The 71793-nt window shown below is 45.3% G+C and overlaps 1 protein-coding gene and 1 pseudogene across 4 annotated transcripts; one reads left to right on the top strand and one right to left on the bottom strand.

Moving 5' to 3' along the window:
• Nucleotides 1-20268: 20268 nt before the first annotated feature.
• On the bottom strand, nt 20269-26833 carry Lratd2 (LRAT domain containing 2). Of its 4 annotated transcripts, none has more exons than XM_045144236.1 (3): nt 26359-26833; nt 24583-25782; nt 20269-21247 (listed from the first exon to the last, which is right to left on the bottom strand). In XM_045144236.1, the coding sequence occupies exon 2, from the start codon at nt 25678-25680 to the stop codon at nt 24742-24744; it is 939 nt and encodes a 312-aa protein (XP_045000171.1). In that variant the 5' UTR covers nt 25681-25782; nt 26359-26833; the 3' UTR covers nt 20269-21247; nt 24583-24741. The 4 variants fall into 4 exon arrangements, with proteins under 4 accessions (XP_045000171.1, XP_045000169.1, XP_045000173.1 ...); XM_045144234.1 differs by having other exon boundaries at nt 26376-26833; XM_045144238.1 differs by having other exon boundaries at nt 20269-21208; nt 26376-26833.
• A 187-nt stretch (nt 26834-27020) lies between these two features.
• Nucleotides 27021-44792, top strand: LOC123458505 (annotated as a pseudogene).
• The last annotated feature ends 27001 nt before the right edge of the window (nt 44793-71793 follow it).

Raw genomic sequence — 71793 nt, 5'->3', positions numbered from 1 at the left:
TCATAAGTCATAATTTATCCTTCTTAGAGTCTGTTTTATCAATTCTTTGCTAAATAGGATAAGAACCCAAACGTTGAGGTTCACGGGCCCTCCCTGAACTCCCAAATCCTGCCTCATTATCAACTGATATGAAGGAACCAACTGTAAAAGATAAAACATAGGAAACTTAACTGCAAAGCAAGAGAATCTTTAGCTCATAAAATTTTGGAAAGCCTGGAATCTGGGGTTTCCTTGACAATCTACTAATATGCCAATGGACAAGTAATTTTGGGCTGCCCCTGAATTCTTGCCTTATGGATTCAAAGAATAAAAGTCCACAGAACAGAGGGTACAGTTTACAGATTCAGTGAAATTCTAGATAGAACTTAAGAGAATTAAGGAAGACAGAGTACATGCCCAAGAGGAATGAGCAGGGTTCCTGGAAACAGGGAAGCACAGACCTTAAAAGAACAAAAGAAGGGAGAATAAATAGTAAAGTGCAGGAAAGCCCACCTAGAGGCCCAAATTTGGGTCATTTTTAAGTTCTGAATGGGGGCTGAGCTAACCAGACTGATGCCAAGTTTTGGGGACTGAGCTAAAAAGGACTCAGGTTGAGTTTATAGGAAAACAGGTACAGAGAATATATATGTATGTTATATATAATATATATATATATATATATATATACACACATACATACATACATGTATATATATATATATGTATGTATGTATGTATGTATTTGATAGTGACAGACAAAGAGAAAGAGGCAGAGAGAGAGAGAGAGAATGGGCATGCCAGGGCCTCTAGCCACTGCAAATGAACTCCAGACGCGTGCGCCCCCTTTTGCATCTGGCTAACGTGGGTCCCTGGGGAATCAAGCCTCCGAACCAGGGTCCTCAGGCTTCTCAGGCAAGTGCTTAACCGCTAAGCCATCTCTCCAGTCCCAGAGAATATCTTTAGGCAATAAGAGATAAAGAGAATCCAGTTCATTTTCTGACCTCTAGCAAAGGGGAGGCTACAAGGGCAAGCTTAAGGACATTCTTTGCCTTAACTTTGGGGCCTGTTACCACTAAACTGCCTCACTTCTATATTAAAACAACAACAAGCTTTAGGTAGGACTATGTGCTCATGAGGAGGATGAATGTCAAAGACTGGCATTCAGGGCAGAGAAAAAAAATCACAAATATCCATTATAATCATTCATAAAGAACTGTGATATGGGCTGGAGAGATGGCTTAGTGGTTAAGCGCTTGCCTGTGAAGCCTAAGGACCCCGGTTCGAGGCTCGGTTCCCCAGGTCCCACGTTAGCCAGATGCACAAGGGGGCGCACGCGTCTGGAGTTCGTTTGCAGAGGCTGGAAGCCCTGGTGCGCCCATTCTCTCTCCCTCCCTCTACCTGTCTTTCTCTCTGTGTCTGTTGCTCTCAAATAAATAAATAAATTAATTAAAAAAAAAAAGAACTGTGATATGATGATGTCAGCTTGCTAGAAATAAGGGGTTCAGTGGAAAGAGGAGATGGGAGGGGGAACAAAAGAGGATGATGGGAGGAGATTAATAGAAGGCTACGTAACATGAGTGCATGATGTTGTCAATAAAAAGTTTAAAACGGGAAAAAGACAATATCAATTAATAAATATCTAAATGATTATACTAAGTGAGGTAACCCAGGCCCAGAAAGCCAAGCGCCACATGTTCTCTCTCATATGTGGATCCTAGCTACAGATGGTTGGGCTTCTGCGTGAGAAGGAAAATACTTAGTAGCAGAGGCCAGTAAGGTAAAAAGGAGATATAAAGGGTAGAGAAAGGAAGGGAGGAGGGTACTTAATAGGTTGATATTGTATATATGTAATTACAATGATTGTAATGGGGAGGTAATATGATGGAGAATGGAATTTCAAAGGGGAAAGTGTGGGGTTGGGGAGGGAGGGAATTACCATGGGATATATTTTATAATCATGGAAAATGTTAATAAAAATTTAAAAAAAAGGAGACTGTGGTGGTTTGATTCAGGTGTCCCCCATAAACTTAGGTGTTCTGAATGCTAGGTTCCCAGCTGATGGATATTTGGGAATTAATGCCTCCTGGAGGGAGTGTATTGTTGGTGGCGGGCTTACGGGCTTTATAGCCAGTTTCCCCTTGCCAGTGTTTGGCACACCCTTCTGTTGCTGTGGTCCATCTTATGTTTGCCAGGGGGTGATGTCCACCCTCTGCTCATGCCATCGTTTTCCCCTGCCATCGTGAAGCTTCTCCTCAAGCCTGTGAGCCAAAATAAACCTCTTTTTCCCAGAAGCTACTCTTGGTTGGGTGATTTCTACCAGCAATGTGAACCGGACTGCAACAGAGACATAAAGGGAAGAGAAAGGAAGGGAGGAGGATACTTAATAGGTTGATATTGTATGTATGTAAGTACAATGATTGTGATGGGGAGGTAATATGATGGAGAATGGAATTTCAAAGGGGAAAGTGTCAGAGGGGAGGGAGGGAATTACCATGGGACTTTTTCTTATAATCATGGAAAATGTTAATAAAAATTTAAAAATTAAAAAAATACATATCTAAATGATATCAGAGAGGCATCTCATTATATGTTACTATATTACAATGGCTTAGAGTAGAATTCTTAATGTACAGTGTGTGCATATGAGATTCACCAAGCAAAGAAAGCTCTCTGTCAAAACTAGAAAACCTGCACCAGAAAAGAGAAGGAAATACTTTGTGTTTCTTATACATGTTAGCAAAATGTAAGTTGATATTCAAATACCTGGGATACATATGTCGGTTTCCTATGAAATTGAATATATTTGTACTTACTCATGTAAAGATTGACCATCTTTTCATGGTGTATTGGGAGAGCAATGAGGAGGTTTACAGGACTTAGCAGCTAGAAAAGACAGAATAACAGAAGAAAAGCTTCCATATCTCATATGTACATCTTTCACCCAGGCCAGGTCCTTCTCCTGTAATATAACTGTTTCCTGCAGCTTGACATGAACATCGCCATCAGGAAGCAGGGCAGCTGTACTGAGGTTCAGGAGACCTCGGTCTGTAGGCGTGGCTGGGAAATAAACAGAACTGGGTCAAATAGCTACAGTGTCCTTCCACATTCCAACATACTTTCCTCTATTCCACATGTATGACTAGGGTTACCTTAGACATAACACCACCTAGGAAGACAATGTTTCCTTAATTCTCCAACAACCCATCTCTAGATAAGTTTCACCCAACAGGGCCCAGGCTTTCCCACTCTTCAAGAGGGAAATCCACAGACATCTTTGAATGACAGTTTCTTCATGAACAAAGACTGTAAACCAGTGCCTGTGTAACAGCTTCCAGACAGCCACAGGATCTAATTCCATTTATCATAGCATCATAAAGAACAAAATTGCTATATAAAATCAACAAAAGATGCTACCTACACAAGATCTGCATAATAGAAGGGGGAAAATGATGACATCAGACTAGAAGAGAGACAAGGTGGAAAGAAGGGAGTCAGTGGTGGTGGCTTCAGGAGGGGAAGGGAGGATGGCAGGAGGGGATCTGATCATGGTATGTTCTGTACATGTACAAAGGTTGTCAATAAAACGTCATAAAATAATAATAAAATTAAATAAATTAAAAAAGAAGTATTTTGTATGCCAAAAAATATGAAACACCAATGAAATAAATTAATGGAAACACAATTAAATGGAAAGACAGCTCATGTAACTGTTTTGAAAAAAAAATGGCATTGAAATGGCTATCTTAACATTATTCCCCAATTTAGTCTGCACATTCAATGCAATCCTTTTTAAAACTCCAGAGAGCATTTGTACTGAAATTGGCAAATTCATCCAAAAATGCATATGCAAATGTAGTAAGCTCAGAAGAGCTAAAAGAATTTTCAAAATGAAAACATTCTATAGAAGGACTCACATTTTTGATAGTGTTAACAGAAAAAAGCATAGCTTTCCCTCCACAGGGAATGAGTCTATTCTGGAGCCAACAGTGAGTGACCAGGACCAAGGAACATAGATTTAGGTTACCTCAAATTCCATGTTTCAACACATTATCAATTGATGACACTGTTATAGTCACAGACCAAAGAAGGTCATAAATCAAGGCACTTTTTCAAATCTCTTGGTGGAGACATCAGGTTACAGCACAGAAGGAAATCTCTGCTATTGATCTCAGATGCTATCTGATGACCTTAGCTTTCAGGTTGATGCAAGCTGAGATGACCATGCATTTCAAAATGATTGGCTTTATAGTGACATGATCTTAGGGCAGATACAGTGGCAACTGATGAGTGACCATGAAGGGTCTATGACAGCCCAGGATAATTTTACTGTGAACCTGCCACATTCCAACCTCTCCAGTCACTGAAACATTTTTACTATTTTTTTCAATTTCTTTTGTTGCTGTTGTCGTTTTGGTTTTTCTAGGTAGGGTCTCACTCTAGCCCAGGCTGACCTGTAATTCACTATGTAGTCTCAGGGTCGCCTTGAACTCAAAGCAATTCTCCTACCTCTGCCTCCCAAGTGCTGGACTTAAAGGTGTGCACCACCACGCCCGGCTGAAATTTTCATGTTGATTAGCCTTGCAGGGTGTTTTAAAGTGCAGCTGCCTTCCTGGATCTTCAATTTACAAACCTGCAATCATTAACACAATGATAGGCAGGGGTTAGTAGAATAAAATTAAGAATCCAGAAACAAAATTTTACATTTATGGTGAATTGATACCTTTTATAAGGATGCTAAGGAAACATAACCAGTCTGGCATGAAGAAAGATATTCTAAAGACACATGCACCCTAACTTTGGCCATCAGACTATTGAATCAATGAAACTGCTAGAACTTGGACTTTCCCCAGGCATCTTGCATCCTGAAGCCTGGTGTGCACCCTAGCAAGAACTTGCCCCAGGGAGGACTTGATGGCCTTGAAGGAAGAGACTAGAGTTGCCATAAAACCCAGACCTCACATCGGAACCCTGAAGATGGACTTGGGTGGAAGGAGTCATCGATCTTCCTGTCTCTCTTCCCTTTTGCTTCATTTCACTATTAATTTGGCTCTTCTGTTTGGCTTATTGAGAATGGGTGGCTAAGCCTGGTTTGTTAAGATTGGCAGGGCACAGGCTTTGTTGGTAATAACTCCAGTAACAGAAGGACCCATGTTTTAAGGTTATCTATCCATTTTAAGCAAGGCCACCAGCCACTGAAAGAGGAAGAGATTCATTATCCAAAAGGCTGGGGGAGAGAAACATGGTACACAAACTCACAGGTGAGCCACCAGGATGGCTTTATCCCTTCCCCCAAGTTCCAACAGGTAAGATGATAACATGGGAAGTAAAGCAAGGAAAATGGTCACTAAAATTCCCTTTGGCTTCCACATGCACAAATGGCTACATGTATGTACACACACACACAGATGCACACACACACACACACACATGTGAAAAAGGAAGAAAGAATTCACTGGTCACTGAATTTTGGAGCCTGAAATTCATTTACAAATTGGCCAGTCCTAGCATCAACTTGTGACCCATAAGTTCCAGTCCACCTGGCTACTGAGCTATGCAGCACTTTTAAAATATTTTATTTATTTATTTGACAGAGAAAGAGGGAGAGAGAGAGCGAATGGGCGTGCAGGGCCTCCAGCCACTGCAAATGAACTCCAGACATGTATGCCCCCTTGTTCGTCTAGCTAATGTGGGTCCTGGGGAATTGAACCTGGGTCCTTTGTCTTTGCAGGCAAATGCCTTAACCGCTAAGTCCACTATGCAGCATTTTAAAAGGAATTTGGACGTAGCCTGCCTGTAATCCAAGTCTGAAGACGCAGGAACAGGAGGCTCTGTCACGGCACCGCTAGAAAATGCTACTCACAGTGCTGAGGAGTAAAAGTCACCCGTGCTCTTAGTCAGCGGACCTTGCATGTCGCACAATGGGCCTGGCAGGCAAGATGTGCTCACCGGTGCCATAGTGCCATGACTATTAAGGGTTACCCACTGCTTTCTTTGGGATTTGAAGCCTGTTGCACAGGAGTAAATGCATGCCTGGTCCTCTAAATCTGTTCAAAAGCCTGTGACCAGGGAGCTGAGAGGCTCAGGGGGGGAGGGAATCTATTATTATTATTTTCTAAAGATTGACAAATATGGACAAAGAAGGGCAAGAAGCAAAGTTTCATTTAGGAGTGAAAGCATAAAGGTCCCCGCAGTAGGGAAGTTCCCCACAGGGGCTGCCTGTCAGCACTCTGGACCAAGGTTTTAAGGTACTATCTTTAGTCCATATGCAAAATAGGCATTGAGTTGGGATGAGCTTTACTGATGAAGTTTGAATGTGTACAGGCTGCGACTGGTTGACGGGTCTGGGAGAGGGGCATGGCCTCGGAAGAGCCCAGTAGTGGGGAAAGAAGCCTGCCAACCAGTTCCAAGGAGAACCCGGAGGTACAGAGAGCGAGGGCTGCTGTCCAGCCGGTAAGTAAGTGCTGCTTGAAATTGTAGCTCCCAAATTCTACCAGGGCGTCTGCATACCCTGTTGTTTCTGAGCCTTTGCTGTAAGCAGCCGGCTGGAAACGACCTTGCTGCTAATCTCCGTCACTGATGCCACACATTAGCGCTGCTCTCGGCCTTGGCCAAAGAAACCTCTTTCTGCAGCGGGTGGTGGTTTAACGCAGAGATGCATAGCTGGTCAAAGTTCTGAAAATAAGTAATGATTGAGCACTCAGTCCTAAACAGGACACATCTACACCACACACCCCAGAGCACGGGGAACACTGTGGAGGAGGGGAAGAGAGGATGGAAGGGCAGGAGGCTAGGAAGAAGCGAGGTGGAGCTGTCCTCTGGACGGGGCACACGGCTGTGGCTACGGCCCTCACGACCTCACAGCAGCTGCGGTTTACCACACGCGATCGCGCTTCTCCAATGCCACCGTGGACAGGAGAGGCTAGCTCAGCTCCCCCTCAGGAGCCGCTGACAGTTGGTGATCGTAGGGGAAAGCAAAGAGTTATTTTTCAGTGGTCTAGATACTGGTGAGGTGCCCATGTTCTGCCAAGCTAACCCTCTACCCATGCTCTTGGAGGGATATGGGGGAGGGGGCAAAGGAAAATGGTGGGGAGGGATTATAATCAAAGTATATTGAGTATATGTATAGAGGCTGTTAATAAATTTACTGTTGAAAAAGGAATAGAGAATAATCAAATCAGTCTCTCGAACAAGATGAAATCTACATATATTCTCTTGATATTATGACTTTAGGGCAAATGCTAGCAAACTGTGTGCTCAAAAGCTGGCTCCAGAGCTGGAGAGATGGCTTAGCAATTAAAGCACTTGCCTGCAAAGCCTATGGACCCAGGTTTGATTCCTCAGTACCCACGTAAGCCAGATGCACAAGGTGGCACATACGTCTGGAGTTCATTTTCAGTGGCTAGAGGCCCTGACTCACCCATACTATCTCTTTCTTTCTTTCTCTCTCTCTAAAATAAATAAATAAATAAATAAATAAATGTTTATAAGTTGTTTTTTTTTTTTAAAGAAAAGCTAGCTGCAAGGGTGGAGAGATAAGTGGTTAAGTTCCTTTCCTGAAAAGCCTGCTAACCTGGGTTCAATTCTCAAGAACCCATGCAAAGCCAGATAGACAAATTGGTACATGTGTTTGAAGTATTTTTTTCTTTTATTGCCTCAGAAAGAGGCCCTATTGTACCCTTTCTTTCTTTCTCTCTCCCTTTGCAAATAAATAAATGTGTATGTGTGTGTGTGTGTGTGTGTGTGTGTGTGTGTGTGTGATTTAACTTCTCTCAGCCTCAATTGTCTCTTGTGTAAAGTGGCTATTAAAGCAGTATTGATTCCATGGAGTTTGTCATGATGCTTAAATAATACATAGTCCATACAAGACACAGAAGACATTCTTGGATTGTATAGAAGGAAGGCTAATTGGCTAATTTCCAGAAAGAGATATGAAAACCTGATACTAATTGTTCTCTCTGGGGAGCAAGGGTGGAATGTAAGAGGGAAGAGAGCTTCCACTTTTAATCTATCCTACTGTACCACAGAAAATAAACCAACTCAATCCCAAATTATCATCCATTCATTGGCCTTGTCTCTTTCCCACATAAGTAAAAGTACCCACATGGTGGCTGAGCACTTCCTTCTACTTCCAGGCAGGGCTTCATTTCAGAATCCTCACCTTCCCCTCAGAGGCCAGCCATGTAAGGGTTAGCTACTAGGGTGCTGAGTCACTGTGACCTTGCCTGGTGTGTTTTCTGTCTAATAGTCCAGGTCAGTAAGTATGTTAATTTTAGTCCTGGTACCAGGCACCAGTCTCAGGGCTGGGCCCCCACTGTGTCCCATTCTAAATAGCTACTCAAAGTAATTGCTCTCGTTTCTCAGGTGAGGAAGCAAAGGTTACTTATTATGTGACTTGCTAATAACAGCACAGCTCTGAAGAGGAGTTTGTCTGGCTTAGCATCCATGTTCCTGTCGGGGGTACACTAGCTTTCACTGGACCCCACTCTCTCTCTCTCAGAGTATTTGTAGATTCTGCTTCAAAAAGTTAGTTTCAGAAAGTTGTTCCACCAGCTTTCTAGCTGTGGCTTGTCTCAACCGGCTTAGTAGTTTCAAGAGAAGAGAAGTGTTTCCAACTTGGTGAATAATTAACCAGTTGAGTTTGATCTCTGGCCTAAAATGGACCACTGATCTTGATTATTTACCTTGAACAAAAAAAGACAAGAAAAAAAAAATAAACTCTACATAGGCACTTTTCAATGTCTAGAAATACTAGACACTGAAAGAATAAGTCTAGACTCCCTCTGTTTCTTCTCTGTTTCTGCCCAAGGTTAGCGAGTTCTTTGAATACAAGGAGATTGGAAATGGTTTTGGAAATTAAGCAGTGGGGAAATTTGAGTCATTATTAGCTGTGTGACCTTGGGAAAAGTCACCTAATTCCCTCTGTCAGCTCCTTGGGAGGTGGGTGTGGAAGGCAACAGGCATCTTTTGACCAAATACTGTCATTCCTCTGTGTCCAGGAAGGATTAGTTCCAGGACTTCCCACAGATACCAAAATCTTCTGAAATTCCAGTTCTTTCCATAAGTACTATAGCAATTGCATATGACCCACACATATCCACATGGCTGATACTACCTAAAACAATGTAATGAAACTTTGTTTGGGGAATCATGTCAAGGAAAAGGAAGGAAAGATATTTGTTATTTTCCAGATAGTTTCCAGACAGCTTGTGTTTGGTTGTGCCTGCAGACGTGTAACCCATGGGAAATGGCCAGGTGGTGGTCATCACTCACATACTTGATCAGCGCTCCAGGTATGGGACTGCTGTGATGAACCAGCACAAGCCAGTGGTTCAAAGAGCACAAATGCTTTATCCTCCCTTTCTGGCCATCAGGAGTCTGGCACAAGTAATGCTGGGCTCAAATCAACTCACAGAAGGGCTGCATTCCTCCTGTGGGCTCTGCTAGAGATTACCAAGGCCTTGCCTTGCCCAACTACTTGGGGCTGCCTGCATCCCTCAGGTCAAAGCTCCTTCCTCCATCACCAAAGCAGCAGAGCATCTTCTGATCTCATATTAGTCATTACTCATGGCAACTTTACTCCCAAAGGCCAAAAGGTTATAGCAACCATCCATCAATGGCTAAATGAAGTGATGATGATGTATATGTATACACACACACACACACACACACACACACAGGAGAGAGTCATTGTCCAGCATTGATAGAAATTAAGTTCTGATACATGCTAGGATCTGGACCTTAAAAATATTAGGCTACATGAAAACAGCCTCACTCTCCTGCCTCCTTCTTATAAGATCACTTGAGATGACATTGTACCTACCTAGAATACCAAAGATAATCTCCTCATCTCAAAATCGTACAAACTCCTTTTTGCTATGTCTTTTTTCTAAGAGGAGAACGCTTGTGCATAGCATGTTATTACTAGATGGTGGGAAAACAAGAAGCTTGCCTGGCAGTCTGAGCTGAGCTGCTCTCCTCTCTTCCTCTTCAGGAGCAGCCTTACAAGGGGCCAAGAGCGGCCTTCTAGGGCCAGGATGAGGACCATGAGGGGAATCCATAGGACCGGGCACCAAGATGTTCACAGCATTGTTCTTATGAACTTAAATCCTCTTACTCTTTTTTCCCCTTTTTCTTTTATTATTTATTTATTGAGAGAGAGAAAGAAAAAGAGAGAGAGAGAGAATGGGGCATTCCAGGGCCGATAGCCACTGCAAATGAATTCCAGATATATGTACCATTTTGTGCATCTGGCTTTATGTGGGTCCTAGGCCATTAGGCTTTGCAGGCAAGTACCTTAACTGCTGAGCCTGTTTTCCAGCCCCATCTTATTCTTTTCAATGTTGGGATTACTATAAGATTTCAAATTACATGTTTACCACATTGTCAGGGGAAATGCAAATTCTGTTCTGACATTGGTTAAGATTTTTCTTTTCTTGAAATAACTTGAACATTTCTTTATTTTTCATTTCATTCCAAAACATTCTGGGATGGACAGGTGGGTAATGTTATCCACCCAGTCTGCCCCGCAGTCTCTACTTGTAACCTCCACGTATTCTGTGTCTGGAGATCGAATATGCCTCGTCACTTTTTGATCTCTTATTTAAAGGGAGAGAACCAGGGAGCTCCAGAATGAAAAATGTATGGATAAAATCTTCTATGATCAAAAGTAGCAGGGCATGTGGACTATGCTGGCTGTGGAATAGAGGGACACAATATCTTGGAAAAAAAGAAGCCTCATTATTCATTTATCATTATTTATTGAGCATTTACTATTTTCCAAGCAGTGTCACATGTGCAGGATATACTGTGGAATTCACAGTGAACAAGATTCTTGTCTTTAGTCTATGCAGAGAGGTATACAAGCGAGGGATGGAGACATCATGTGAGCAGGTGATGAAAATTTTTGAAACTTTGTTCAAGAGAAATAAACAAGACTCAGTGACAGAATAATAAGGCAGGCTAGACGAGCCAAGAACATAGTATTTATGCTGAGGCATGAAGGGATTCCAGAGCCTCTGCCATCCAGAGGGAGAGAGCCTGGGGGTGATTTAGGACTCTGTTCTACAATCCCTGGCTCTTTCATTAGTGTGTTCCCTCCCCTAATGAAGCCGAATGGAGCAATCAGGATGGATGGCATTAGAGTATGTCACAACACAGAACTGCTTAGTAAAATTTAGCTCAGTCCCAGCATTCATGTGGCAATGTGGGCTGGAGTAGTGGTGCATGGAATAATTCGTACACAGGTCAGTAGGTCAGCAACCGGGAAGTCTGATTAAAGCTACTCTAACACACACAAAAATTTAAAAATTACAACAAAAAAAAAGTGTCTTGATATGTTTAGGAAAATAAACGGTGTCTTAGGAAGCTGGAATCTAACCTTCAAGAGGAAGTGCACAGAAGTCAGAACTCAGCTGGTGCAGGCCAACAACCCACCATAAGGAGCTGAGATTTTCTTGTGAGCTTATTGGGAACCACTGGCTGATGTAAGAGGGCACATGGCACATTCTGACACACACATATATATATATATTTGGTTTTCTTGTTTGTTTGTTTGTTTTTCAAGGTAGGGTTTTACTCTGGCCCAGGCTGACCTGGAATTCACTTATGTAGCCTCTGGGTGGCCTTGAACTCATGGCAATCCTCCTATCTCTGCCTCCCAAGTACTGGGATTAAAGGAATGCGCCACCATTTTTAAAAGAAGGATAGTTTGGAATGCCTTCCACTAATACCTTTCTACTGTTTGTCTAATGTCATAGATTGTATTCTAGAATTCACCATACTGATCCAAGGGAACCAATTGCTTTGGACAGAATGCAAATGTTTGCAATAAGAAAGCTGGTTAGCCACCGATTTCAATTCTTGCCAAACCACATGGAACCAGGTGGTAACTGTGAAGCACAGAAGGACAAACTGCAGTGTACTTACCACCTTCACATCTATTGGTAGGTAAATATTTTTCCAACACTTGAGAATATTATCAGCATACTGTAAATGTGCATTATCTTTTATAGAGGGCCATATGGGTGTTCCTATCAGAATTTAAATTGTGTATAACCTTTATCCAGAAAGCTCATTGCAAGGATTATACCTTTCAGAAATACCCACATATCTGCCAAGAACAGGTGCCACAAAATGTGTGTGCATGGCTTATACTTCGGAGTCTCTAGGGAGAGTTTACATGGGCATTAATGAGCAAATGAGTAAATCTAAAGCAAAATGTTCTAAATGTGCTAGGTGGCTGTTTAAAAAGAAAGCCCTGTGCTGGAGAGATAGCTTAGTTGTTAAAGGCACTTGCCCACAGAGCCTGTCAGCTTGGGCTGGGTTCCCACATGAAGCCACACGCACAAAATGGCTCGTGCATTTGGAGTGTTCTGCAGGGGCAGGAGGCTCTGTTGTGCTCATTCTCTCTCTTTCTCTTTCTTAAATAATAAATACAATGAAATCATTTTTTGTTCTGTTTTACAAGGTAGGGTCTTACACCTAGCCCAGGCCAACCTGGAATTAGTCCCAGGCTGGTCTTGAACTCATGGTGATCCTCCTACCTCCACCTCCTGGGTGCCAGAATTAAAGGTGTGTGCCACCCAGCCCAGCAAATAAAATAAAATAATTTTTAAAAAAGAATGTTCTTGGAGCTGAGCATACAACTCAGTAGAATGCTTGCCCTACTATGCTCAAAGCCTTTTTAATTCAATCTCAAGCACACCAAAAATGAAAAGAAAAAAAAGGCACTGCAGTGAATGCTGGAAATTCCAGTGGCTACATAGAGAATCAGATGCCAGCCTTGGCTACATCAGACAATGTCTCAGAAAAGAAATAACATTGTTCTAAATGCTATACAGAAGTCCTAATTTATTAATGAGAAAAAATATCAGAGTAATATTGGTAATATAATGTAAGTTCAGAAAGAAAGAAAGACGGCTGGAGAGATGGCTTAACAGTTAAGCACTTGCCTGTGAAGCCTAAGGACCCTGGTTCGAGGCTCGATTCCCCAGGACCCACATTAACCAGATGCACAAGGGGGCACACATATCTGGAGTTTGTTTGCAGGGGCTGGAGGCCCTGGTGCGCCCACTCTCTCTCTCTCTGTCTTTCTCTCACACTGTCTCCTTCTCTCTGTCGCTCTTAATAAATAATTTTTTTTTTAAAAAAAAGAGAGAGAGAGAAAGCAAAATCAGAGAAAACAATATAAGCATGTTGGAATGGTCACAAAGAGTTTAGAAGAGGGACCCACAAACATAATAGGGCGATCCGCTGAAAAGCACCTTTGGCCCGGCGTGGTGGCGCACGCCTTTAATCCCAGCACTCGGGAGGCAGAGATAGGAGGATCGTCCTGAGTTTGAGGCCACCATGAGGCTCCATAGTGAATTCTAGGTCAGCCTGGGATAGAGTGAGGCCCTACCTCAAAACACACACACAAACAAACAAAAAAAGATCCTTTGCTTTCACTTTATATGCTTTGGCACTTGAACTTCTTTTGTATTAAGCATACATTGTTTTTGACATGTAGAAAAAGTAACAAAATTATGTTAACAGAACGTTTGCCCAGGCCGAGGCAGTCAGTACCAGGACGGCGATGAGGCAGGAGGGAGCTGCCGAGGGGCCGCCGCTCTCACTCACACCAGTAGCTCTCAAGTCCCAAGTTCTTGACCACATTAGCAAAGAGTTGAAAACACAGACTCAGAGGAAGGTAATTTAGAAATTTATGTTAGAAAAAAAGTTTTTAAATATTTTATTTATTTATTTGAGAGAGATACAGAAATAGACCAGGAGAGAGAGAGAGAGAATGGGTGCCAGGGTCTCCAGCCACTGCACAGGAATTCCAGATATGTGCGCCCCCTTGTGCATCTGGCTTAAGTGCATCCTAGGGAATTGAATCTGGGTCCTTTGCTTTGCAGGCAAGTGCCTTAACCTCCAAGCCATCTCTCCACCCAGAAAAAGATTAAGATAAGAGGGAAACCAAACCAGGGAAGTGCCCAAGCCCAAAGAAAGAAACCAGTAGAATCTCTCTGTAGTAGGGAAAAGTTTCTGGGGAGGGGAGGGGAAGGAAGGGTAGAAGAGGGGAAGGAAGAGCTCACATACAGCTCAGGCCCTCTGAGTCAGACATCCAAGTAGAATGTCCCCCCGCCCCCCATCAGCTACAACTGGGCCAGGTGGATCCTGACTGGCTGGTGAACCCAAAAGGAACACTGGCCCATAAGGGCTAGGCCCCTGGAAATTGGGGAAGCAGCAGCTGTGGCTGTGGCTGTGGCTGTGGGAGGGTTAGGAGGTTGTCGCTAACAGCTGTTTTGGCTGAGACTGGATCAGACAGGAGGAATTCTAGTCCTCTAGTCCCATCATGTTTCTTTGGGCCAGTCCCTAGACAGGTACCTATTAAAGAATGCTGTCTTGGGCTGGAGAGATGGCTTAGCAGTTAAGTGCTTGCCTGTGAAGCCTAAGGACACTGGTTCGAGGCTCGATTTCCCAGGAGCCACGTTAGCCAGATGCACAAGGGGGCGCACGCATCTGGAGTTCGCTTCCAGTGGCTAGAGGCCCTGGCACCCCCATTCTCTCTCTCTTTCCCTCTCTCTTCCTCTTTCTCTGTCACTCTCAAATAAATAAATGAAAATAAACAAAAAAATTTAAAAAAGAAGAATGCTGTCTTACTCCTTATCCATAAAAGTTAGAAAATGGACATTTATTTATGGTACTATTAATGCCCCAATCTTCACCCCTTAGATTATGCATTCATGCACATAGTTTGTTGGTGCACACGTGTACAGTGAGTTGTATAAATTACCTACCACTTAAGTGCCCAAAGAAAGTGATTTTAAGCACACATGGAATGTCTGACCGTTTTAACTCTAGTCAAGTTTGTCTGGCTGAACTGGTCATCTCAATCAGGAATGTGCTGTCATACTGGCTCATGAACCCTGAGAAAAGTTGAGGAGAGTGACCTGAGCTCAGCCTGTGTCAGGACTGGCTCTGGCTGGACCACTGACTGATTTCCTGTTATAGTAGCAGACATATTCTTTGCGCTTGTAAACAGACTTACCCATAGGAGTGGCCCGTCAAGGAGAGAGCTGGGGTGACAGCTCAACTTACATGTCCCACAATACCTCTCCACTCCTTCAAAACACAGAGAAGGCCTGGATCCTCACCACACTGGAATTTCTGGTCTATTCATAATCCTAAATTGAGTTCCATGAAGGTACTCAGGAGACAGCTTTCAGAGTACTAAAATGAACATGGGGCCCATCATTTCTTACAATGTAACAACTTGAATGAAGTCCATATCAACACTGTGGACAAAAAACCAAAAAGTTTAAAACAAGCTGGGAGTGGTGGCACACGCGCCTTTAGTCCCAGCACTCAGGAGGTAGAGGTAGGAGGATCACCGAGAGTTCAAGGCCACCCTGAGAATCCAGAGTAAATTCCAGGTCAGCCCGGGCTAGAGTGAAACCTTGGGAAAAAAAAAAACAACAAAAAAAAACAGTTTAAAACGGAATACTGAAGGAATTAATATGTGTTTCCTCCCCTACCCGCTCCACCAGGCATGTAGAAACACATCAGGATTTTGCTGTTAGAATTCAGGGTTGAAGAGAACAGACCATATTTGGGTTGCAAACACTCTGGTAAGACGTCCTCCTACCAGTTTAATGCTCCCTAAAAAGCCTCTGCTGGGCCCTTCCCCTGCCACAAGAGGAAAACTGTCCCGGCTTACCAGCCTGGAACCAGCCGGGCCTGTCACCACACTTGATCGTAAGTTACTCTCTCAATTGTTAGCCAGTCTGTCTGTCTTCTGTGGAATGTGGGCAGGGATTCCTCTTTCAGTGCCATGCTTGCACAGAGCCCAGCGGGCCTCATAAACACCTAAAGAATGAATGAACGCCATTGTAGTCAGGAATGTCACTGGGCCTGCTGACAAAAGTAGCAAGGCTTACAGGGAAGTGTCTCTTAAGGTCAACCTTCGGCCTGGGAGGGAAAGAAAAGTTAGGTTTAAAAGCTATGATAGTGGACACATTTGTCAGAGCTCACAGAACCCAGAGCCCAGGATGCTGTGATGTGTCGATGTGAGTTCATGGCCTATAGCAAGGGTACCACTGATGCCCAGAGTAGGTGACAGAGGAGAGAGAAGGTGAGAACTCTAGGAAACTAAATGTGCTTTGGATTGGTTAGAATAGTTGTCAGTACAAAGAACTACCACTATTAGATGCTTTGTGTCTTTATGGACAAACTTAACCCCCAAATATGACAAAAAAAGACTCCTTTGGAATAGAGATGCCCATCTAGTGATAAAGAAGGACATTCTTTCCACAGCCTGTAATGCACTGGCCTGGAACAGAGCCAGGTAGCAAAGGAAAATAGACTTGTATGGGAAAAAAAAAGCATGTTACTCAAAACAAAAACACACTAAGCCTTAAGTGCTGTTTTCTAAAATAAAGGAAATTTAAATGAATTTCCTATTATCTTTTTTTTTTTCCCTGTCCACACTTGGGTTTGGTTTCTAATAGTAAAAATAAAGACAAGTCACCAGCACAAAAACAAATGAATTTATATACACTGCTCACTTTTCACAACAAAACACTTACTGAAATTCATTACATTGTTAATTGTATAATTACATTTTTTTAAGTCTGTCTTTGTTATGATGTCCTCTAAGATTAGAGGGAAGTCTCCCTTTCTAGACAGTCACTTTGAATAGAGCTTTAGACTAGATATACTATCCTAGATTTTTCTACTTAATCATAATAGCTATGATCAGGGTCTCAAAAGCTGTTTCATCTTGTCTTCATTATCATAATTTAAAGTAGAAATAGTCCAATTACATATAAGTAATTTTGCTAATTTATGTTATTAAATGCTATAATATTACATTAGAGAATTGTTTCACAAATTTAGTTTTAGTTCAGAGAGTTAAGCAAATGGATCAATATCACCATGCATTATACAAAAGAGGAAATCAGGGATGGGGAGATGGCTCAGTGGTTAAGGCACTTTCCTGCAAAGCCTAGGGACCTAGGTTCGATTCCCCAGTACCCACGTAAGGCCAGATGCACAAAGTAGAACTTGCATCTGGAATTCGTTTGCAGTTGCTAGGGGTCCTAGTGTGTTCTATTTGTCTCTTTCTCTCTCAAATAAATATATAAATAAAATGTTTAAAAATATATCAAAAGAGAAAATCAAATTTCCCAGAAAGTGCATATCTGCTCCCCAACTTCCCAGGCTAAGAACAAGTGGAGGCCACAGCTGAGAAATCCAGGGCCTTGGACTAGAAATTAGAGAAACCCAGGCATTTGGACTGGAGTCTTAGCCACTATGCCAAGCTGGGTGCCCAGGCCAGACTTTTCTTCTTGTTATGTAACATTTTAACTGACCCTCCTCCAAGTTATGAGGGTAAAAGGACGCCATGAATACTGATATGACCTGTATATGGGCCTTGCTGCACCCTGTTTCCCAGAGGAAGCAGCCGAGCGCTCATCTTTGGAGTCATTTATTACCCCACTTGAGACTTATGGCGCTAGAAACACAGCCAAGGGCCGACTGAAGGCAGCCACCTTTTCCCAGGTCATAATTCCAAGGCCGCAAAGCCTTAAGTGCTTTCCACCCAGCCCAGCGCATGATACTTGTCCACTCGCCTCATCTGGCAAAGATCTAAGTCACACTCCACTTCTGGTTCCGGAGTGGGACCGAAAGTCACTCCAGAAGCTATGCCAGGGAGCTGGCATCCTGAAACCACAGCTGTGACTATCCAATGTCACTGTGAGGTAATAGGGGAGGGCGCTTTTACTACAGCTAAGCTCCACCTAAAAGCCTGCGGCTGCTGGGTCTTATAGTGAAGGCCTTTGCCTAGTTCTGTGTTGAGCACTGGGGCGCAGGAGTCGCAGGAACCAGTTGCGTGCTGGTAGACGGCGCAAAGGCATCGGGATTCGTAGGTCTCTGCAGCCTTCCTCCTTGCCGGGCGGGTGCGCCAGCACTGACTCCAGTGCCCCGGCTCTCGTCTCGGCCTCTTCCAGGACCTGCAGCCCTTTTGACCCATCTGGAGTCTCTCACACACTTTAGAGATCTTCACCTACTACAACTATAATCAAACAGCCTTGATTCTGTAAGGTAGGCTGTGTTCTGTGCTACCTGTATGAATGGAAGTTACATGAGGACACAGCTTAGAACTCGTTCACCCTTGCATGTTAGCTATGTTGTAGGAATTGGGACTCCCTGATAAGCACTTAGTAAATACTAATTTTCTTAGTGACATCATTTTTCTCATCATTTGAATCTCCGTATTTATTTATCTTGGTCTTCCAAGAAGATTACACAGACCCTATGTCTATCCACACCTAGTTTTCAAATGTCAGGCAAATGTACACACATCTCCTTTATTTGTCTTCTTAGCAACCACCACAACCACCAGAAACTTTTTATTAGTCTGTCCTACATGTACAATTTTCCCTTACAAATCAAACTCACAGATGGAACATTTCTTAAAAAAAAAACAAAACAAAAAAAAAAACCTACACACAAATACACACACACACACCCCCAGTATGGTTTTGTTTTTTTGGTTTTCATTGTTTTGGAAGGTAAGGTCTCACTGTAGCCCAGGCTGACCTGGCACTCACTCTATAGTCTCAGGGTGGCCTTGAACTCCCGGTGATCCTCCTTCCTCTACCTCCAGAGTACGCCACCAGACTTGGCTTAAATCAGTTTTATAATCTCTTTATATTCTAATTCCTAGTAAGAAAGAAATGTGAAAATTTTCAGTCAAAATGAAGTCACTTGCATCACCTCTAACAAAAGCAAAGCCAGGCGTTCACGACAGGCTCCTGGCGGAGTGCCTGGCAGTGACTGCAGCAAGACCGCCGCGACCGCAAGTGGGCAGAGCAGCCCGGTCACCTCGCACAAGCCCTTCTGCAAGGGCATCGCCCACGACGGGCCCACTTCACTGACTGCACTACGATTGTGCCAAGGGCTCGGGACTTAAAATCCCTGCTTTGACCCTCGTCAGTTTTGTCTCCCAGGCCCTCCCTTACCTGAACTTACCTACGGTTGACTGCAATGCGCCACGGTCCTCTTTGAAGAGTCTCTGGCTGCCATTTAGTCTCTTAGATCAACACTAAGCTGGGCTCAGCATCCTCAACCCTTCAGAAATGCTCAGTACTGTGTCTTATTGTGTCTGAAAATGCATTTACTCTGCAGACAAAATTGCTGTATTTGTTTAATAAGCAGTTTCCTCAGTATTAGTCAGTAAAAGGAAATAAAAGCCTTTTTGCACCTATTCCGGACCTACTCATTTTGGAGGTCCTTTTAAGTGCTTCCGAACATGTCGTTTTCCTACATTAAGCCAGCTCAGTCTACTTATGAGAAGCGCAGCAACCACCCAAGCCCGCCAAGCATCAGCGCAAACTCGCCATCGGGTCTCCCTATCTTCCTGTGCAACCAGAACTCAAGAGGCCAGGCTTCTGCCCGAGAGATCAACGGCCACCCCGAGCTCCCTACAGCCTCCAGCTTTCAGCTTGTTATCTAAAATTCGCACAGCCTGTTGACAACGCCCAGGCATCTGGACCTCATGGGATCCCGGGAATAGCTTCAGAGGCTGGCCTAGGGAGTCTTAGTGGCCTCCCGGGTGCCACTCTGATGCCACACCTGCTCTTTACTGACTGCTGGCACCTACATCTCCTCTCATGCCAACAATACCATGTGATCAGGTTATCCCATTTTCATCAATTTGTAGTGAGCACACTTGCTTTGGGGGCTCTGGAACCACCGGAGTTGATTCTCCAAGGGGATTCCACACTCCGTATGCCAGCCTATGGCCATTGTTTACACTCCACTTCCATGTGCACATATCTGCTTCATTTGAACACCAACCAATGATCAGCACTTGACAGAACTTTCCAGAACAGGCTACACCAGCAGTGCAATCTACTTATGATTTCCCATAAATTTGGTATTGATTTTGAAAATCAATGTCTATTGAAAAATTATGTTCATTAAACTTTTTTTCATGAATAGTATAAAGCCATGGTGAATTCTGACACAGTAGATGCAAAGGTTTCAGTCACTAAATTAACTGATCAAAATATTCACCTAACGCTGCAGAGAGTATCAATTATTTTTAGCCATGATTTTTTTTTTTAGACATGATATAGTCAGGTGAAGAGCTTGGAATGGGATTAAAAATGCCAGCAAGAGGAATACATGTGGAAAAAGTAAGTTCAGTGAACTCTAACAATGGTTTATCAGGAACCCTTAATAATGTTTTTCAAAAGAACTAGACAGCTCTTATTTTAATAAGACAGAGTGAAGAGGAAATGGCTTAAAAGATGTCATTAATCTTTTATTCAACTAAGCACTGCCCTTCATTTTGAAGGAAATGAAACAACTTCAAATCAGAACTTCCTTCTCAAGAAGTGGTAACAGAACAGGACATTGATTTAACGCACAACCTTCAACAAAAACAAAGTTTATACAGGTCACTGGGAAATGAAATGCTTGTGGAATGTCCCCTGTTAGCAATTCTCCACAGATCACCAGTTAATAGCAAGTACAAAACACAATGAAAAGTTAAGGAACCAGTCAAGTTTATAGTCATCCTGATTAAAAAAAAAAAAAATTAAATCTACAAACAAATCCATTTGGTGAACATGATCACACTTAATCTTATTCTGATTTGTAAAGAAAGAAAAAAAAAACAAAAAAAGGTTAGACAAATACATAATGACAGAATGTGAAGAGTCTTCAACACAGTGGATCCAATTTTATGAAAAAAATAGAAAACAAGTAGTTCTTAATTTCTTTAAGCTCTCCATAGCATATATCATATAAAATTAAAGTTTTGCTTCCAAAAAATAGGTTTCCATGTGGCGGTGGTCTTCTGTCCAACGGTGCTGCAAGGGCCAGCGCACCAAGGCTTTGAGGAGCTCAACCACTGAACCATTTTTCATAAAAACTAAAACTTTTCTTCAAGGTCTGGAATAAAGTCTTCTGCTAGGCATTTTAGTGCTACAAAGTCATTCTTTAAATTAAATGTGGGATAAAAGCTACAAAAAGTAGTTCTTTCAGTACAAAAAGTTGTGCAGCTGACGTCGTGAGCTACTTGGACAAACATAAGCAGTCTCAATAAAATATTTGCTCAGGTAAGAAAATAGAATTTGTCTGCTTTCATTTAGTATACATTGCGACGGTGTTCTGCTTTTCCCTGCCAGAGCTTCGGAGCAACACTGGAATCAATATTCTTTCCTTCAAAGAGCATCTGTAATTCACAGTACAAAATAGTTCTAAAGTCTTATTCCTAAGGAGAAACAAAAAATTATTAAATATGCTTTTTCTAAAGTGTCAGATGTAGCTATTGCTAGAACATTAAGAAAAATCACTACCACACAACCCTGCTGCCTTAACCATGAGGTTTGATTTGACTTCCTTTCTTTCTTCTTCTTTTTTTTTTTTTTTTTCCATTTTTATTTATTTGAGAGTGACACAGAGAAAGAGGCAGATAGAGAATGGGCGCGCCAGGGCTTCCAGCCACTGCAAAGGAACTCCAGACGCGTGCGCCCCCTTGTGCATGTGGCTAACATGGCTCCTGGAAATCGGGCCTTGAAATGGGGTCCTTAGGCTTTACAGGCAAGCGCTTAGCCACTAAACCATCTCTCCAGCCCTTGACTCCCTTTCTTGAAGCCCAAATCGGTGAGTTGTTGCTTCACCTTTCGCATGGACCCTTAAGAAGTGTTTCCTGCGGCATCCCTGTTTCTAAGGGTCACACATTTAGTAGCACTGGTACTGCTGGCCTGTTCCCTGGGAACAGATCTGTTTTCTATCCTGTTTTATTTTCAAGTCTTACTACAAAAACCTCTTTGACAGAACGGTGTAGGTAGGGTGGACTTTATAGTTCTTCCTTCCCGTTGTGACGCCAAGGGCGTTCTGTAACACCACAAGAGGACTCTACACAGGGTGTGAACAGACTTTCACTGGCAGGCACAAGTAGATGGGTGAAAGAGCAGGAAAGGGAAAAAACAAGTTGCTAGCCTAGAGATGTTGAAGAGAGCTTCTCTGCTTCTCTTCCCTCCTACTGTCCACCCAGTGGGCATCCATTTCAACTTCTGTTAAGAGTAGCTGCGCCCAGGCATCTTCACCTGTGTTTATCTTACTCTGCTCTTGCATGAACAAGAGACTATAAACAGAGAGCTGTGAGAATATTAAACACAGAAACTAGAAACTAGATCTACATTCCCATAAGAACACTGATTCTTCTCTAACGTCCCATGGCTTGTATGATTATCTAGTGACCACTATAAAAAAAAAAAAAAGAATGCATATGCAATGAAGATGTTTCACGCTGAGGTATTAGAAAGATCTATGGTTTTAAAAATTATGATCTCAAGCTAGGCATGGTGGTACACACCTTTAATCCCAATTAAAAGTCCCAATTTAAGGGCTGGAGACATGGCTTAGCGGTTAAGCGCTAGCCTGTGAAGCCTAAGGACCCTGGTTCTAGGTTCAATTCCCCAGGACCCATGTTAGCCAGATGCACAGGTGGTGCATGCGTCTGGAGTTTGCAGTGGCTGGAGGCCCTGGCGTGCATTTATTCTCTCTCTCTCCTTTTCTCTGTTTGTCACTCTCAAATAAATAAACATAAACAAAATAATAATAAAATCCCAATTTAAAATCTCCAAACTGAAGTAGGAGAATTACCATGAGTTTCTTTTGTTCAAGGCCAGCCTAGGTTAGAGTGAGACCCAGCTTCAAAAAAAAAAAAAAAATATATATATATATATATATATACATATATATATATATATAATCTCAACTTTTTTTCTTTTCTTTTTCAAGGTATGGTCTCGCTCTAGCCCAGGCTGACCAGGAATTTGCTATATAATCTGAGGGTGGCCTAGAACTCACTGTGATTGTCCTACCTCTGCCTCCCTGCTGGGATTAAAGGCGTGCACCACCAAGCCTGGCTATAATTTCAACTTTTATGTCTGAAAGTACACAAAAAATTTCCTTTGAATCTCAATGGCTAATTTAGGGATCTCTAGGCAAGAAGTCCAATGAAGGCCCTGATTATAGACCAGCCAAGGAGAATTCTATTCCAAGCTAAGAACGAGATCACAGAATGGTTTAAAATGGTTCCCAGGGGGCAGACACCAGTCCTCAAACCTCACACGACTTTTGGGGAAGCAGTGGTGATGCTTCGTTCACGGGGACACGGGACAAAGGGCAACGGCGTAAGTCTGTCACTACAGCACATGCTAGCTCTGCAGCCCACCACGTGCGGTCTGCAGTCTGCCACTGACAGAGCCCACTCTCACCAACCTTGTTTTCTTGGACTGTCATCAGATTCTGTGGTGACTATGGGGGGGGGGGTGTCGGTGGCTCCTGTCACCCTCTTAATTACAAGAGGGCTCAGAAGGGGTGTTCTCCAAGCAACAGAGAAACCTGAAACAGTGTAACAAGTCTCTACAGCTTGAATTAACCTGCCCACGAGGGGCTGGGAAGATGGCTCAGCAGTTACAGGTGCTTGCTTTCAAAGCCTGCCGTCCCATGTTCAATTCCCCAGTACCCTCAAAAAGCCAAGAGCACATGATCTGGAACCCTTACAGTGGCAAGAGGCCCTGGCATATCCATTCATAATATTCTCTCTTCTGCCTCTTTCTCAAATAAATTTAAAAAATAACATAAAATAAAACCCGCCTCAATCAAGTGTGGCTGGCAAAGTAAGCGCCTCACCATTCAAAGCATGCCTGAAACCTAAGATTTTTTTTTTTTTTTTTAAATCAGCTGCAGAACAGAGGCAGGGTGTGGAAGGAAAGAGGAAAAAAAAGAACCCAAGGATGACCACCAAAGCTTTGTTTCTGAAGGGTTACACTGACCAATCAGCAGGGGACTAGAGGGAAGAGGGAGAGAGATTAACTTTTGCTTGGGCACTACAGATTCCCTCCTGAATACTTTATGAGGTGGCCCAGCCAACCCCCTCTGCAACCTGCTGATGAACAGAGAGGCAAGCAGGTTTAATTAATCAGAGACACAAAGGGATATTCCCTCCATTGATAACGAACACCACGCCTACAACAGCAGGCGAAACAAAGGCACCTTAATTGAATCTCCCACTGGCTGGCCCTTGACAAAGACTTCCCATAACCTGGGATGGAGTGGGGGTGGGGGCGCGCAGGACTCAGCTAAGAGCCTGCTCCCAAAGAGGAACGACTAAGGAATGTGGAGGAGAAGGGAGGTGGTAAAGCCTGCAGTTTACTCAACTATTTGTATGGGGCGGCTAGGTTTTGGTCAGCTGCTCCCGCCCCCCCCCCCCCCCCCGGGAATCTCAGAAAATAAATCACTCGGGCCGCAGGGATCCTTAGCACAGTCAGCAGGGAATGCGGATAAGCTTCCTTGCATACCCAGGGAGGCACCTCCCAACCCCTCTGGCCTTTGTACCGGGCCTCCAGCAAGCCAAGTAGGGAGAGAGGTGCCCTGAACTTTTCACCACCAGTCCTGCAGCACTGGGAAGGGTGGAAACGAATGTGGACCCCCGGCAGGTAGGGTTGAAATGTCAATCAAGTTCACTCAGTCCCACCGCTGCAAGGAAGGCGGACTGAGGGAATCGCAAGCAAATAACGTCCAAAGTGCTCCTACCTGCTCCCTCTGGTCCCCTTCCTCCTCCCCCGTCCACAGCAGGCTGTGCATTCCACCAAGGTTTTCCAAAGGGCCCGGGGAACATCAGACCGGCCCAGAAGGTGCAGGCGGGGAGGGAGAGGAGGAGGAGGAAGAAGGGGGCAGCGGCCCACAGCGTGGTCAGTGCACCACCGCTTCTCCATCCTCTTCCTGCGATCCGGGCGCAGGGGGGCGCCGGGGAGGCAGCGTAGTCCGAGCCAGGCCGCTGTCGCCCTCGTCCGGCTCCGCCGGGTGCAGGTGCATGGCGAGCTCCTGCAGCACGGCCGCGCGTCCGATCTGGTCGTTGCGGCGCTTCTCCATGATCAAGTCCTCCAGGCTCTGGAACTCGAGGATGTGGCTGCGCTGGGCCGAGAGCTGGATCTGCAGGCGGTAGGGCTGCTTGCCGATGCGCAGCTCGCCGCCGATCTTGAACTCGCGTTTGCCGTAGCGGCACCAGGCGGCGAAGCTCTCCGAGTTGCGCCAGCTCAGCTCGCGCTCCTTGGCGCCCACGTGCGCCAGCGCGTTGCGCACCACGGCGCCGGGGCTCAGCGGCTTGTAGCGGTACAGGTCGTTGACCACGCGGCCGCGGCGGCCCTGGCTCGCGTCCGTCAGGAAGCTGTTGCTCACCTCCAGCCGGTGCAGGTGCACCACTTGGAAATTGCCCACGTACACGGCCCAGTGCGGGTACTGGGCCTGCGACACGAACTCCAGCAGGTCGCCCGGGCTGCACTTGTTGAGCAGGTTCTCGGGCGTGTAGGTGCTCAGCGCCGCCGAGCCCGGCGCGAAGCTCTTCTGGTAGATGCACTCGTCGCGGTAGAACACCGAGCACTCCACCTCGTGCTGCCGCGGGTCGTAGGGAAGCGGCGGGGGCACGGCTGGCACGTCCCCGCCGGACTCGGGCAACCCGCCGCTCTCGGGCAGCCCTTGGGGCGGCGGCTGCGCTTCCAAGTCCTCGTCGTCGTTGGAGAAGATGTACGAGACTCCGATGCGGGGCCCATCGTCCCGGTCCACGCCCGTCGGGTCGGCCGTGGGAACTTCCTTGTAACTCAGGTGGGTCAGTTTCTCCACCTGGTTGCCCATCACGCTGTGTGTGGACACTCGTTCACGGCGCCGCGAGGGGAGAAAGCGAAACCACCACCACGGTCATTGGCACAGGCCCCCCGGACAGGGGGGTAAATCCACCTGTTGCAAGAAAAGGAAGCTACGTTGGTAGGAATCTCTTAAAAAAAAAAAAAAAAGTCCTTTTGTGCTAGAGGAAGAACATCGGGTGGGGGCCCCCCGAGCACTTGGTGCCATTTTAGGGAGGGAGGACAGAATCTCGATAGAAAGCCTCCTTCTCGTTTCTCCACTTCTGGGGGTCTCGATCACGCTAAGACTTGGCGACTCCAGCTTTCCCCCGCCCGCAGCCATCGCCTGACCCCCGCTAAAAAACAAAACACAACAACAACAAAAACCATTGCATCAGCTGTTCCTACCGCTTCCGCCCTGGCCTTACCTGTCCAGCCCGGGCAGGAGGATAGGAACAAATAGAAACTTTACCAAAATCCTCCCTTCGTTCCTAACTTCCCTTCCCACGCCAAGCCCTCCCAGCCCCCCGAGACATCCCTCCACGCCTCCATCCCCCGCCCCCACCCTGGGAACCGGTGAGGATCCCCGAGCGTGACCGGGGACAGGTGAGCCACCCCACCCGGCTCACCTGCGGCGCTTCCTGCTCGCTGCGGGCGGCCCCTCCCCCGCCCGCGCTGGGGTTCAGGTTACCTGCGCCGCCGACTCACCCGCCGGGAGGTGGAGGCCCCGGGGGACGCGTGGGGAGGGGGTCCCCCGGCTGCACCCCGAGACTTCTAGGAAGACTTTGCAGGCGTGGGCTCCGCAGCCCCTCCTCTCCCTGCGCGGACGGCAGCGAGGCTGGTCAGGGGGTAACGATGCATGTCTCCCCCTCTACTCCCGCGGCAGCGTGGCGCCCCAAGACTTGAAGCTGGGGGAGACAATCCGGCTTACACCGCGGCCCCTCGGTCCTGCCGACGCTGCTGGGCCCCCACGAGCCGCTCTCGGCGGGGAAGGTGGGGCGCGAGGAGAAAAGAGGGAGGCAGCTTGGCTTCCCCGCGGCCGCAGCTCCCGCTCGGCCCCGGCGAGCAACAAGCGCTGGAGCGGGAGCGACGGGATTGTAGATCCGGCTCCGGGCTCCCGGGCGGGAGCGCAGCCCGTGGCATTTAAAGAGACAGGCGCTCGCTCCCGGAGCTCCAGCGTTTCCCGCAGAGCGCCCAGGCACCGGAGCGCCCCGCCCCGCCCCGCCCCGCCCCGCCCCCGGGCCGTGGGGCTCCGCCCTGGCCACGCCCCCTCCGTGGCTGGTTAAATACCCGCTGGTAAATTATCGGCCCGCCGGCGGGCCGAAGCAGACGCCCTGAGCTCACCTCTCCTTCCTTGGAGTTTTTATTTTTATTTTTTCCTGAGAAGTTGGAAGGCAAGGGCAAGAGGGAAGAAGTTTGGTGTTTCTCCCTCGTCTCTTTTCCCTTTCCCCTTCTTCCTTGATGGCGTGTCTATACAAAAGGGGAGGAACGGCCACGACAGACTGTCATTTCTTGCCTAAAACGTTATTCTGGACCTAAAGGCCAGTGGGAAAGGAATCTTCGCCTGGACAGTTCAATAAGTGCTTCAGCGAAAATCTGAGTGTTTCCAGAACATAAGATAAAACTTGGGGTACTAGGGGGAAAAAAAAAACACCTCATTGAAAAGACACAGTATAGAAGGACCAGTGCTTGTTGTATTAGATGCTCTTGAGGTGAGTCCAAAGTTAACTTCACAACCACTTTTGTTTCCAGAAGAGGGTAAGGGTTGCTCAGGATTGAGAGAATGCATGCAGAAATGGGGGTGGAAATATAAAATTGCCTAATTGTCCTTAAATTGGAAACAAATTAGCAGAGTCCCCCTCGTGAATATATCTCCTTCCTCTTGCCTTAGAGAGGGAAGTGACGTGTTATCTGTTATTAACCTCCTTGGCAAGAGGACACTAACCGCCCCACCCCACCCCTGCGCCGGTTCATTTCTTATACCAAATTTTTGCATGTTTTCTAAAAACAAAGGGTGGTGCCGAGGTGTTGTCAGTTCTGTTTGCAGTGGACGAACTTAGGAAGCATCCAGTTAGTTCATAGTGATCTAAGAATGCAGCTCAAGGCGCAAACCCTGTTTTCCATCACGGTGTCTTTTGACTAAACCTTGCCAAGTAACACTATTATTTATTCAGTATGTGTATAGCAACCAGTAGAAACAGGAATATACTCACACTACTGTAGTCCTTTTTAGTTTGAGAGGGAAAAAAAATCAATCTATTTATGTACCTTTAAGCCAGAACAATCAATATTGTCAGGGCTGTGGTGGAAGTCAGTCCTTGAGCAAGTCTAAGATCACAGTCTAAGTTAGGCCAAAATGAGACTTCTATGCATGCTGCAAATGTAATGTCTGCGTGTGCAGGCTGACCTCAGGCATATGTGGCTGCGTGAGTGGCCCCTGGGCCTTAGCATAACACGTGTTCTGGGGACCATTGTTACTACCGCATGAGTGCAGGTAGATACTCTTTATGGAGAATTATACTTAGACTGTGGCCAGTCGTTCCATGTCCGTGAGATAAAGAAACTTCTGCTACTGTCAGATGTGGTGGGTACTGGGTTGGTTGGCTGGAGACAGGGCATTGCACAGGAGTGGAAGGGCATAGTAGTATGGTGGTCGGTGACAGCAGGGCACGCTAGGTCAAAGATTTAACGGGTGAAGAGCGTGGGCCTCAGCGGCCTGTTCCTCCTGTTCCTAGGTGAGGTCTGTTCAGGCTCACGGTGGTGCCTCATTGATTCGGCTGCCCAGTGGCAGTGACTGCCAGGGAGCAGGCCTGCGTCATCCTGCGTCCCAATACGCGACACTTAATAGTCATCCAATAAATACTTAAGGGTCAGATGAAAAACCTCTGCATAGATTAAAAACGACTTCTTCAGGGATGGTCTATGACTCAAGAAAGAGTGCTCTCCAGGCTGTGGAGATGGCTCAGCAGTAAAATGGGCTTGCTTGCAAAGCCTGCAGGCCGGAGGTTGATTCCTGCATAAAGCCAGACCACACAAAGCAGCACAAGTATCTAGGGTTTGTCTTCAGAGGCAAGAGGCCCCGGTGCACCCGTATACTCTCACTCATAAACAAATAAATAAATAAATCACAAAAATATATTTTTTTAAAAGACCAGTGTTTTGAGTAATGTTCTCACTACTTGCTGACAAGTTCTGGGAAGATGGTGACACTGGTTACTGAAAACTCACCAAAGCAGAAATCCAGAGGCGACAGAGAAAACACTACTATTTTCAGAAAGACTGAGCCACAGAGTGGGTAGAGAATATTCTGAGTCATGCCCCTCCCATAGAGACCAAGGACTTAATGACCCCACAGAATAACAGTAACCCCACTGAGGAGGGCACTCAGTGGAATAGAGGTGAGGGGAATATATATATGATAGAACCTTTAAAAAATAAAAATGTATTTTTAAAAAGTGTGGGCAGGAGAGAAGGCTTGGCAGTTAAGGTGCTTGCCTGCAAAGCCTAACGGCCGAGGTTCGAGTCTCTAGCAGCACTGCAGAGCCAGATGCACAAAGTAGCACATGCATCCGAAGAGAGACAGCGTGTGCCCGTTCTCTCTGTGTGTCTCTCTTCTCTCTGTCTCTCTTGATGATCAGCCTTCCATGTGGTTTCTGTTAGTGATGACTATCTAGGGCTCACCCTTCATTTGGTCTCTAGAACACTTGGTCAGAAGTTACAAAATGTCTTGAAAATCTAATCTATCTCAAGATTGTCAGAAATTCAGATTGCCAGCTTCACTTGAAATAGCTGAAGATATAAACCCATCAGGCCCATTTTCCAAAATGGCCGCAGAGAGCTGGAGCTGGGCAGTGGCTGCCACACACAGATGGGCTCTGCCGCTGCCTCGTCTACCCGCTGCTCCCCTCGTCTCCCAATGTGCTTGTGTGGCCCTGGAGTCTCTCTTCTTTGCCTTCATGTGTGTGTGTGTGTGTGTGCATGTGTATACACATTCGTGTGTATAACATACTACACTTCTTATCACTTGATGATTCATGTATTCAGCGATTTGGTGTTATTCTCTAACTTCCGCACTTCTATATCTGCCTTTTATGGTTTATTTTGGTGCTGGGACCACATGGAAAGTGCTCTACTACTGAGCTACAGGAGCTAGTCATCACCCTTTTTCAAGTTTTGAGACATCATCTCACCACATTGTCTACACTGGCCTTGGTCTTGAGCCTGTGGTCCTCCTTCCTTAGTCTTCTGAGTAGGTATGATTATAGGTCTGTCTAATTTATATATGAAAATGTTCTCTTGGGCTGCATAGATGGTTCAGTGGTTAAAGGCACTTGCTTGAAAAGCCTGACAACCGGGTTTCCCAGTACCCACATGAAGCCAGATGCACAAAATGGTGTAAACAGGTGGGGTTCGTTTGAGGTTGCAGGAGGCCCTCGAGTACACACGCTCCCTCCTTGGAAATAAATTCTCTTTCAGAGAGAATTCCAATCAAAATACATTTCTAACAGATATCCTACATGCCTGAGACTCTTATTATGCATACATTCCCCAAGTCCAGCAAGTGCTGTGGTAGATGTTCTTGTCCCCACAGAGTTTAGTATAGTGGAGGGCACAACAAAATAAATGGACTCTAGGATTCTGTGACACGTCCTTCAAGAGGAGGAAATGGAGGATGCTGAGGGTGAAATGAATCTCAAAGTTATGGGCACAAAGATAAGAGAGAAAGGCCTGTCACTGGGATATCGGTCTGTTGTGCTAACACAGCTGTAAAATCAGTGGTAACTACTGCTGAAGGAGATCTCGATTCTCTCTTTTTTTAATAAATGATACTATTTTTAAAATTTTATTTATTTGAGAAGGATAGAGAGTTTGTTTATTTTTATTTATTTATTTATTTGAGAGCGACAGAGAGAAGGAGAGAGAGAGAGAGAAAAAGAAAGAAAGAGAGAGAGAGTGGGCATATCAGGGCCTCCATCTCCTGCAAATGAACTCCAGATACATCGCCCCCTTGTGCATCTGGCTTACACGGGTACTGGAGAATCAAGCCTTGAACCAAACTGGGGTCCTTAGGCTTCACAGGCACACGCTTAACCTCTAAGCCATCTCTCCAGCCCAAGATCTCGATTATTTAATAAAGTATATTAATAATTGGGCTGGAGAGATGACTTAGCTTTTCAGGCATTTGCCTGCAAAGCTTAAGGACCCTGGTTCAATTGCCCAGTACCCTCGTAAGCCAGATGTACAAGGTGGCACAAGCATCTGGAGTTCGTTTGCAGAGGCTGGAGGCCCTGGTGTGCCCATTCTCTCTCTCCTCTCTCTATCTGCCTCCCTCTCTCTAAATAAATCAAAAATAAAAATTCTTTTTTAAAAAATGTCAGTCATATACTTTTATCAAGTACAATAAGCTTTATAAAGGATATTAATAAGATTTAAAGAGTCCACAGCTTCTCCCAGCTGAGAGAGAGGGAGGGTCACACAGGTCTCCTTCACTTCCTGCCCATGCTTTTTCAGCCACTTGGTTTTAAATAGAGACAAAAGTTCTACAATATTTAACACCTATGGAGTGTCTGGTTTTCCTTGGTTCTGGGGATGCAGCCATGGACAGAGCAGACACCAGTTCTTACCATATTTACATGCTGAAGGGAGGAGGGTGTGATTTATAAGCAAATGAATAAATAAGTATCTCTGAGAGAGAATAAGGTCCTAAAAGGCAGTAAAATGAGGTTCTGGGGCTAGAAGGGAGTGGGAGGAGGTGACCTACTTCGGACAAGACTGCCAAAGGGAATTTGAGCTGAGACTTGAATGACTATCAGGGCTGGTGTTGGTGAAAGAAAGGTGGGAAGCGGTTGGGAAGAGGAAACCAGCTGACTGGCTAGAGCACACAGGGGCAGGAGCCCTGCTGGGAGATGCAGGTAGAGTGGGGGAAGCCTGGAGTGTAAGGCTTCCTGCTTCAGTAGCTACCACAATCCCGCAGAAAGTGGTCCTAGGAGCAGACAAGAAAGCAGTTGGCACAGAGCAATAGAATTTAAGTCTGACATCAAAATAAAAGAGCGACTGATTGAGATGGGGAGGGGATATGATGGAGAATGGAGTTTCAAAGGGGAAAGTGGGGGGGCGTATTACCATGGGATATGTTTTATAATCACGGAAAATGTTAACAAAAATTGAGAAAAAAATAGCATTTTGTAACCATTGACCCACTAATAAATGAACTCAAAATAAAATAATAATAATAAAAAAAAAGGCTATTTAAGTCTGAACCTTGTTGCCAGGTATGGTGACAAGAAGCAGACCTCCTCCCTGGGAAGCAAAGACTGTAGCTCCCGAACAGTAGCTGTCAAGAAATGTCACTTTTGGTCGGGCATGGTGGCACACGCCTTTAATCCCAGCACTCGGGAGGCAGAGGTAGGAGGATTGCTGTGAGTTCGAGGCCACCCTGAGATCCATAGTGAATTCCAGGTCAGCCTGGGCTAGAGTGAGACCCTACCTTGAAAAACCAAAAAAAAAAGAAAGAAAGAAAGAAAAGAAATGTCACTTTTGGAGTTAAATGCAAACAAGTTATGTTGAATGCCCCAGGTCACTTCTGCAGTGTGCCTGTCCCGACCGTTAGGGATGGATGGAGAACAGACCTTTCCAACCTGACGAAGCCTGAACTCTGACCCTGGCATGTGGGGTGAGCTCTTGAGTTGAATGACGTGGCTGGCTCTAAGAATGTACACACCAGGGTCATGGGAATCTCCGAATTAAAAAGCCATTAGGCAATCTGGAATTTGGTCTGTCCCCAGGCTGGGCCTCAGGCTCATGACATTTGCTGAAATTCAGCAGCCTTTGCTGAAAAACAGGTTCCTCCACACCTGCTTTTTATCAGGAAACTTCTAATCTGACCTATACCTGTTCTTCCCTGGGTGGAGTTGGGGGAGGGGGAACAACAGCTTGGAGCCAGAGCTCAACTGCCCTTGAGTTTCCAAGGGCTTGGTCTTAGTGCTGTCTCTTCTCCATGCCGGTGGGTCTCTTTTCCCAGCCTCTCAGGTGGGGCTAGTGATTTTCTGCTCACTATAGGTCCTTAGGGGAGGCCCTGGATCTGGAAGGATTATATAATTCCTAAGGTAATGACATGCCCATGGCAGGCACTAGTCATGCCCCATGTAAAATTCAGATGGTAACTTTGCATAAGGGGTGGAAAGATGCCTCTCATGAGCACCAGCTGACTCAATCCCAACATAGCCCTGAAATCATGTCCCTGATAACCATCCCAGTCCAAGGGAAGGAAGTTCGAAGTCTGCCCACAAGCAGGGGCGAGGCCAGATTCAAATTGGAATCTGGCTGCCTCCCAGTACGCATTTTTTCCCATTGTGCCAAACCGCCTGGGCATCCCCAGCATGTGGATGTATTTGCTTGGCTAGAAACCAGCAGTTCTGAGTGACCAGTTTATCCTGGTTTTCCTGGAACTTGTCTGAAATCTCCCTGGCATGGGGCAGTGGGGACGAGAGTCATTCCACCTGGGTGCTTCCTGTCCTGTTTGCTGCCACGCCCGAGCCTAGGGCTGAGGGGGGCTTAGGCAGAGGACAGAGCCGTCCAACCAAAGAGATCGTAAGTGGTGCAGCCTGCTTTGGTCAGGCATTCTGGGTGTTTTGTTTTGTTTTGTTTTTCAATCAGTCTCTCTGAGATGGCAGGACTCCTTCCTGTATCACCTTTGAGAGCTGTCGTCTTCAGCTGTCTCGGCTGCTTATGCCTTTGGCTATAAACTCAGCCAAAGAGGGTTACATGTTGACATTAACTTCAGATCACAGAGAGGTACAGAGGCTGCCAAGTGACATGCTTTTTGCTGGGTTTCTGTTTTGTTTGTCCTCAGTACAGCAGACAGCCTTTCTCCAGCGGGATGGGCAGAGCTAGTCTGCTGGTGACGGGCCGGGGCAATGGGAGGGGCCTGGGGCTGTGCCCGACCTCAGGTCGCCTGCTGCACATGCCTCATCCTGCTGCCTCCGAGGGAGCTTTTCATCCTCTCCTGGAGGAGGTGCGTGGGTGGAAGACACCCAGCAGCCCTACCCTCCAGCGGGCTTGGCGCTTCGCTTGGGGGAGGCCTGCATTCCTTTGTTGATGGTGCTCTCCCGTTTGATTTGTGCTCAGGAGTCTGAGCTTGTAGCCAGGCTCCTGCAGGAAACTCATGAAAGATGCATTTCACCAGACGGTTCCATGGGAGAGACTGGCTTAAATTATAGCCCTACAGATCCAAATATTGGCTTATCTGCAAATCCAAATGTGGGGATTTTTTTTTTAAAGTCTAAATTCTAAGACTGATTCTGCACTTCTTGTGTGAGAAAGGGTGGATGAGATTTTTCTGAGAGGAGACAAGGCAGTCAATAATGAGAGAGGCTTCAGCAACACACACCCCACTTCCTTCGCTTGCCCTGGCTATCCTGCAGGCTTCTGGGGGAGAGGGTCTGTGACACAGAGGGAGGCAGGAGTGGCTCAACATGACGCTCTGTGAGCCGCAGGAGGGATCCGCAATCTGGTTGGCTTTCCCTAAACTGCTATGCCTACAGACCAGTTACTTCACGACAGTCCACTCCCCAAAACACAGCAGCCCTGGGGATCTTGAATGACTGTGAGCCAGTTATTATTGAGCCTTTGATCAAAAGTCTCCCACAACTCCTCAGGCCCCTGGAGAAGGCCAGAGTTCCTACAATAGTCCCTGCCTGCTTCTCCATCACCTCTCAGAAAGCCCTCTTAGAAAAAAATTTATATATATACATATACATATACATATACATACATACATATATATATATATACAATTTTGCGTGTGTGTGTGTGTGTGTGTGTGTGTATGAGAGAGAGAGAGCGCAGAAAGAGAGAGTAAGAATGGGAGTGCCATGGCCTCTAGCAACTGTACACAAAGTCCAGATACATGTGCCATTTTGTGCACCTGACTTTATGTGGGTACTAGGGAATAGAACCTGGGTCCTTGGGCTTTTGAGGCAAGTGGTTTAACTGCTAAGCCATCTCTCCAGCCCCTGACAGCCCTCTTTTAAGCCTTAAAGCTTGATAAGCCTTCCCTGACAATAGTTAAAAATTCCAAATGTCCTCTAGTCCAAGCCCCGGATGCCTTGCAATGCCTTGAAAATGTTTTCCCCCCAAGGACTTCTGCAGAGGAGACCTGGTCCTCATAGTGGTGGAAGTAGGGTGTTGGCATCTGTAAAATGTAAGGGCAAGTGGGAGGTGTCTAGCCATAGGTGGCATTTCCAATAGAAAAAAGAAATAATAAATAAACTAATCCTGGGATCTGAGTTAGTTCCCAAGAGAGTTGTAAAAGAGTGAGCCTGACCCCAAAATTGCTGCCTGGCAACCTGTCTCACCATGTTATTTCTCTTGAACTGGCTGCCATTCAGTATTGCTATAACAGCCATCCTGAGGCATGAGCCAAGCAGAACCTGGCACTGTGGTCTCAGGCTGAGTCAACCCTCTTTTTAAAATAAGCAACCAGTCTCAAGTATTTTGTTATAACTAATGGAGCCCCTTTTTGTTCTGCTATCCATCATTTATTCCACTTTCTTATTCCTTTTCAATGTTTTATAAAGGGTAGTTATTTAGTTTTATTTGTCATTTCTCCCAAAATATAAGGACTGGAAACTCAAGGGTCCTTGTTTCTAGGACAGTGCTTGGCAAATGCTAGGTGCAATAAATTGCAGTTGAATAACAAAAAGGACTTTTATGGACAATTTCTACAATGTGCACAAGTCTTAACAGTATAAAATTATTCTCAATTGACAGTGAGGATATTAATTCTCAAATTTATTAAACACCTGTCATGTGGCAGGCACCGTGATGTAGGAAGTTGTTTTTCTGATGGGTTATGGGATTGGGCTGAGGTTGACCAAGAAATAGAGCCCTGTGGTGACTTGCACGGGAAACACTAGTCAGGTATGGATACGAGAATTGAAATGTATGCTAAAGGCACAGCGCCCAGTGGATTCCAAGACTTAGTAGAAAAACTAACACCTTAGGTAACTCTTCTGCATTGGCTACACATTGAAATGATGGCACTTTGTAGTTCTTTAGGTGATGTGGAATTGTTGCAACTACCTTCTGTTGCTATGACAAACATCTGACCAGAAGCAGCTTATGAGAGGGAAATGGCTTATTTCAGGCTTTCAGATTTCAAGGGAAACTTCATCCTGGCAGAAGAAGCTGCCTCACTTCCATAGATCACAGCAGAGAGGCACCACCAAGCATCCAGCAGACACGGACGGCTGGGGCTCAAACTGGCTCTCTACACAGCTTAGGGATGGACTAAAAGATCTGTCCCCCAGTGACCCCTCCTCCAGCAGGCTGTTGGAGACTTCAGTTGCAAGCTTAATAAAAAATACTTCAGGCTTGGAGCTAGAGAGATTGCTCAGTGGTCAGGCACTTATCTACAAAGCCTAACAACCGGGGTTAGGTTCTCTTGTACCCATGTAAAGCCAGATACACAAAGTGGTGCATGCATCTGAAATTCGTCTGCAGCGGCTAGAAGCCTGGAACACCCATTCTCTATCAGTCTGTCTCACTTCTCTGTCACTCTCTGACTGCAAATAAGAAAACAAAATATTTTGAAGACTGCCTCTGGCTACAGAGAACATACATTCACATACAACCAAGGGAAAATATTATTAAAGTCAACATCACCTGTTTCTTTTTAACTTTTATAAGGTAAGTGCTTAAAAATTTCAATTCCTTGTGTGGTACTTGCCTGTGTGACCCGCTTGGACCACACGCCTCTGGATGTTTTCACTGTAGCTTCTGTCTTCAAGTACATTACTACTTCAACTCTTACAGGGAAAAGTGCAGGGACCTTGTCATTCCTATCAGAGATATATGGAATTCACCCACGAGTCTCAATGGTGCTAAGATATCTGTCCTTAGTCAGTTAGGTGCTTTTACAAAGTATAAGGAAGCGAGTGGTCTGTAGGTTCAGAAGTTTTCCTCTCACAGTTCTGGAGACGGAGCTCTACGATGGGGTCCCAGCATGGCTGGGGTTCTGGTGAGGAGTACCTTCAGGGTTGAAGACTACCATCTTCTGGTTGTACAAGAGCAGTAAATACCATACACGAGATCTCCACCTAATCACTTCCCATAGGCCCCCTCCACTACTATAATATCATAAGATGGGCAATAATTTAGGTATACAGATTTTGGAAGGATGTAGACATTCAGCCTACAATGATACCTAAGGAATGACTCTCCCCAGACACAGGCCCCTTGCATGGGAGGCCCAGCAGGGAAGCAGCCTCGGGAGGTATGTGTTTTCAGTAGCTACTGAATGAAGCAGACAGACTCCTGTACCACTTTGAGAGTTGGATCCGTGAGGAGAGTTTCCTCGTGGAGTGGAGCTAAACAGAGCTAACTGTCACTACACCAGGATGCTCACCATTAGCATTATTGAGAATGTTCTAGTCCCTGTTGACGAAACAACATTTAAAATGGCACTTGGCTTCACACACAGACTCACTCAGAGAGAATACGGATGAGCACTATCATCACTTTCTTCCCTCTCTCCCTTCCTTTCTTCCTTCCTTTTGGCCCATCAATAAGCTAGATGTCTGAGGCATGCCGGACTGTGTGGGCTGGGGCAATGTGCACCACCTCAGCGGTCAACAGAGGTGGGATTTTGAGCCTATGGAATTGAGGATCGTGCTTCACAACAATGGAGAATTCACACAGGTGACGATAAGTATTGGCGGCGAATATTTTCTCAAGTGTTGCACTATCCAGCACGTTGAGAGCCTTGCGTGCATTCACTCATCTAGTCCTTGCCCGGGGAAGCAGGCATTGTTGTCATTATCGAAGTCTTACAAATGGGGCAATCGGGACAAAAGAAATACAAGTGCCTTGTACACAGTCACACAGCTATGCAGATCCCAGAGTCAGATACCAGGCAGTGCCATGGAGTTAGCATGACCTTGGACCACTCTCCTGGCTCAGACGCGATCCACATAGCTGAGGTCCTCTGTCCTCGTACTGCATGTTCCTCTGGATCATGCGTGAGTGGTGGGCAGGCACCTCTGCAGCCCCTTTTCCATGGCTGAGTCTGGTCCTTCAGTATCCTTCCAGCCTCATCCCCTGCTGCCTTCCCACTTGTCCAGTGCATCCAGGTCCTGGTTTCCCGTGGACAGCAAGCTCGAGGTTGCTTCCCTCCTGATTTGATGCAGCAGTTTTCAGGACCTGGAATGCTTACCTTTCTTTCACCCCAAAGGTGGATGCTTTGCATTCTGTCTGCCTCAAGACCCTAAGGGGCTTTGCCAGCCAGCTTCTTATCACACTGCTCCCCAGCCTTTGTTTATGTCCTATATCTCACTTATCTCAAGAGTGATTTTACTTTTTTATTACTGGTCTCTAGGAATCTAGTGTAGACCCAGGGGCATAGCTTAATGATAGAGCACTTGCCTATTTAGGAGCCTGTCTTTGATAGAGCACCCTTGAGCCTCATTGTCCAGTGTCCTGACCTCTGCCCAACACATGCCTGACAAGCTTGCGCCGAGTAAGTGGATCTGTCTTTGGGAGAGCCTGAGAGGCTTGCTTTTGCTTTATTTATCTTTGTTTGTTTTTCTGAGGTAGGGTAGCTCTGGCTGACCTGGAATTCACTATGTACCCTCAGGATGGCCTCGAACTCTCGGCAATCCTCCTACCCCAGCCTCCTGAGTGCTGGGATTAAAGGCGTGCGCTACCATGCGCCGCGGCGTGAGAGGCGATTTTGGACGAGAGTGGGGTAAGAGCATAGCACTTTCAGAAAATAATTTCGAATTTTATACGTTGTTGAGGTTTGTAAAACTGAAGTGTTTCGTGGACCCAGGAGAAAGCTGAAAGTGAAGAATGAGAGAAGGAAGAAGAGAAGGAGGAGAACAATTAGCACTTAACCAGAAGAAGAAAATCATGAAAGACGAAGCTGAAGCGCTTGTCCTGGGAGCCGGGTGGGGGAGGAGGGCGCAGGCTTCTCGCTGCAGCGGCCAGAGCTCGCCTTTGATTGAAGGGAAGGGCCCGCGGGGTAGGGCGCGGCCCGCCCGGCTCGGTCACCCACGTGAAGGAGCTGAGCCTACTTGATGTCACGCCTTACTTAACTCTATTAATAATAAACTGCCGTGTAAGGAGAACCAAAGCCCCACCGTGCCCTGCAGGAGCTCACTTCCTCCTCCCACTGACTGGCCCTTGGTGTTCAGTCAGCGACTTGAAGTGATGATCAGTGAACGCACGGGATTAAGCTCTTGGTTTACAGAGAATGAAAGCAGTCAGGGATGCCAGACCAGGAATATTTAGACATGGATTCCAAAGTATAACTAACAAAATGGTATCTATGTAGTTTTTGCAAATCTGAGTAGCTGATCCCATTCTATTCATAACTATGACCCAGCAAAAAAAAAAAAAAAAAAAAAGATGCCTTCCCTCTGTGGCCACAGCAGGACTTACTTGTGCCTGAAGCTATTTTATCTGGTTAGCCCTCCCTCCAGCCTCACAGGTCAGACGTTTTACTTTACTAATGCCCACCTTGTTGCTGGGGAAAGTGAATGGCCAGAAAAGTCATGACACCTGTGATGGCTAACTTCAGGTGCCACTGTGGCTAGATTAAGGAATATCTAACAAAATAAAAAATAGAAAATAAATTTACTTTGGGTCGGGCACCGTGGCATATGCCTTTAATCCCAGCACTGGGGGATCACTATGAGTTTGAGGCAACCCTGAGACTACATAGTAAATTATTCCAGGTCAGCCTGGGATAGAGTGAGATATTACCTTCAAAAACAAAAACAAAAACAAAAAAAATTAAAATTAAAATTAAAAAAACTGCTTTTGTGTGTGTCTGTGTTTCCAAAGAAGACGTGTTTGCACTTGGACACATTCTCTGACATTAGACATCAGAACTACAGGTCTCCTGGACACCACTGGGTCCCTTGGGCCTCTGGCCTCAGGCTGAATTATATCAACGTCACAGATTCTGAGGCTTTGGGGGAGGACCAGGACATGATACCGGCATCCCAGAGTCTCGTGAGCCCATTCCCCTAATTAATTACCCATCTGTCACCTATCTGTCATTTCTTCTTAGTGGGGCCTCTGTGGAGAATCCTGACTACTTCGACATCCCAGAGATCTGGTAACTCAACTCCCCAACAGCATGTGGACGCAGTCAGGTTTGATCCGAGCTCACTGCGCATGGCGCCTTCCCACTGCAGCCAGTGCTAGGATCCTACCATTGTCACAGGCAACAGGAAGGAGCTGCTTGGCAGGCCAGTGTCACCACTGAGGAAGCCTTTCTTATTCCCCTTCCTTTTCCTCTAAGGGGAGGCGTGCTCCACCCCGAATTGCTAGACAAAAGCTTCAGCTGGGTTAGAGTTCAGCATATTCATACGGATTCCAGAAACAGACTGAGAGGAGATGACCCCATTGGGAAACGGAGCCTGACCTTTCCGAATAGCAGCTGTGGGACAGAGTGGGGTAACCTGGAGAGCCTGACTAACTTGACAAACGAATTAATTAGCACAGGAAGATAAAAATCATTAGCGCTCTAGGGGCATGCCAACACAGATAAATAAATTAGACTTCAGCATTCGGTTCAGAAACACTGCATCCCTGTAGGCACCAACCTGAGCATAGTCTGCCAGTTTGGGAAGGACAAAAACGATCCCTTTCCCATCAGGTCAATCCTTCCAATGAAATGATTTAGAGGCTCCTGTGTAAACTGCCCCGGGGACTGGATCCACTGTTTATTTCACCCTTGGTAGCTGCTTCCTGCCTTTGTCCACAAGCCCTTGGGCTCCAGATTCTTCAGTCATTATGTAAATGATTTAATTACCAGCAGTACATAACTGATTAATTTGCAATACCCCTCTCCCGCCCCCACCCGCCTGGTCTCTACTTAACTAGATTTCTGTTTAACCAGAGGTTAAGTAAAACTTGCTTAATTGCATCCTTTCTTGTTGAAAATCTTTCTAAACTGATAATTCACACACCTGCCTGAGATTCTGGAGTACAGTAAAAATAACTATGGTTTGACTTCACAACCAGTCATCTTTCAGAGCTTTTGGAGGGCATTACCCTGCCTATCTGTTAGGATTTTTAAAAAGGTGACGAGGAGCTGGGCGTGGTGGCGCACACCTTTAATCCCAGCACTCGGGAGGCAGAGGTAGGAGGATTGCTGTGAGTTTGAGGCCTCCCTGAGACTGCATGATGAATTCCAGGTCAGCCTGGACTAGAGTGAGATTCTACCTCAAAAAAAAAGAGAGAGACGATGAAGGCTAGAGGGATGGCCTAGTGGTTAAGGCACTTGCCTGAACAGCCAAAGGACCCAGGTTCTATTCCCCAGGACCCATGTAAGCCAGATGCACAAGGTGGTGCATGTGTCTGGCGTTTGTTTGCAGTGGCTGGAGGCCTTGGTGCACCCATTCTCTCTTTCCCTCTTTCTGTCTGTCAAATAAATAAATAAAAATTAGATAGATAGATAGATAGATAGATAGATAGATAGATAGATATAGACGATGATATCAAAATAAAAGAGAGACTAACAGAAGGAGGGGATGTGATGGAGAGTAGAGTTGTGAGGGGAAAATGGAGGAGGAGAGGGAACTATCATGGTTTATTGTCTGTCATTATAGAAGCTGTGAATAAAAAAGAAAGAGCATCATCACTGGATCACTTCAGAAAAAAATTAACTGCTACTACAGACTTTTGGGAGGAACCAGGGCCTGCCTGTTTAGAGTTGAGAAGGAAATCTGTCACTTTTGTTGACAGCGGCTGGGCCCCTTGCTTTCCTAGTGCCCATCAGAGGGTCAGGAGCTTGCTGCCAAAGATGCTGACGGAGCCCAGGAACCCGGGACGTGAACGTGTCCCTTGCAGGCCGCTTTCCTCATGCGTGTGGCTGCTCCAGTGCTGTGCTTGTTGCGGTGATTACTACAGAACCCGACACATTTGTCCAACGACGCCGTTTCCTTTGAGTCGCCACGAAGAGAGTGCCATACCTGGTAGGCTGTGCCTCTGCCCACCCACGGGAGGTGGAGCCCCGAGAAGCTGGGACTTTCTCCTACTTCCTCCAACTAGCCACATGGCCCTCAGCTGGAGAGTTCCTGACAGTGCAGACGGCTCCGAACTCCAGAAAGAGCTGCATTGAGCGAGATCTCCAGGTGATTGTGAGTTGTGAGTTATGTGTGTGCGCACGTGCACACACAACGCTTGAAAGGCACTGGTTACGAGCACATGCAACCTGTTTTGATCCCGAGCTTTCTCTTGTTTCTCTCTGGTCTCCGGTCAATCCTTTGACCTTTCCTGCTTTAGTCTCATTTTCCAGCATTCATTGCTCTGGACTATGGTGCGTCTACCCAGGAAAGCACCTGGAGGCTTCAAGCCAAATGAGACGCCTCACACGCACGGCACACAGAACAGGCTGTATGCTGATCAATGGATGTTTTGGATGCTTTTCAGCTCCATAGGGCAGGCTTGTGGTGTTTACTATCTAGGCGCCCAGTCTGAGGGTTTTGGCTTTGATGGTTAAGTTGTTAGCTTGACAGGTTTCTTGTTTCCGTGCCTGGAAGTCATCACTTGACAATGGGATTAACGATGCCTGTCGCTTACAACCCACTTGCACAAGTCCCTTGAACTAGAGAGCATCTGCTCTGAAAGAGTGAGTCTGCAAGACCTTACGAGGGCCTATGTCTGCTTTCCAAGGCCTTTGGAGTGGAACCATCCTGGCCAGCTGGGCCTTTCCAGTGGTGGAACCTGTATGGTTGGGGCTGCAGGGAAGACATACCCCTGATGGAGGGGTTTCTACAGCAGCGGAGGCGGCTACGGCTGACTTACCCTGGCTGTCATTGACTCTGTGCATGAATGCCAGGGTGTTGTGTAGTGAGATTGATATTTGGGAGCCGGGAGCCAGGGAGAGGTCGCAAACCACGGTGAACAGCCAGCAAAGCAGGGCTTGCGGGAGATTTACATGGAAACTGGCCCCCAGACACAGCCACTGGATTTATAACAAGGCTGAGCAATTTGTTCTTGTGTGCTAAGATAAGGGTAAACAAATTCCATGCTGAGATGTAAGCCACTATCTACAGAAGACAGGAAGGGCTCTGTGCCCTGTGATTGATTGCTGGCTTGACAAATTATCCCCAAGAGCTTGTTCCTTCCAGACTTTATTGAGAGGTCACACTGAGACCCAACTGTTAAAGGTTAGGGGACATGTCTGGGTGCAGAGGAGAGCCAATTCTTTTCTGTCCTTGTACCTGTGAGAGCTGAGAAACGGAGGTGGCCGCAACACTGGCTGTAGTATTTGGAAGATCCTGGAAAGGCACTGTGGTGGCCTTGAGTAACTGTGATGCCCAAGCAGGATGCAGGAATATACTGGATAACATATGTCCCTGTCTCAGGCCACAGTTATCCTTGGGCCTACATTCCCACCCTCCTTAGTACCAGGCCCTCAATTTCGACTCTAACAGATAGTTAATCACTCTGTTTCTCCAGATTTCTTATCATGCCTGCATGGAATGAACCACTAGTGGGCCACTGGAAGTGGCTTGTGACAAGGTCACCATAGGATTCTAGGTTCTTTGTGACTACATGTATTGTCCAATACCTCTTGGAAGCAAAGGAGCTAGGCTTCATTGTCCACCATACATTGACAAATAATTATCTTAGGAGAATGGCTATCAGTGCCTCCAAATCATGTACAAGGCCTGTTATACACTGTCACAGGACCCTGGACTCAGCAAGTCAGGGCTGGGGCCTCAGGCTTTGTACCCCAAGTTCCCAGATGCTGATGCTCTGGCTAAGGACCATGTTGCAAACTACTGTCTTACAGTGAAGCTACCCAATGCTGCTAATGCTTGTGGGTGATTGTAGTGTCAATGTAGGTTGGGGGGCAGGGCAATTTCATATGCTTATTTTTTTAAAAATATTGATGGCAGCGCGACGTCCCGCGGTGCTCGGTGCAGAAGGCAGTGAGCTGGTCATAATGGCTGGTGAGGAGATCAATGGCGACTACCCAGTGGAAATCCACGAGTGCTTATCCACGCTTGAGAGCGCCGTGGGGCGGTGGGCGACGTGCTGAACACCACGATGTCTGCTTCCAGAAGTGAGCTGCTGCAGAAGTTGGATCCACTTGAACAAGCAAAGGTGGATTTGGTTTCTGCGTACACATTAAATTCAATGTGTTGGCTTTATTTGGCAACTCAAGGAGTGAATCCTAAGGAACATCCAGTGAAGCAGGAATTGGAAAGGATCAGAGTGTACATGAACAAAGTGAAAGAGATAACGGACAAAAGGAAGGCTGCCAAGCTGGACAGAGGCGCTGCTGCACAATTTGTGAAAAATGCTCTCTGGGAGCGAAAACCAAAAAATGCATCGAAAGTTGCTAAAAGAAAAAAATAAAAATTAACCTTTTGGCTTTGAGTTTATCATTTTTATCAGCTTCACCAAGTGGATGATCATGTATAAATGTATTCCTTGTTGAAGTCACATATAAACTTACATTGTTTCAAATGCTGATTTTTTAAAAATAGAGATTGTCTTTTGGTTTTCTTAAAGTTTTTAATGTTGTAAGATACCTTATATTTGTAATTTACCATTTCTCTCTCCGTCTATGGTTTTTCCGAGGTAGGGTCTTTAGCCCCGCTGACCTGGAACTCACTCTGTAGTCCCAGGCTGCCCTTGAACTCACAGCAATCCTTTTAGCTCTGTGATTAAAGGCGTCTGCCACCACACCTGACTACCATCTCTTTTGACAAGACACTTAATATAGGTCAATCCTGAAAGTACCATTGTAAGCAATTATGAAATTGAAATATTCTTTATACACATTTGCAGAATAATGGTCATATGAAATATGCTGTGTATAGGCCAAAGTTATAAGTTCATTAATTTTAACCAGTTTGTTTTAAGAATTAAATGACTTAAATACATACTTCTCCCCTATGTAGTTAGTTCAACTTGTTCCCATGATTTTAGGAGTTAGTCAAAATGTAAAATTAAAATTTAAGATTATACTTAGTTCTTGGCATGTTGCTTCAATGTCCTGTTTAAAATTACATCTTCATTAACATTTGATGGGAAGTAAGGCTGTATGTTGATGGCTGAATTTTTGTCTGATACTCTTAATAAAGGTAACAGTGTGTAGCTGACTTGTTTATTTACTCCTGTGACTAAATACACCTTCCAGATTAGGAAGGTGAGTTTCAGAAGTCCTACATGGTAGAGAAATTAATGATTTTTGTTTGTTCTCTTGGTCTTTTTTTTTTTGGGGGGGGGGATTTTTAACTTATATATTTTCTAGGCTGTATCATGTTTTTATAAGTGTTTCAAAACAACTTTCATTGTTACACCATATCCCTTAAGTACAAGAGAAATCCAAAATAAAAAAAATATTTATTTACTTCAGAGAGAGAGAAAGAGAGGGAGAGTTTGTGTGTGTGTGAGAGAGAGAGAGAGAAAGAGAGACAGAGAGAGAGAAAAAAATAAAAACAGGAATGTCAGGGCTTATTGTAGCTACAAACAAACTCCAGACACATGCGTCACTGGGCATCTGGCTTTACATGGGTAATGGGGAATCTAATCTGGGCTGTCAAGTAAGCAAGTGACTTTAAACAGTGAGCCATCTCTCCAGGCACTCATGTTATGTTCCTAGTAGATAGTTCTCTTATATTAGTTTTTTTTTTTTTTTTTTGTAATTGGTATTGTTTGTTTGTTTTGGTTCTTCAAGGTAGGGTCTCATTCTAGTCCAGGCTAACCTGGAATTCACTATGTAGTCTCAGGGTGGCCTCGAACTCATGGCGATCCTCTTACCTCTGCCTCCTGAGTGCTGGGATTAAAAGCATGCAGCACCATGCCCAGTAGTCTTTGGGTTTTAATAAAATGCTTTTTATCAATATCTACTTATCTCATCTGTTTTTAATATGAGTTATGAGTATTTTTAAAGTTTAAAGTAACTAGCTCATGATTTTATATATTTAGCGCACGTGTGTGTGTGTGTGTGTGTGTGTGTGTGTGTGTGTACTGGCACACATGTGCCATTTCTCCACCCCTTCACCTATTTTAAAATGAAGGAGGATTATGGTTTTGTCTGCTCATACCCTAGAGAGAAAGTGAATCAGCTCACCTCAAAGAACTATAAAGCACAGGAGTGACTGTTATGCCCAGTTCTCGGCGCCCCCAGTGACCACCAAGGAGACCCAAACATGTATGCAAGGGCAAGGAGCTTTAATTTGGGCCTAAGCTCGGTCTCTTGACTTCACCAATGCAGTGGATCTGTACAAGAGCCCCGAGTACTGGGAGGGTAGGGTTTTTATAGGGATTTGAACATAGAAGAAGGGGATGGGCACATGGATTTGAACATACAAGAAGGGGATGGGCACATGATTGGTTGATTTAAACAGTATACTCTTCAGGTTGGCTTAGGATTTTGGCGGACAAAGTTGGCGGTCTGGAGCTAGGGGAATTGAGCTGATCTGTGACTATAGGAATGTCTCATGACTTCAGGACTGTATGGCATAACCGGTTTAACTGTTAAGCCTACCCTTACGACAAGGTCGGTGGGCTGGAGCTAGGGGAATTGAACTTTATGACTTCAGGAATGTTTGGCATGATCAGTTTTCAGTATCTGTTAAGCCCGTCCTTACCAGAAGATTAAAAACTTAGATCTTGCTGGAAAACAGAAACTTAGGCCTACTGAGGACTCTGAAGCCTGTCATGGCATCCATCTGGTTCCTGAGTCCTTCCGTGACCACAGGACTCCCCCAGAGAAGAGATTAAAGCATTGATCTTGAGTGTGATAGTTTGAATGTATGTCCCCAGTAGACTCAAGTGTTAAAAAGCTTGGATTTCTAGCCACCTGGCTAGAGGAGGTGTTCCTGGGGCAGGTCACATTTCCAGCGCAAAGGTGTGCAGAGCAGCAGCTTCTGCCTGACCTGCGGCTTGCTCGCTCCCTCTGCTTGTGCTCGCTGGCTTGTGGAGCTGGCTGTTGTAGGGGTTGTGTCTGGTTGGATCAGCTTCCCCTGGATCTGAAGCCTGCTCCTCTTATAGACGACTGTGTCTGTTTGGAAGTTCATATCAGCAACGTGAAGCTGACCACAACCATGAGTTTTCCTGTGCAAGTGACAGATGTGGAATGCAAGTGATTTTTCTTAAGCTTGTATTTGGCTGCACATGATAGACACCCACCTTACCCAGATGCCTTGGAACCATGCTCTGCTTTTGATCTCTCAGTCGACGTCATTACCTCCATGAGACTTGCAACAGGGGGGAGTTCGACAACATGTTAACACAGAGGAAGGCAGGTATAATAAAAAGAGACATCATGGGGCTGGAGAGATGGCTTAGCGGTTAAGCGCTTGCCTGTGAGGTCTAAGGATCCTGGTTCGAGGCTCAATTCCCCAGGACCACGTTAGCCAGATGCACAAGGGGGCGCACGCGTCTGGAGTTCGTTTGCAGCGGCTGGAGGCCCTGGCGCGCCCATTCTCTCTCTACCTCTATTACTCTCAAATAAATGAATAAAATAAACAAAAATAAAATAAATAAGAGACATCAAAACAGAGGACTACTTGGAAAGAGGAGGGGAGCTCATTAAAATGGGGACAAAAGAGGGCAATGGAAGGGGATTGTGATCAAATTACAGTATGTTCATGTATGAAAATTCTCAAAAATAAATAAATACCAAAATCAGAAAAAGTAAACACTCCTGCCGGGGGGGAGGGGCAACAAAAGGAAGAAGGGGAGACAAGGAGGAGGAGTATGTGCTCCCTCCCCTGTGGATCACGTCCTGCGTTACGGTTTTCAGAGTGTCATTAGAACCATTTCCAGCCGGCGGCGAAACGGATAGCCTGTGGATTCGGCGTGTCAACTGCTTCCCGACATGCCATCAGGATTTCGTAGGGAAGAGAGATTGGTGTAAGGACTGCCTTTAATAATCTTGCTACAAGAGATTGAGCAAAATAAGCAGATCCTGCCCGGATGAAGACGGCAAGAATGGAGCGTCACTGAGGAAGTGATCAAATCTGCCTTCTTCCTCTACAAGCCACTCCAAAGTGAAGCCAGTTGAGTGTAAAGATAGAGGTCAAAAAGACATCCAATGGCTTCTGGCTCTGCGGTGACCTGGGGAGTCATCCTGCTTCTCATATTGCCAGCTGGTTTTGGTGTTATCCCTTGGCTCACCTAGGACATTGGAACGGCTGGGACACCAGAACCTTTTTTACCATAGAATTTCTTGTCCTGTGATCACTTTCTTTGTATGGCGAAGGCTTCAGAAGGAAGAGAAAGCTGTCTATTGTTGGGTTACAAGGGACTCAAACTGGTGAACTAACCCATCCCTACTTTGCTCATTAGTTTGTCAGCATTTGGGGGTGGGCTCAGCTTGATGACTCTTCTCTCCTTACGACCCTCGGGTAGCTTGTGATGTCCTACGGTGGACTTACTTTCAGAACTCAAATTGATTATGCCTCTTGGCTGGACCCCCTCTCTCCCGGGAGGGTCCTGTGGGCTTCTTCACCTGGTACAAAGGTTTCTCTGGAAGCCACGAGTGAAAGAGAAGCGCCCATGTCCAAGTGCTTGTTAAGCCTCTAGCTCGTCCATATTGCTGATGTCCACTGGTCCACCCAAGCTCCAAGGTCAAGCCCAGAGTCAGCATGGGAGGGGCATGTAAGGCCGAGTTTTGTAGGAGACTAGGTGGGGGGGTCACCCTACCCAGGGCTCACATGTCCTCAGGGCCCCTCTACCACACCTTTGCTTCTCTCTGCATCTTCTCCTTGTCCCTTTAGACACAGTCCACATAGCAAAGCTGGAGTGGCAGCCGCCCTTGTACCAGAAGTCATTTCCTTAGCTTCCCATATAAAAGTCAACTCATTTCTATTCCTAAACTTGCTAGAAAGAGATTATAATGTAAGTTTTGGAGTTCAGGAAGGCCCTTGAACTCCAAACCCTGAGTTCCTCCCTGTTTTACCAAAGACTTGAAACAAGATTGAGGATAATTACTAAATTATTACATTTTTTAATTTTTATTTATTTATTTGAGATAGAGAAAGAGAGAGGCCAATAAAGGAAGAAAATGGGAACACCAGGGACTCCAGCCACTAAAAATGAATTCCAGATGGATTCACCACCTTGAGCATCTGGCTTACGTGGGTCCTAGGAATTGAACCTTGGTCATTTGGCTTTGCAGGCAAATCCTTAACCACTAAGCCATCTCTCTAGCTCAAATATTACCTTTTTGTTGTTGTTGTTCAGGAATTAGGAGGGATAAAGAAGAGTCCATAGACCAAGGAAAGGGGAATGGATGTACCCACCATGGCCCAAGAACCCATGTGGGAAGTATGCATGATCCCGAACCATGAAAAAGGATTTAGAAAGGAAAGAGAAGAATGTGCAGAGAGCTCCTGCCATGTGGAGGAGGGGGGCTGGGGGGAGGAGGCAGAGCCCATGTGGGAAGAGCGGGAGGAGGCTTTCCAGAACCTGCAAGTTCAGAAGAGATGAACAGCCAGCACCAAAGGAGGCCTACCCACCTGGTAAGCATCTACTTATAACCGGATTGTGATGGGCCTTACCTTCAGGCTCCAGTGAGCCAGACTGAGGGATGATTGCCATGAAGCCATGTTTTGGAGCTGAGCTTGATCAACCCCAATGCCAAGATCAGGTTTAAACTCTAGGAAAGGGGAACTCCCTCCCAGAAGGGGCTTGGGTTGTTCATGAGAAAACAGATCTAGGGAACTCCTTTAGTCAAGATATAAAGAGAGGAGAGATCCTCTGACCTCTAGTAAAGTGGAGATTGTAAAGGCATATTTAAGGATCTTTCTGATTTTTACTTTAAGGGCCTGGTCACCCTAAACTACCCAACAAAGCGACTTGACTCCTCTCGTTATGGATGATTAGCAATGTGGCAGAGGTTCTTTCTGGGGCCAAACAGGTGGGCTGCAAGGATTGGTACTTTTCACATGATTTTTCCTTTTTGGGGGTGGGGTTGAGGTAGGGTCTCACTGTAGCTCAGGCTGACCTGGAATTCACTACATAGTCTCAGGGTGCCCTTGAGCTCACGGCGATCCTCCTACCTCTGCCTCCCGAGTGCTGGGATTAAAGACGTGCGCCACCACGCCTGGCTTTCTTATTCTGATATGAATATCATGCCTGGGCATGCAGAAAGAGCACTTTGGGAGACACCGCTGTAAAAGTGGGGCAATGTCCCTCCAAAATGAGAGACATATTGAACAGATAAACAAATAGATATACATTGAGCAGAAAATCTTAAGACTCTCCTGGAGGCTTTTTATTTATTTTGCTAGTTGGTTGGGAGGGCCCACTTTTAATGAGAATTTAAGCTAGTTTAAATTCAGTTTCTGTCTCCTCTGAAACATTGCCTTGTTAAACCCCTATACACAACTTCCTTATTTTCTTTGAAAATAATGCGGACTCGCACGGCTGCTGGCCCAGCGGGAAGGCTTCTGACTGGGTGTTCTTTGTGGCAAGTATGCAGTCCTGATTTCATTGTCTGTCACTCACATCCCCCCGAGATTGTGCTGGGAAAGAGAACAGAGCAGGAAAAGCAGAAGAGGACCCGAGGCTTTAATTGGCATGTGGGTAGCATCAGGGAGGGTCTGTTTCTTCCTCCAGCCCTGCTAAAACTTTAAAAGCATGCTAACGATACTCTACTTGAGTTCTGTTGATATATATGGGATCAATGGCAAACTAAAATCGTGGGCTTTGCTCAGCCACACAGCTTCTGATGCAGGCCTTCCAGCTGAGCGTGGCGGAGGGTCTCCAGCGTGCGTGGGCAGCGTCCGGACCCCTGTGCTTTCTTATCTGAAGCGAGGTTGAATAGGAGAGGCAGCTGCTCAGGAGATCTTGACAGTGAAGGAATGCTGGCCTGGGGGGAATGCTATCCAATTTCCACAAATAGCAGCAATTCCTGAAAGGCTCGCAGCGGGCTCTGAGACACAGGTAGCCATGGCGATGTGGTGCTTCTTGCCTCCTGCTGCCAGGGCGAGGCGGTCTCTGCTCTCCCAGGGCCGGCGCTGGCCCCGCCACCGCCTGTTTCAGAGGCTCCTGGACACAGCGCTGCTCCGAAGAGCTCCTTGATTGATGGAAGCGGCTCCTCACGGTCTGGTGCCCTGCGGCCTTACACCACCACCTTCTGCCCAGCGAACATTTGGGGGTGACTGGGGAGTCACTTCTAGTTAGCAGGCTCTGGTTTGGCTTCAGGAGTCGGGGAGTTCATAAGCATGTTTACTTGGACATGTTGATCAACAGGTCGTCTGAGGCGTCTGGACTGTGGTTTTGCCACATGACAGAACCGTGGCTTTACCTATCCTCACCTCCTTCTCTTCCTCTACCCTCACCTCCTTCTCTTCCTCCTTGGTCATCAGTGTCTCTCGGGGACCAGAGAGGAAAGTGAGATCTTGAGGTGCTTGTGGTTACAAAATGCAGAAGAGACTTAAGACACTACTCCATGTTATCAACAGGCTGAGTTAAGGTTAAATTATTTAAATGAGTAATTTTTTTTCACAGGTACAGAAAAATTGGATAAAAAACACACAGTTCCCATGTACTTCTGCATTTTCCCTTATTAATATCTTGCACTTATATAGTACATCTGTTTCAACCGGGTAAGCGGTACTGACACGGTCTCATTAACTAAAGCCTGCAGTTTTCATTAAGGTTCACACATTGCAGTTTATGTAACATAGCTTTTTACTATTTGCAAGCAAAGGAAGACGGGAGACAGAGAGGGAGAAAATGAGAGGGGATGAGAGCACCAAGGCCTCCAGCCACTGCAAGTGGACTTCAGAGGCATGCACCACTTTGTGCATCTGGCTTTATATGGGTGCTGGGGAATTGAACACTGGCCATTATGTTTTGTAGGCAAGCACATTAAGCACTGGGCCATCTCTCTAGTCCTTACATAGCTTTTGGTAAAGGCATAATGCAAAATCCACAGCTCTCACCTCTGAAGGAGTAAAAAGCAGTTTATTCTGGAGCCACATACAGTGACCATGGCCTGGGATTATACATTTTGTTCCAGCACGTTAACACTTTCATGAAGTTGTTGTTACTACAGAACCAAAGAAGGCCATGAACCCAGGCACTTTTCAAATCCACTGGTGGAAACATCAGGTAGGAGGTCGACAGCCAAGCAGGGAAGCCCCTGTGACAGGCCTAGCCTTTTGAGTGGTAGAAGCTAGGGTGTCTGTTAGTACATCTCAAATGGAGTTATGAGGTCACAGCATGTCAAGTCGGATGTAGGTGGATGCTAATTGGCCATCAAGGGGGCTACAGATAGCTCAAGACAATTTGGCCGTGAACTATGGTATTATTATCGCTCCATACTGAAACTCTATGCACTTGCTAGTCTTGCAGAATATTGGAAGAAGATGCGGCTGATCTCTGGGAGTTTTAGTTCACATAGGTATCCGTTATGGTATCATACAGAGCCATTTCACTACCCTGTATTCAGACCATTCGTCCTTCTTCCCTCCCCCTGAGCTCTGATCTTTTCACTGTCTCCCTAGTTTTGCCTTTTACAGGGTATCTGGTGGTCATGCTGGTATGCGATGCAGACTTTTCAGACAGACTATTTAGCAATATGTACGTCGATTCCTCCATGTCTTATCACATGTAGCTGACTACATCGCTTTTTGGTCATTAAATGATATTTCAGCGTATGGATATATCACACAACAATTTACTGGGTAGAGATTCTGTGTAGTCTAGGCCAAAATTGAATTCACCATTCTCCTGCCTCAGCCTCCCACTCTTGGACATAAAGACTTTGAAAAAGATTTCTATATAAAATGTTTAGGGAAAAAAAAATCAGCTTGGTACTTATGGCTTCATTTTTATGAGATGGTCAGGATATATGTAAGTCGCCTTTGAGATAATGTCCACAGAATCAGAGGAGGGGTGGAATGATAGTGGCTGACTTATGGTAAAACCTAGTACACACACACACACACACACACACACACACACACACACACACGCACACACACTCCCCGTCCATTAGGAACAGAACTGCAGACCGAGGCTGAGCCTGTGTGTTTCAGGGTGACAGTCAGGAGACTGGGGACTTGTCATTTATCAACTCATCTACGCGTCCACCCAGGCCTCCACTCATTCAGTAGCATTGCTATTTGGAACTCCTGATTATGTAACACTATGGTTGGATCTGAGAATAGCATAATGAGCAAAACAGATGCGATTTTGACTGCTGGAACTTTCTGGGGAGTTGGAAGTTCATCAAAACTCACATTCATGAATACACAATTGTATGCAGAGAGAAGTGCTTAAAAGTTGGAGGAAGTTTTCCTGGAGAAAGCGATAGTCAAGCAGGGAATTTAAGATGAACCTCAAGTTGATTTGGGGGCTAACCAAGAGCTCCTCCTCTGGTATGTCCAGTGAGCAGCACCGTGTGTCCCAGGTCATTCTTTGCATTGTCTTCTCCATGGGGTGACTCCATGATGAAGATTTAGCTCATTTGGAGTGACTGGGATATGCGGCTGGAGGACAACGACTCTACTTGTGACATTGCATCCCCAAGCTATTCAGGAGGGCAATAGTTAATACCATTGTATTAGTCAGGGTTCTCTAGAAAAACAGAACCGATAGAATGAGTTGTATTAAAAGGGAATTTATTGGATTAGTTTATGACAGTCCAACAACAGCAGATTACAGGCCTGAGAGTCAAGGAACCTGGCAGCTGCTCCGTCCACGAGGCTGGATGCCTCAGCAGTCCCAATCCAGCACTGAAGGCTGGAGGTGTCCTGGAGAGACGCTACTCCTCAGTCCACGCTGGTCTTCAGTCCACACTGGAAAGCAGCAAGCAGCACTGGCAGCTAGGTTGGAGGGGAGGAGAATTCTTTTCTTCCTAGAGCTTCTTTTGACAAACCCTCCCCTCTGACAGGGGCTGCCCACTCTGGGGGAAGGGCTCACTCTGGGGGAAGGATTCCACCTTTGGTCAGTCCTTCCTGGAAGCAACCTCAGAGACTCACGTATGAGGGATGTCTTTAGATTCCTAAGCAGGTCAAGTTGACACAAAGTTAACCATCACAACTGTTCTACTTTGTTTTCTTGAAGCCTCCACCCACTTTTCCCCCAGCACATATTTTGAGAAGCCATGATGATCTCAACATAGAGGTATCAAATGACATAAAAGATGATGTGCACTTATGCATGAAGCTCACAAGTTAGCAAGGAGTTGCATAATGTGCCTCAGAAAGCAGCCCTCATAGGCCACCCCGGGGATGTCTGCATGTGGGTTCATCCTGCAGAATGTATTGACTGTCTCCTGGATGCAAGCATTGAGCTGGGCCAAGAATATAGTTGAGAAAGACATATTACCCACCCACCTATAAGGACTTCACTTTAAAGTGCTGGATGAGGTGTGGGACAGCCCATCAATGCACTCTCCGTGCAGTCGATGCTAAGACAAAGGCCCAAGGTAATGGAACTACTGGGAAGTGGGTACCGGGAGACCCTTTCATCAAACGTGTTCTGCTTTAAGCAAAGGATCTTGACTGTGAAGGCAAGTATGAAAATGTACTCTGACTTTGCAGAGAAGCCCTCAGTCTCCTAGCAGTAAATGGAGATCACTGAGCCTCCTGGGGTCGAAGACAGAGGCAGCAAGCAGAGGTCAGCCCCCTCTGATGAAAACGATGAAAATCTCAGACTCAGTTATTTCTCAGGACAAAGCCCACTGGTATCTAGTAAATAAGTTAGACTGTCTCAGGGCAGAGATAGCCGTGATTTTTCTTCTAGTATAAAGAATTAGCCACTGGGCTGGAGAGATGGCTTAGCGGTTAAGGTACTTCACTGCAAAGCCAAAGAACCTTGGTTTGATTCCCCAGCACCCATGTAAGCCAGATGCACAAGGTGGCACATACATCTGGAGTTTGTAGTGGCTGGAGGCCCTGACATACACATTCTGTCTCTCTCTCCCTCTTTCCTCTCTCAAATAAATAAATAAAATATTTAAAAAATATTTTAAAAAATTCTCTCTCTTGAGCCGGGTATGGTGGTGCATGCCTTTAATTTCAGCCCCTGGGAGGCCACCCTGAGTCTTCATAGTTAATACCAGGTCAGCCTGGGTCAGAGTGAGAACCTACCTCCAAAAAAAAAAAAAAAAAAAAAAGAATTAGCATTTGTCAGATTGTCAGTTCTGATATGTTTGCTTATTTTACGTAAGATTCTGCCTCAATGGAAGCCCCTCCTGACTCAGCCAGGAGAGTAACAGAAAAGCCACTGAGGCCTTGGAATGCACTTCTGCCCCAGCGTCCGAATGTGGGGAAGATCTGACGGCCCCTCGTAGCTTCTTTGTGTCAGTAGATAAGTTGTTCTGCATGACGGGGGACAGACAGCAAACTCAGTGAAGATGCCTGTTTCTCCACGGTCCCCTTTTAGTTTGCCGGATGGAGTTTGATAAACCGAGATCGGCAGCAATAACAATCCGCGCCCCCCCCAGTGTAGTTCTGTCCAGAGCATTCTTTCATGACAACTCCTTACATGCCTTGGGCCCCACGCTGCCTCCCCTGTCCTGAACTCTGGATTGATTGTTACCGCAGCATAGGAACGAAGAACGGGGCTGTGCATTTACACAGATCCGGCCTTGAAACCCAAGTCCGCACCGACTAGCCACAGGGTCATGGCCTGTTGTTTTGCCTCCTTAAGAGCTGTCCATTAAGGAAGGGTTCAGTAATTGTACCTGTGAATCAGGAAAATATAAATAATCATGTTAGTTTATTTACAAAGGAGCAAGTTATAAATGTGTAGGAGTGGTTTAGAAAAACCACAAGAGATGATGAGAAACCATGCAAAGCTGGGACTACTCCTAAGCCAGAGGGCAAAAGAGGAGAAGTTATGGGATCCTGGAGGGTGTGGTGCTTAAACAAAGCTTCTTGAAGAAAGGTCCTGGCTTTGCAGTCGCTTAGAAATGACCCTGCAAAAGGGAGGGGGTTCTGAGCTTGCTTGACTTCCTTCCTACAAAACCCAGACTCCGGCTCTCCTGGGCTCTCTGATGGCCAGAGCAGGGACAAAGTAGAGCGTGTGTGGGGGGTGGGACGGGGGGAAGCAGCCCATAGGACAAGGTGGGAAAGCATGGCGAGGGCCGTGGAAGAATCCAGCCCCCCCCCAGCCCCCCAGTCACTGTGCGGCTGAAGTGACTCCATCGTGTAGTGAGATGACTCAGCCATGGCTCCTTTCCGCCTTCTTACTTTCTGCATTTAAACCAACTGGTTTCTGCCTATGTCTGCTAGCATGTGAACATGCTCTTGAGGAGGAAATTGTGATTTCAGGCACCAAAGAAATGGTTCTCAGGACAATGTAGGGTCTTCAGATTCTTAGAAGGGCAGGAAGTGGAGCCTCCATGTGCCAAAATACTATAACGGGTGGAAGGTACCACTTGAGCTGGCAACACCACAGAGACCCTCAATTCTAGAGACAGGTTGATTCCTCCTAGTCTGAGTGTCAATCCCCTTTCCCTGAAGCCCTCTTTTCTGTGTAATAACAAGTAACATCTACATTTCTGTCAATTTCTTCTTTTTTTTAAAAAAAAAATGTTTACATTTAAAAAATATATTTTATTTATTTGAGAAAGAGAAAGAGGGAGAGAGAGAGAATGGGCGCGCCCGGGCCTCCAGGCCCTGCAAACGAACTCCAGACGCGTGCGCCCATGTGCCTCTGGGTCCTGGAGAGCCGAACTGGCATCCTTTGCCGCTAAGCCACCTCTCCGGGCTTCTGTAAGTGTCCAGTCTTACCTCGCAGGACCCTTCCACAGATCAGCAGACGGGGAAATAGATGCGTCTTTTTGAATGAAGATGGTTACTTGGGAAGAGGACTGCTAAGCGGGAGAGTGGAGAGGAGGAAGGACTCAGACCCTGATGTGACATAGAGGCTGGGCGATGGCCAGCTGTCCTCGGATTGCCCCCTTCTTTCCTGGTGGGGGCCGTCGTCCTGCAGTGGGAGAAGGGCCAAGAAGAGCAGGATAGGAGGCAGGGAGCATTTTCTGCCCAGTAACCCGTGCTGCTCAAGGGAGGTGAGGGAGAGCCTGGCGGGAGGGGCGGCGCCCGCGGTCGGGAGCTGCAGTGAGAAGCGGCGCGTTGAGGGACGAGCGCCGCCTCGGAGCTCTTCGCTCAAGGACGGGCGACCCACCTGGTTCCGCCTCTTACCGATGCTGTGAACCTGGATGAACTGGCTCACCTTTCTGGGTCCCTCTCACCGTTAGTTAAGATGAGATGTGCCCACTGGTGCAGTAGTGGCATGACTGTTATCGGGATAACCAGGTTTTCCTCTGGTTAGATTTGAGCTCCAAGCCATGGGAGGAAGTCATGCTTGGTACTGAAGACGTGGGCCAAAGCCTATGGTTGGGAAGGTCATAGGTCCTAGTTGGGAGCTATTGTTCAGCTAAATGGATGCATTGTGCCCATCACCCTGACCTCTGGATACCTATATTCAAGTCTACATAGCGGTGCTGCTCCCACCTTTCCACCATTGTTATGTGTTCACCTGCAACAGGGAGAGACGGAGAGAGGCCAAGGCAGCGGCCAGCGGGGCTTCCAGCTGCTCTAAGCGGACAGTTAATGACTAGAGTTCTTACCACTAAGTTAGGAACTTCTGTCATCCCCTTTAAGGTTCAGGGGACATTGCAGAAGAAGGAGTGGAGAGAATGTAAGAACCAGAGGATGGAGAGGAGTGATCTGGAATGCTGTCTTCTGGGCCGTTGCATTCATGACCTCATAGTAACCATCATTACCTGCATGAGACAATATTGGGCCCATCAACATTCTGTTCTGGATGATGGAGGAGGGCATGAGGCCTCCTTTTCTCCCTCAGAGTTACAAGCAATGTCTAGCTTCTAGGGGAGGAAGAGATATTTTCTGAAGTGACATAGCACAGAGATAATAGTAGTAGTAGTAGTAGTAGTAGTAGTAGCAGTAGTAATAATAATAATAATAGAAACAACAAAGGTTGCCTTGTGGTGCAGGCTTATAATTTTAGCACTTAGATGATTGAAGCAATATGATCATGAATTTAAGGCCGCCTGGATTATGCAGTGACAATGTTTCTTAAAACAAAGGAACAGAGCTGAGAATGTAGTTCACTTGATGGGGTGCTTTCTTGCCTAGTCCTAAGTTTGATCCTTAATGCCACAAAGCACTATAGGAATAGTGCCACATGCCTATAGCCCAGCACTTTGGAGGTTGAGGTAGGAGGACCAGAAGTCCATGACCAGTATACTTTACTACCAACTAAGTTTGAGGCTAACGTGGGCTGCATGAGAGCCTGTAGGTTTTGGTTTTGGTGATAGGGTCTCACACTAGCCCAGGCAGACCTGGAACTTACTCTGTAGTTTCAGGCTGTCCTCAAGCTCACAGTGATCCTCCTACCTCAGACTCTCAAGTTCTGGGATGAGTGACATGTAACACCATGCCCTGCTAGGAAGGTAGTTGCTTTCTTTCTGAATAAACAAAAGGAAATGATATATGCCAAAGGTTAGTCATGTTCAATAGTTGGCTTTCTCTCTCTACCACATTTTCTCTGTTTTAAAAGCAGGCATAACCCCTAAGCTGTACTATTGTGATTTGGATGAAAAATACCCCCCCCCCCAACTCGTGTGTGAGCCTTGGTCCCAGCTGGTGGCTTTTGGGAGGCCATGGAACCTTTGGGATGCAGGACATAGGCCAGTAGAGGAAGCTGGAGAGAATACTTATCTGTTAAAGATGCTGGCTTGCAAAGCCTGATGGCCCAAGGTTCAATTCCCCAGTGCCCATGTAAAGCCAAATGTAAGTTGTCCATGTGTCTGGAGTTCCTTTGCAGTGGCAGGAGGCCCTGGTGAGCCCATTATCTCTTTCTCTCTCCTCTTGCTTCTCCCCTGGTGAATATACAAAAAACACTACTTAAAAAAATAGGCCACTAGAGACAGGATTTTTGGAGGTTGTACCTCCCTCTGATTCTGGCCAGGGTTCGTTTCCTGATTGGTCAGGATGTGAGGAGCTGCGGCAGGATGATCCTCTGTCATGTACTGAACGGCTGCTCTGCTCTGGCCACAGTACTTCCGCAGCCATGTAGGTCTGATACTCCTTGAAACCACAAGACAATACATCCTTCTTCAAGTTGCTTCTGCCAGGTATTTTGTCACAAAATGAAGAAAACTAACTAACTAACTATGTATACCTATGGTTTTAACTTCATAGCCTATATACTTAAATGTGAAGGAAATGGTGCTGGAATGGGTTTGGTGAGGTATAGGAGAAAGCCAGTCATATAATAGCAAAGGATTCTTTCCATATGTAGGAAGTAGGCCCTTGCATGGTATAGATTTTCACACTCTTTCTGTCTCTCTCATAGTCATGCGCACGCGCGCGCGCACACACACACACACACACACACAACCTTACTATCTGTTCCCTTTCCAAGGTAGGTCTAAGCTGGCATATGTGGGGAGCAAAATACCAACCATCTCTCTGTGCTGATGTAGGAAAATTCCAATAATTGCCATATTGAATGTTGCCTGAGGTGAGAAGCAGCTAAAATCAGCTTGGAAGAGCGAGAGAAATGTTATCACCATTGGACTTGACTGCAGTTTAACCCCAAGGTCACTGGCAGGCCAGAGCCCAAAGGGGAGGGAGGAATGCTGGCCTGGCCCCCGTGCCTGCTGAGCCTCAGGCGGGCTCACTTTGCCCCGTTGGCCTCACCCGGGAGCTGGGAGCCGTGTCAGGCGGCACCAGCCCCAACAGCCCAACTGTGGTCCTGCCCCTCGCGAGGGAAGCAATGCTTCTTGCCAGACAGGAAATTAACTCCCTGCATGACCCTCATTCCTCCTTGTCGTCACACATAAAAGAGTCTTTCAGGACCTGGTTACCTAGGCTTGAACTTTTCAAACAAGGCTTTTTGTGTTTTTCTTTTCCCCCCCCTTTTCTTCTTCTTCTTTAAGCTCCACAGTCAAAATACCAGATCTTACTGTTGCTAAGATTAAGGATTTTCTCCCTTAGCTCAGCTTCTGTTGAGTAGGAGACTTGAAGATGGATTACTGTTTCCTGAGCAAGCGGATGGAGGGTGCTTGAGCCTCTGCGGCCTTTGGGGAATTTGCCATGATTCAGGCTGTGTTAACAGTCCTTAGTTCCTGGTCCCGTGTTTTTGTGTCGGTAACTATGGCCTACTGCAGCCACTCAGCCCTAAGGGCACAGAGTATCCGTGGAGCTACAGTAAGAGGTTATCTAACGTGAGTATTTATGCACTGCGTCATCCATGTGCCTTGACTCACTCAGCTTACTTTCATGACATGCATATTTATCCCATTTGCTGACTTTTATTTACTTATTACAGATATAGGGCTGCTAGCAAAACACATCACGGTGGATTTTCTTTTTATGTTCTTTTTCTTTCTTCTTTGTAAAAGAAATAATTTTCCTGCTTTTAATGTATTTGTGTGGAAGTATGCCAATACAGCCCAACAGGTTACCGCTGCCCAACCCGCGAGACTGGGAAGATTTGTGCTGATACTGGCATTCTTGCCGGGCACTTCTCATTGACCTCGAGGTGAGGAGCCTTGCAGTCAGTAAGTTATGGAAACACATCCTGTCACTATGTCATGACAGGAATCACCCACTCTCTACTTTACAAGGGACAAATTAGGAACCAGCACTTCTTTATTATTTATTTATTGAGACTGAGTCTCATTATGGAGCCCAAGGGGGTCTTAAATGTGTGATTTCCATACCTGGACTTTCCAAGTACTGGGAGGAAAGGCATTTAGCACCACACCTAGATCAATATCTCTCGAATCCTTTCTGAATGCTGTGGTCTAGAGGAAGAGACATGGACATATAGTTTAGTAAGGCTACTGACTGGCTATTCAATGTGGAGCAGATGACTTTAAAATCATGAGCCTCCACTTCCTTGTATGAAAAATAGGAACATTAAGTAGAGCTTGCTTCATAGAGGTGGCAGCATATTAAAGTGCATAAGATGAGTGCCATTTCTACTGAGAAGCCTGAGAAGGTGGACATAAGCTTCGTGCCAGCTCTCCACATGTGGTCCCAGGTGAACTCCTCGTCCTAAGCACATGCCTAATGCGATTTGCAAATGGCTTTCTGGCATGTTTGCTTCATTCCAAAGCTATACACGATTCATGATAAAAAAAATATACCTCAGTATCTCAACTTTTACTACTATGATTTGATATCTGGCACTTTTGAGCTTGGTCGGGGTAGGGGTAGGTGGCTGACCCAGATTCAAATAATAAAAAGACTCAGTTGGGGTTTTCCTAGCACCGGTGTCTAGATAGACTGTAAAGTTTTAGAAATGCTCCCTTAATGTTTTGAAGCTCCCTGACCAGGTGCTTAGGAATGCTCATATACTGTGGTGGTTTGAATGTGACTGTGTGTATGTATGCATATATATATATATATATTTATATATATATATATATATATATATATATATATATATATATATATATATATATATATATCTATATATCTATCTTTGGTAGCCTGAGGCATTTTCTTGTTTCTCGAGGTAGGGTTTCACTCTAGCTCAGGCTGACCTTGAATTCACTATGTAGTCTCAGGGTGGCCTTGAACTCATGGCAGTCCTTTCTCTCCTTTCCCAGTGCTGGCATTAAAGGCATGGGCCACCATGCCTGGCAACCTGAGGCATTTTTTTTAATTAAACTTGCAAATTAAGTCTCCAGAGCCTGTAGAAGGAGATGTCACTGGGGGCAGATCTATTAGTCCAGCCCTAAGGTGAACAAGGAGTCACTTTGAGCTCTGGTTGTTCATGCTTCCGGATGTCCACTCCCCCTTTCCCCCCCACCCCCCTGCTATGAATGGCAAAGGAAGCCAGCTTCTACCATGGTGAAACTTGCCCTGGATTCTGTGAACCTGAAATAAACCCTTTCCTCCCACAAGATGTTTCTGGTCAGATGTTTATCTGAGCAGTGAGACTAATTGCAACATGCGTTTATTTAGCCACAAAGTTGCAACAAGGGAAGCTTTCACAACCTTATCCTTGTGCCTTATCTCTGAGATGAACTGTAGCATCCTGAGAGGCCATGGGAGAGGCCGTGGATGGCGTGGGGAGCTAAAGAAAAGGACCGTTGTAGGAGCACAGGTGCGTGTTCATAAAGGGTCGCTACTACGAGTTTTGGACCTTCTTCTCCGTCCCTCCCCGCTTGCCTCCGTTCCTTTTCCCTTCCATCTTTTTTCTCCTTCCCATGCTTCCTTTTTTGAAAATCTCTTTCTGCCTATTTCTGCTCTTCCTCTTGACCTGTGGACCTGTGGTCCGGTCTTCATTCCCATGTTTGTCAATATATATTCAGGAGTTCCACAGGGTGGAGAGCCAGCAAAGGTGACAGTGCCATTCAAATTGAGTTTAAAGGCCTAAGAACTGGGGGCTCAATGCACAAGGGTAGGAGAAAGTATGTCTCAGTCTCAGGGCAAATGGGAGAGATTTTTCCTCACTATGCCCTTAGGGGTTGGATGATACCCAGTGATGAAGGCAAGTCTGCTTGGTCTGTTGATTCCAATGCTAATCTCTGTTGAAAAGTTTATCACAGTCATGTGCAGGAATATTATTTTAAAGCGACCTGGGCACCTGTTAACCTAGTCACATTGACAAATAAAATTAATTGTTTCCCTTTTCCCCTGCAAATAAATTCATATGTTGAAATCTTAATGGCAAGACTTCACAAAGTGGTGCTGACATGATTTTCAAATGGTAAATGAATGTAGTCAACATGTGATCATTGGGCTGGAGAGATTGCTTAGTGGTTAAGGTACTTGCCAGTGAAGCTGAAGGACCTAGGTTCAATTCTCCAGGTCCCATGTAAGCCAGATGCACAAGGTGGCACATGAGTCTGGAGTTCGATGGCAGTGGCCAGAGGCCCTGCTGCATCCATTCTCTCTCCCTTTCTTTGTCTCTAATAAATAAATAAAGATAAAAATAAACAAAAAGATGTGATCATTGCGGCACTCTAATTCAATATGACTTATATTCTTACATGACACAAAAATACACAGATGGCAGCTATGCATCAGTGGTGGCAGAGGCCCAAGCATAAGAACCCCTAAGGACTTCCCAGGACTTCAACCAACTGCTGGCAAGAGCAGGCCACTTATAACATAAACAGCTACAACGACGAGGCTATGTGGGCGCACTTTTCAGAAAGAGAGCTGTGTGCAGGGCGTGGACGGGAGTCTTTCCACTGAGGGTAAAGGGGAAGTGAGGAGCCAGATAATTGGCAGATGTTGTGGTTCAGGGCACCGCAGCTTAGGAGATGGAGGGGGAAAATGCTCTGGGAGGGGTTCCAAGGGCACCGGGGGGAGGCAATAGACTATGGAACTGACCAGAAAGTAAGGGACAGAGAGAGGGAGAAAGAAATAGAGATAGAAAGATAGGGAGATAGAGGAAGGGGGAAGGTGTGTACACGAGGGAAAACAGAATAGAAAGCTGAGGCAGGAAACAGCGAGACACAGACAGAGAGACCGAGAAATACAGACAAAGAACATACGCACCTGTGTCAGGAAGGAAGTCCAAAGGAGAGAGCGAGTGAGAGCGAGCGGAGGAAATGGTGCCAGAACCTCCGTGTCCATGGCCTTGCAGGGTGGCCAGTGGGACGAGGGCGTGTGGAGCAGCGACCCAGGGAGGAGACGGGTGTCTGGGCTCTACCAGTTGAGGGGGGCTCTTTGAAGGAAGACCACAGGTTTTTAAAAAATATTTATTTATTTGTTTATTCAGTTGAGAGAGGGAGAGAGAGAAACAGAGGCAGATAGACTGAGAGAGAGAGAGAGAGAGAGAGGGAGAATGGGTATGCCAGAGTCTCTAGCCACTTCAAATGAACTCCAGACACATGTGCCACCTTGTACATCTGTCTTTATGAGGGTACTGGGGAATCAAACCTGGGTCCTCTGGCTTGCTGCAAGTGCCTTAACCACTAATCCATCTCTGTAGCCCCATGACCTCAGTTTTGGCCGGGGGAGGGGGAGGGGTCTCTGAGACTACTAGCCTCACTGGAGCAACCTGAGAAAGCATAACCCTGCGAATACCCTCATTTTAGTTTGCCGTCCTTCAGAACTTGAGATAATGTGTTTCAGTTGTCTTAAGCCCTGCCGTCAGTGATCTTTATTACAGAAATTCTGAGAAGCAAAAATGCTTTCTGTGACCATCTCAAGTATTTGCAAAACCAGTGGAAGCCAGCAGAGCTATAGTCACAGGGGGGCTTCCCCAGGCTCTTCACTGCTTACACACTGGGGTATGAGTCATTGACCAGGGTGGAGCCCTGACTCATATCAACAGTATTTATTTACTTAATTTATTTTATTATAAGTTTATTTTAGAAAGAGAGAGAGAATTGGCATGCCAGGGCCTCAGCCACTGCGATGGAGCGCCAGACACTTGCACCACCTAGTGGCCATGTGCAACCTTGCACGTGCTGTAACCTTTGTGCATTTGGTTTATGTGGGATCTGGACAGTTGAACATGGGTCCTTAGCATTTGCAGGCAGGTGCCTTAACCTCTAATCTAATCTCCCCAGCCCTCAACAATATTTAAAGTGGGCCAATTTGCAAGAATCAAACTCCTTCTAGTGATATGGAGAAAGATGCTTGGTGCAGGCACCTGGACGACCCTGCTGGGTAACCAAGCCCTCAAGCCATATAGTCTGTCTTCTCTCTTTTAAAAAAAAATGTGCACGTGTGTATGCAGGTGAATGTGTATATGTGGGTGTGAGAGCATCAATGGTGGAAGAAGTGCTTCGATGCATCTGAGCACAGAGAAACCCTGCAGCCAGCAAAACTGCAGCACCAGCACGCACCAAAAGCAACGAACACAAAGCGTAGTGAGCAGGACCCTAGGCGTAGCTCAAACCTCTCTGCACACGTTTGAGCTGGAAATCAGATCCTCTACCCCACCCCCGCCAAACATGCCTTAGGGCTTGACCCCAGGATCTACCTCCAGTGATACCTCCTCCAGCCACGCAGCTGGAGTTCCAAGTTACAAGCTTTACTAAAACACCTGCGTCTATGGGGGACAGGCATTCAAAGTGCCGCTCCTCACTGTCTACGCTCTGGCACCCACTGCTCTGTTGTCTAATTGTGTCCCTTCAAAAGCTGTCTCAGTGCTTAAAGGTGGTTGCTTGCTGTTAAAGTTACTTTTCATTGCTGGGACCCAACCAGAAGCAGCTTTCAGGAGGGAAGGGTTTATTTCAGGTTTACAGCTTCTAGGGGAGAGTTTGTCGTGGAGGGAGAAGGAGGCTCACTTCATCGTACATCCACAGCAGACAGAGAACAGAAGCAAGAACCCGCAAGCCTGAGGGGACGTCAACCACACGTACGCGGACTCCACCCCTTAAGGCATGCCCTGGCGACCCGGCGGCCGGGCTCCATCTCCCAGACTCTCTGCTAGGTGGAGACTCAGGAGGTGACTCAGGAGGTGACAACAGAGGAGGCTGTGAGGTCACTACATTCAAGCCACCTCACTTGCACAGCCCGCTGCACAGCTCCATGTTCCATCCCCAGTGTCCATACAAAGACAGACGCACAAAGTGGTACATGCAGCTGGGATTTGCTTGCACTGGCAAGGGGCCATTTTCATTATTCTGTCTCTCTTGCTCTGTGTGTGTGTTTGCAAATAAATATATATTTTTAAAGAATGTTAAATAAAATGGGATCTTATAAGACTGGCTTCAGGCTGGAGAGATGACTCAACTATTAAGACACTTGCTTGCAAAGCCTGATAGCCCAGGATTGATTCCCCAGTACCCATGTAAAGCCAGGTGCACAAAGTGGTGCATGTGTCTGGAGTTTGTTTTGCAGAGGCAGAAGGTCATGGCATGCCTGTTCCCAATCTCAATCTCTCTCTCTGTGAAAATAACTAAAATTTTAAAACCTCAAAAAAAAAAAAAAAAAAAAAAAAAACTGGCTTCAATTTTATTTTTCACCTGGCGTAATTTACTTGACATCCATCTAAGCTGGGGCATGCAGCACATCAATGCTTTGCTTCCCTCCAGCTGTGTTCAGTGCCTCATAGAACCAACGTGCCAGGTTATCGACTCCCACAACGAGCGACGCCTGCGTTTTTTACCAACTGGTATTGAGCGGCTGTACATATGGTTTTCCATGAGAATGCAGGTCTTAAATTGTTTTGTACAGTTTTACTTATTTATTTATTTGAGACACAGAGAGAGATATAGCATTAGGCAAGTAGAGAGAGAGGAGAGAGAGAGAAAATGGGCACACCAGGTCCTCCAGCCACTGCGAATGAACTCCAGATGTGTGTGCCGCCTTGTGCATCTGGCTTACATGGGTCCTGGGAAATCGAACCTGGGTCCTTTGGCTTTGCAGGCAAGTGCCTTAACTGCTAAGCAATCTCTCCAGCCTGAATGCAAGGTTTTTATATCTCAACAGGAAGTGACCAAAAGTAAAATTGCTGAGTCATATGGTGAATATATGTGTCACTGGCAAACTGTCCTCTGGAGCGGCTGCACCACTTTCCATTCCCACCAGTGACAAATAGGTTTCAGTTGTTCCACATCCTCACTAGCACTTGGAACTATCAGTCTTGTTTATTTAAACCACTGTAGCACATACGTAATAGCATCTTGGTATGTTGATTTGTATCTCTCCAATGTCAAGTTATTGTAGAACATCTTTCCGTATGTGCATTTGCCATCCTTGCATCTTATTTATGGGGTCATCTTTTCTTTTCCCTGTTTTTTAAACTGGGTCTTTCTTTTAGTATTGAGTTCAGAGAGTTCTTAATAAATATATGTACAAGTCTTTTGTCAGCTATGTAATTAGAAAATATTTGCTCCTAGTGGGTATCTTGTCTTTTCAATCACAATAATGTCTTTCACGTAGACAACATTTTTCATCTTAACGAAGCCCAGTCTATCACCTTACTTCTGGTGTAATTTAAGAACTCTAGCCCTTTGTGCATCTGTGGTTCCTGGTGAGAAATCTGTCTTGAAACTTGGTCCTGTATAGTACATCATGTGAGTTTCCAGCTGCTTTTCATGGCTACTTCTTTGCTGTTGGCTTTTGTTAGTTTCATTAGGAATGTACAATCCCTTGGGTTCATTTGGGTTTAGGTTTTTCTTGGCTTCTTGAATCTGTAGACTCAATCTTTTGCCATGCTTGGAAAGTTTCAACCATTATCACAATATTTTATTTTATTTTTTCCTTCTCTTCTGGAGTTCCAGTGACTTGAACTTTAGAACTTGAAAAGTTGTTCCACAGGTCTCTGAGACTGATAATTTTTATTCATTTTTTCTCTTGGTTTACTTAATTGAAACATTTCTACTGACCTATCTTGAGGCTTATGAACTACTTCCTCAGTGACCGCCAATCTGTTGTTGAGCTCAGACAATGACTTTATTCATCACTTTGGCTATTGTAGTTTTTTAAATTTCCATTAGATTCTTTTTGATGTCTTTTATTTCTTTTTGATATTTTTTATTTTCTAGTGTTTCCAAAATATTTGTTATTGCTTGTTGTGGCATTTGTGTAATGCCTACTTTTGTGTCTTTTTCAGAAAATTATAATGTCTATGTGCTAATTTTCCAAGACTACTATAGCAAATACCAGAGACCGAGCATCTTAAACAATAGACATTTATCTCTCACCATTCTGGAGGCGAGATATCCAAGACCAAGGCTGGTTACGTTTTCTGCCAAGACTCCCTTCCTTGAACATCTCCCAAGTCCTCACACGGTTCTTTCTCTGTGGATGATTCCTTAGTGTCACATGTGTGTGTCCCAAACGCCTCAGTATAAGAACACGAAACTATATTTAAATTTTTTTTAAAAAAAATTTTATTTATTTATTTGAGAGAGAGAGAGAGAGAGAGAGAGAGAGAGAGAGAGAGAGGATGAGGCAGAGAGAGGGAGAGAGAGAATGGGCTCGCCAGGGCCTCCAGCCACTGCAAATGAACTCCACATGCATATGTCCCCTTGTACATCTGGCTTACATGGGCCTGGAGAGTTGAACCAGGGTCCTTTGACAAATGTCTTAACTGCTAAGCCATCTTCCCAGCCCAAACACAAGATAATATCGATTAGGGTCTACATTAGTGGACTTATTTTAACTGAATGGCATTATTTTTTTTTTAAATTTTTATTAACATTTTTCATGATTATAAAATATATCCCATGGTAATTCCCTCCCTCCCCACCCCCACACTTTCCCGTTTGAAATTCCATTCTCCATCATATTACCTCCCCATTACAATCATTGTAATTACATATATACAATATCAACCTATTAAGTATCCTCCTCCCTTCCTTTCTCCACCCTTTATGTCTCCTTTTCAACTTACTGGCCTCTGCTACTAAGTATTTTCATTCTCACACAGAAGCCCAGTCATCTGTAGCTAGGATCCCCATATGAGAGAGAACATGTGGTGCTTGGCTTTCTGGGCCTGGGTTACCTGACTTAGTATAATACTTTCCAGGTCCATCCATTTTTCTGCAAATTTCATAACTTCATTTTTCCTTACTGCTGAGTAGAACTCCATTGTATAAATGTACCACATCTTCATTATCCACTCATCTGTTGAGGGACATCTAGGCTGGTTCCATTTCCCAGCTATTATAAATTGAGCAGCAATAAACATGGTTGAGCATGTACTTCTAAGGAAATGAGATGAGTCCTTTGGATATATGCCTAGGAGCGCTATAGCTGGGTCATATGGTAAATCAATCTCTAGCTGTTTTAGGAACCTCCACACTGTTTTCCACAATGGCTGGACCACATTGCATTCCCACCAGCAGTGCAGAAGGGTTCCTTTTTTTCCACATCCCCGCCAACATTTATGATCATTTGTTTTCATGATGGTGGCCAATCTGACAGGAGTGAGATGGAATCTCAATGTAGTTTTCATCTGCATTTCCCTGATGGCTAGTGATGTAGAACATTTTTTTAGGTGCTTATATGCCATTCATATTTCTTCCTTTGAGAACTCTCTATTTAGCTCCTTAGCCCATTTTTTGATTGGCTTGTTTGATTCCTTATTAGTTAACTTTTTGAGTTCTTTGTATATCCTAGATATTAATCCTCTATCAGATATATAGCTGGCGAAGATTTTTTCCCATTCTGTAGGTTGCCTCTTTGCTTTTTTCACTGTGTCCTTTGCGGTACAAAATCTTTGTAATTTCATTAGGTCCCAGTGGTTAATCTGTGGTTTTATTGCCTGAGCAATTGGGGTTGTATTCAGAAAGTCTTTGCCAAGACCAATATGTTGAAGGGTTTCCCCTACTTTTTCCTCTAGCAGTTTCAAAGTTTCCGGTCTGATGTTAAGGTCTTTAATCCATTTGGACTTAATTCTTGTGCATGGCGAGAGAGAAGAATCTATTTTCATCCTTCTGCAGATATTTATCCAGTTTTCAAAACACCATTTGCTGAAGAGGCTGTCTCTTCTCCAATGAGAATTTTTGGCATTTTTATCGACTATCAGGTGGCTATAGCTACTTGGGCTTACATCTGGGTCCTCTATTCTGTTCCACTGATCTACATGTCTGTTTTTGTGCCAGTACCATGCTGTTTTTGTTACTATGGCTCTGTAGTATAGGTTAAAATCAGGTATGGTGATACCACCAGCCTCTTTTTTGTTGCTCAGTATTATTTTAGATATTCGAGGTTTTTTGTGATTCCAAATGAATTTTTGGATTGTTTTTTCTATTTCCATGAAGAAAGCCTTTGGAGTTTTGATAGGGATTGCATTAAATGTGTAGATTGCTTTAGGTAAGATTGCCATTTTCACAATATTGATTCTTCCAAGCCAGGAACAAGGGATGTTTCTCCACTTTCTAGTGTCTTCTGCAATTTCTCGCTTGAGTGTTTTAAAGTTCTCATTGTATAGATTCTTTACTTCCTTGGTTAGGTTTATTCCAAGGTATTTTATTTTTTTTGATGCAATTTTGAATGGGAGTGATTCTCTGATTTCATCCTCTGTGTGTTTGTTGTTAGCATATATGAAGGCTACTGATTTCTGTGTATTTATTTTGTATCCTGCTACATTGCTGTAGGTTTTGATCAGCTCTAACAGCTTGCTAGTAGAGTCTTTAGGGTCCTTTATGTATAGAATCATGTCATCTGCAAATAATGATAACTTGATTTCTTCCTTTCCAATTTGTATCCCTTTTATGTGTGTCTCTTGCCTTATTGCTATGGCTAAGACTTCCAAAACTATATTAAATAAAAGTTGGGACAGTGGACACCCTTGTCTTGTTCCTGATTTTAGTGGAAAAGCTTCCAGTTTTTCCCCATTTAGTAATATGTTGGCTGTGGGCTTGTCATAAATAGCCTTTATTATATTGAGATATGTTCCTTCTATTCCCAGTCTCTGTAGGACTTTTATCATGAAGGGATGTTGGATTTTGTCAAATGCTTTCTCTGCATCTAATGAGATGATCATGTGATTTTTGTCCTTCAACCCGTTTATGTAATGTATTACATTTATAGATTTGTGTATGTTGAACCATCCCTGCATCTCTGGGATAAAGCCTACTTGGTCAGGGTGAATGATCTTTTTGATAAACTCTTGTATTCTGTTTGCCAATATTTTGTTGAGAATTTTTGCATCTATGTTCATGAGGGAGATTGGTCTGTAATTTTCTTTTTTTGTTCTATCTTTGCCTGGTTTTGGTATCAGGGTGATGCTGGCCTCATAGAAGGAGTTTGGTAGAATTCCTTCTTTTTCTATTTCCTGGAAAAGCTTAAGAAGCAATGGTGTTAGCTCTTCCTTAAAAGTCTGGTAAAATTCAGCAGTGAATCCATCCGGGCCTGGGCTTTTTTTAGTTGGGAGATTATTGATAACTGTTCGGATCTCCATGTTTGTTATAGGTCTATTTAAGTGATTAATCTCATTTTGATTTAATTTAGGTAGGTCATATAGATCAAGGAAATCATCCATTTCTTTCAGATTTTCATACTTTGTGGAGTATATGCTTTTGTAGTATGTCCCTATGATTTTTTGAATTTCTCTGGAATCTGTTGTGATGTTGCCTTGTTCATCTCTGATTTTATTAATTTGTGTCTCTTCTCTCTTTCTTTTGGTCAGATTTGCTAAGGGTTTATCAATCTTGTTTATCCTTTCAAAGAACCAACTCTTTGTTTCATTAATTCTTTGGATTGTTCTTTTTGTTTCTATTTCATTAATTTCTGCCCTAATCTTTATTATTTCTTCCCGTCTACTACTTTTTGGTTTGCCTTGTTCTTCTTTTTCCAAGGCTTTAAGGCGAAGCATTAGGTCGTTTACTTGCGACCTTTCTAATTTCTTTTTTTTTTTTTTTTAAATTTTTATTAACATTTTACATGATTATAAAATATATCCCATGGTAATTCCCTCCCTCGCCACCCCCACACTTTCTCGTTTGAAATTCCTTTCTCAATCATATTACCTCCCCATTACAATCATTGTAATTACATATATACAAAATCAAACTATTAAGTATCCTCCTCCCTTCCTTTCTCCACCCTTTATGTGTCCTTTTCAACTTACTGGCCTCTGCTACTAAGTATTTTCATTCTCACACAGAAGCCCAGTCATCTGTAGCTAGGATCCCCATATGAGGGAGAACATGTGGCGCTTGGCTTTCTGGGCCTGGGTTACCTGACTTAGTATTATACTTTCCAGGTCCATCCATTTTTCTGCAAATTTCATAACTTCATTTTTCTTTACCGCTGAGTAGAACTCCATTGTATAAATGTACCACATCTTCATTATCCACTCATCTGTTGAGGGACATCTAGGCTGGTTCCATTTCCCAGCTATTATAAATTGAGCAGCAATAAACATGGTTGAGCATGTACTTCTAAGAAATGAGATGAGTCCTTTGGATATATGCCTAGGAGTGCTATAGCTGGGTCATATGGTAGATCAATCTCTAGCTGCTTTAGGAACCTCCACACTGTTTTCCACAATGGCTGGACCAGATTGCATTCCCACCAGCAGTGCAGAAGGGTTCCTTTTTTTCCACATCCCCGCCAACATTTATGATCATTTGTTTTCATGATGGTGGCCAATCTGACAGGAGTGAGATGGAATCTCAATGTAGTTTTAATCTGCATTTCCCTGATGATTAGTGACGTAGAACATTTTTTTAGGTGCTTATATGCCATTCGTATTTCTTCCTTTGAGAACTCTCTATTTA

This window comes from Jaculus jaculus, chromosome 2 (genome assembly GCF_020740685.1).
Source record: "Jaculus jaculus isolate mJacJac1 chromosome 2, mJacJac1.mat.Y.cur, whole genome shotgun sequence".
Lineage (NCBI taxonomy): Eukaryota > Metazoa > Chordata > Mammalia > Rodentia > Dipodidae > Jaculus > Jaculus jaculus.
Note: the sequence above shows the minus strand (reverse complement) of the source record. Positions and strands in the feature narration are given on the sequence as shown.

Excerpts from the sequence above, each read along its gene's own strand:
- Lratd2 (XM_045144236.1), bottom strand. The coding sequence starts at position 25,680 with ATGGGCAACCAGGTGGAGAAACTGACCCACCTGAGTTACAAGGAAGTT.